The sequence below is a fragment of the Python bivittatus genome, unplaced genomic scaffold (assembly GCF_059951505.1).
Source record: "Python bivittatus isolate LINGU-HERP-01145 unplaced genomic scaffold, Pbiv_v1 ctg000020_np1212, whole genome shotgun sequence".
In the NCBI taxonomy this organism is placed as follows: Eukaryota; Metazoa; Chordata; class Lepidosauria; order Squamata; family Pythonidae; genus Python; species Python bivittatus.
In genome coordinates, this window is record NW_028277030.1 from 47879952 (window position 1) to 47952040 (window position 72089).

Sequence of the window (72089 nt, forward strand, 5' to 3'; positions counted from 1 at the left end):
TTAAACAAGTTGCCATGCTAGACGAACATGGGAAATAATGTCAGGAATGATTGGACATACAAGATAATAAATTTAGCTTCTTGGAAAAAAACAGAAGAGCAGACATTCCACCCACCCTTCCCCAGACTGATCATGCATGTAAATTAACCAGCTATCTTGCTTGACTAATATCAACATAAACAGGATGAGTTATGTGAGAGAAGCTCATGCAGTAAAATAAAGTCCAAATAATGATTTGTGCTCAAGTTGACTGCTTCACACACAACATTCACCGCACATACCAAATTCTGTATCAGGAAAATTGCTTAGGCCTAAATATACTAGGCAAACTACACAATATTTTTTAAGCAATTGATTTTAAATCAGTACAATTTAAATAATGAGACTTTGGGCTGATCTACATAACCAGCTTGTCCCAGCACCACTACAGACTACCAATGACTTCTTGAGGGCAGTGTTGTCTTTATTAGGCCACTGAGAAGGCAAACCCGGGTGTTTTTTTCCTGCTAGGTTAAAAAATTTTCTCACATGCTGCTCACGTGTGCTCCCCAGTTTGCCTGCTGCGTTCCATTTCATGGTTGGCAAATACCTCCATTCCAGTTGGCCGCAATGCACTGTGGCAAGAAATAGGGAGCCTGCAAAATGGCTATATTGTATGGAAGATCCTGAAGGCACTCTTCCATGTTTTGTTTTTATTTATGTTTTTAAGGGTTTATTTTTAACTGTTTTGTTTAAACTGTGTGCACTGCCAAGAGTTACATGCTTGAGTTGGGTGGCTATATAAATCTGATAAGTGAATAAATAAACTGGCAGTAGTGATACATGTGGATCCTGCATCACACCCATCACTGCCCACGCAACTGCATTCTGGATCTGCTGTAGTTTCAAACGCATTGCATTACAGTACAGCCTGTGACAGAAATAGATAAAAGGAAAAGGGGGAAAGAAACAATGGGGGAAATACTAGTGGAGAACAATTATATTTTGAGCACATAAAGAGCACCCAGCCGCATCTATCTAAAGGCCATGTAGTTGTTTCAAGTGTCCTACCAGATGTCTATGGAAAGCCCACAAGCAAGATGTGAGCACAATAACACCTTCACACTTCTATTATCTATGACCTGCTATCGAGAGGCTTACTTCCTCTGATACCAGAGATTATTTGCACTCATCATTACTAATAACCATTGCTGGAATTACCCTCAATTGGTTTGTCTAACCCCCATATAAAATTATCAAAGCTGGTGGTTTCCATCACGTTTTATAGAAGCAATTGTCATGGTTTAACAATGTGCTAAATGAAAGCACTTCCTTTAGGCCTGTGCAAGGTGACTTCATTCAATCTGATGAAGAGCTTTGCAGGGAGGCAGTAATGAATCGACTTGCTGAATCAAAAAGAACACCATTAGCCTTGATGGAGCACTTCATGCCTCTTTGAAGCACCTCCAGCTTTTGGGCCACCACTGAAGATGGCAAGGAGACACCCAGCCTCTCCAATGGGCTGTGCAGTGAGTGCAAAAACTGGAAGAGGCTTCTGTGAAGGTACTAACCTTGTGCAGGAGCTTATCCTGGCTTTTGTAAGTGCCCGAGGGCCGAGGAGAGGTTGAGAAGCAGCACAAAATGAAGAGACATGGTGGCTTCCTTTTACCTTTAAGAGTGAAAGAACTATCCTAAGCTTTGAAGGAGTGTTTACCTTAAATCTTCACTGCATCCATACTTTCCTTTGAAGATCTTTGTGTTATTATATTTAAAAAATTAAATTAAATAAATCCAGAGAAACCAAATCAGAGAAATATTCAAGCTTACTAGAATAAGGGGATTTATAGTGGTACAAAATAGAAAACTGGTGAATAATTTTTCAAAAAGGTAGATCAACTACAAAAAGAATGAGAATTTGGTTGCAAGAATTCTCCCCAAGCAGAGGAGGGTTACAAAGAAGAATAAAGATAAGGAAGAAAATGGAAGCACTTAATAGCAAGAATTGTGTTTGGACTCAATTTGAAAAGGAAAATGGGAAGAAATCCATGGGGAAAGAGAAAAGAATAAGCAGAATAAAAGACATATCAGAAACATGAAGTAACAGCTGGTGATTACCCACATAAAAGCATTCAGTAATAGGGTTAAAAAGATAAGAGGTTTTTAGAAAAGAATCACATAGAGGATTCTGAGAAACTCTGAGAGATAAAGGAAAAATTAGTCTACAATGCATTTAAAATACATTCTAAGAGATACGTAAATGATGACATAATTGAAAACATCATGAAAGTAGAATATGATCAATGTGTTCATAGTGGTGGGAGACAAGTAAAATGACTGCTACAATCAGTTTGGTTCAAAATCCAAACAGGATGAAACATGGGATGAATAATCAGAGAGGCTTTCCCCCCATTTGCTGAAGTTAAAGGACTGATCTCTTAAGAAAGAACATTTGGAACAGAGAAACGAGGGTGGTAGCACTACAGTTAAGAGGTCAAGATAAGTAATAATCTTTGAAGGAAAAAGGACAGAAGAAAATTCAGAATATGAGATAAGAGTAAGGGAACTAAACCAAAAAGATGGAATTAGAGATAAGAGGCTTGATGGAGGAGACAAAACAAAGTTAAAGCCCAAAAGTATGAAACAGGAAAGAGGAAAGACTAAAAGATTTTAGTAACATTATGAAAGAATTATGCAACCATTTAAAGAAGACACATGAAAAAGGGCAAGGTAATTAACCAAACAAGCATCTTGGGAATAAATACTAGAATAAAAAGAAAAGCAAAATAAAATTAGAGCTGGTCAGAGCTAAAGGAAAAAAAAAACAGCATTGTGAGACGTACGTATGTAGATACACTTCTACTTGATGGATATCCTCTTTGGTTTAGTCCGATATTTGGGGAAAAAATTACTGACGCTTTTTGTCACAGAACTTTGAATGTTTAGAAACAGTCCAGTGGAACCAAGATTCTGATTGTTCCCACAGAAATTGCTAGCTTCAACATCCCTATAACATCATTTTTTAAGATCCAGCTCCATTCCAAAGTGTGGTAGGACGTCTTTTTAAAATCAATCTATCTTGTAACTTTTATATTACTAATTGCGGTAACTTCACACTAGGGGGGAAAAGCTCAAACCCAAATGAATCATGCATGCATAAGTGTTAATTTTCTCAATTTGACTGATAGACAGATTTCATCCTATCATCACATCTTTTGGAATGAGTTCAGACATGTGGCAAATAGCAGGGGTCTGTCAGGAGCTAGTTCAGCTCTGCAAGCCATTCGTTCCTGTGTTCCAAATAAAAACCTTGCTGATTGGCTGTCAGCATTTGGCTCTTCATATGCCCAACATTCATCACAGACTTCACCTTCAAATGACAACAGGGGACAGATAGCAACAGGTTTAAATTTAAACATGTTAAAAAAGCCACATATTTCTCATCTGTTTCTTATACACTCCCAAACTGCAATGTTTCCAAGTATCATTCAGGTCAGGTGCTACTTGGTTATTTCAGCATCTTTTACACCTGAAAAAAACAGAAAAGGACTGGAACGGATATTCTAAAAAAAAAAAAAAAAAGTCCTTGTAACCTCAACCTGAAGGGCTCTTTTTGTGATGTGGGGCTGCCCTGCCTCTTTGCAACCATCTCCCAGCCCTACCTCCAATCCCTGTAATTTGCAGCTGGTTGCATTTATACCCTAATTTTAGCAGCATATTGACATCAAATAGGTCTTTATTTTTCCTCCATAGTTTGTTGGGGGATTTTATGAAGACAATTCAAACAGCCTTCTTTTCATCTTGGCTTTTATCTTTTAGTACTTGTAAATGTTTTAAAAGAGCTTTATATTGATGCTAATATTATTTAAATACACTTAAATCATTTACATTTTCATGTAAACTTCCCTAAGGAAAGATGGCATACAGATATTAAGTGAATAATTTGTCCAATTGTCCATGTTTTCTCTGTCCCTCTTAAAATAAGCTGTGCTGGGCACCTTGTTGCAAGCTGTTGAAGACAAAATTACAGAGTACTATAAAAGAATCCCACTTTCCTCAGGTTGGAAATGTGCATGAAAGGATTGCACATTTGATGCCTAATATATTCCTAAATGAAACTTCTTTTTCAAATGTTAATCTTCACCACACCTGATATATTGAAGTAGAAGTTACATAGGAATAAATGCAACACATAAACATAAATAATATTTTTATCAGATTATCATGAATGTGTTTTTTCTACAAGCATTTTATTTAAAAAAATTAATAAAAAGTGTTTTAGATATACACTTTACTATCTGTTCTGTGGCTTTAAAAAGAGAAAATACAGCAATATGTAATTATAGATATGCTGCATATTTGATATTCATTATATTCCATAAAAATGGACTTTGTAATCATGTAACAATTTCAGTGTACAATAGGAATTGCATTTTAAGAAAAAGCTGTTTTAATACAATACTTGAGCTTTATTATATTTGAAAAACTCTTGCAAGGCAGGATAATGAAAATCCAACAGTTACTGTTATCACCAATGCATAGAACCCCAGTAAGTTCAGCTGTATAACATTTTGTGCTACAGGGCACTATGACCGCAAGATCTCCTTTGCTTTCCATCTGAAATGTCCCTTAAGATGGGAACATTTTATTTTGAAGTGTGTCAATTCCAAGCTTTTCAAAATTGAGTCAAATTTTCATTTCATCAAGATCTCTTACAATTTCGTCATCAATATCTCTTGGGACAGTTGTTGAAAACTTTAACTTCCAAATCAGTTAAAATGATGAAAATACACAGCAAAATTTTCAGAGTTGCATCCACAAGCCCCAAATCTTTACTAAAAGAAAAATATGTTTGACAATATTAGGTTTGCCATGTTGTGTTTGATTCCAAGTACCGGCATCAACAGTTGTATCACAGCAGCATTTTATAACCCTGAAACTTCAGAGGAAGCCCACTGAAACAAAAACACAGTACAGAAAGGGAACAAACCAAATTGTTCATTTCATCGTTTTTTCAATGTTGCACTCTTTCATACTTCCTAGATTTACAGTTGTGCAGGCAACAGAACACACTTCCCAACACATGAAGCATAATTTTTTCAAAAAAGAATTATGTAATATCTGGGTCAAGAGTGTGCACAATATTGGCCAACATCTACAGTGGTGCTTAAAAGTTTCTAAACGTTTTTGAATTCTCAATATTTCTGCATAAATATGACCTAAAACATGATCCACACAAGTTGTAAAACTAGATAAAGAGAACCCAATTAAACAAATGAGTCAAAAACATTCATTTATTTATTGAGGAAAATGATCCAAAGCTACATGTTCGTATGTGGCAAAGATATGTGAACCTTTGCTTTCAGTAACTGGCGTGTCCCCCTTGGGCAGCAATAATTGCAACTAAACACTTCCAGTAACTGATCAGTCCTGCACATCCGCCTAGAGGAATTTTAGCCCATTCCTCCTTACAGAACATCTTCAATTCAGGGATACTGGTGGGCTTCCTTGTATGAACTGCCCACTTCAGATCCTTCCACAACACTTCTATAGGATTAAGGTCAGGACTTTGACTTGGCCATTCCAAAACATAAACTTTCTTCTGCTTTAACCATTCTGTCGCATGACTTGTGTGTTTTGGGTGGTTATCTTGCTGCATGACCCACTTTCTTTTGAGCTTCAGTTCATGGACAGATACACTGACATTTTCCTGTAGAAATTGCTGGTACAATTCAGAATCCATAGTTCAGTCAATGATGTCAAGCCATCCTGGTCCAGAGGCAGCAAAGCAGGCCCAAACCACGATACTGCCACCACATTTCACAAATTGGGTAAGGTCCTTATGCTGGAATGCAGTGTTTGCCTTTTGCCAAACATAATGCTTTTCATTCAAGCCAAAATGTCCTACTTTGGTCTCATCTGTCCAAAGAACTTTCTTCCAATAGCCTTCTGGCTTATCCATGTGGCGTTTTGCAAATTGTAGATGGGCAGCAATGTTCTTCTTGGAGGATAGTGGCTTTCTCCTTGCAACCCTCATATGTACACCATTACTGTTCAGTGTTCTCCTGATGGTGGTCTCATGAACACTGACATTTGCCAACACAGGAAAGGCTTTTAGTTCCTTGGATGTTACCCTGGGCTTCTTTGAGACCTCCCAGCATATTACAAGCCTTGCTCTTAATGTGATCTTGGTTGGTTGACCACTCCTGAGTAGGGTAAGAATGATGTTGAATTGCCTACACAATCTGCCTGACAGTGGACAGGTGGAGTCCAAACTCTTTAGAAATAGTTCTGTAACCTTTTCCAGCCTGGTGAGCATCGACAACTTGTTTTTCAGAGGTCCTCAGAAATCTTATTTGTTTGATCCACGACAACACTTCCACATAGCTGTGTTGTGACAATCAGACCTTGATAATGAATACCCAGAATTCTGTGTTTTAAATAAGGCAGGACCTCCCACACTCACACCTGATTATCATCCCATTGATTGAAACACCTGACTCTAATTTCCCCTTCAAATAAATTGATAATTGCAGAGGTTCACATACTGTTGCCACACACAAATATGTAGCTTTGGGTAATTTTGCTCAATAAATAAACGAACAAGGATAATGTTTTTGACTCATTTGTTTAATTGGGTTCCTTTTATCTAGTTTTAGAACTTGTGTATAGAACAGATCATGTTTTAGGTCATATTTATGCAGAAATATTGAAACTTCAAAAGGATTCACAAACTTTTAAGCACCACTGTATTTGGAACTCTGTGTAAGTTCCACCACTGTTCATTGTAGTCCCTCCCATTCACCAAAAAGCCACTCTTGAACACCAATATATACTCCAAAGTGGGACAGAAGTCTGTAAAGAAATGCTACTGAAAGACATTTGTGACAATCCTATGTTCATATAGAAATCATACACAAAACTTTTGGACCTGAATCTGTATAGCAGATTGTGTCCTGAAAATTGAAATTAGCCTACAGTCAGAGTTTGGAATTTATACTCAAAATAAAGAAGCAAAACCAGAATAATAGATGCAAAAAGCACTTGGCAAGATTGATAATTAAGAAAAAGAACCTTTATTCTGCTAATAAATACAATCTGAAACATTGGAGAACTGATACAAATAGCCAGTCACTGTATCTATTGGCCCAAATTAGTCTCCTTGTTCCCTACAGGTAGTCCTCAACTTACAACCATTTGCTTAGCAACCATTTGAAGTTATGACAGCGCTGAAAAAAAGTGACTTACAACCAGTCCTTGCACTTATAACCACTGCAGCATCCCTGCAGTTACATGATCATGATTCAGTCACTTGGCAACCGTCACACATTTATAGTGGTTGCAGTGTTTTGTGGTCATGTGATTGCCATTTGTGACCTTCCCAGCCAGTTTCCAAAGGTCACAATTTGCGGTCACATGTCTCACTTAATGACCACACCACTTAATACCAAATCTTCCGGTCCCTATTGTGGTTGTAAGTCAAGGACTACCTGTATATAGTATATTGGTAAACAGATAGTGTAATAATTTTGAATTTTTCCTTGATTTGAAAAAAATATTATAAGGTTTGCTTTACAGGACATCTGTATCCTGGCCTATCTTTTATTTCTATTAACAGTTGTAATCAAGCAAATATTTCACTAAAAAATAAAACCAAGTGTGTTTTTACAATGCAGCCTAATTTATTCCAACAAAAGTTATATTTGGGGTTGAAAATCTTAAGGATCTGCACACTGAAGACGAAAAATTAAGGCTGGGCAATGTTTTAAATTTGATTTCAAAAAGTGCTTCAGAACACACAGGGGCATGAACATAGTGTGTCTACAACAATTTAAAGCAACTACATCTTTTCTTAGGATCAGACAGCAGCTGCATGCTCCTAGGAAAAGATACAGATGCTTTAAATAGCTGCTGAAATGTGCTACATTTGTGCCACTGCAAGCTCTGAAGCATCTTTTTGGAATTAAATCTCTAGTAGTGCACGTTCCTAGAAGAAATATTTTGAGAGGTTGGGGAATGGAAGAATTGCTGACCATAGAAATGGAAAAGAAAATGGGCATACTGCAGATATCTTGTTTCACAAGACTGTAATTTCAAAGCTCATGTATATTGTTTTTGGGAAGCTATCAAATCTACTGAGGTGTGCAGCTTTTTGTATTATGCCTGATCTTAATGTCCCAGTCAAAATTTGGAAACAACTTATTAAGTCAGTTCAAGATGCTATTTTTGGAATAAAGAGATTTCAGATGATCAACAATTAGTAAACACCATGTTTTGTTCTTGGTAAATTCAACAGAAGTTAGCAAGTCTAATCACTTATACTGGGAGAAAAGTATATGGGCAAGTTTTTGCAGTTTTACAGAAGGTGTTAAAATATACCCACTGCCTTATCATCTTGAAACATTATCCTTAACAAGAAAGATATAGAAAGGCTTAGAAGTCCTGCCTTGTTATGTTTGTAATACTATGTTTAATAATTAAAATATAGAAAATCTATATAAAAAAACTTTATTCTCTCTTCACATGGAATAAGTCTCCTTTAAATTTATTTTGTACAAAACATTACATATTGCCCTTTTCACTCCATAATTTAGATTGTCACCACTACATCTGCCATTTGATGCAAAGCCAGCAGATAGTTCTATATTAGCAATGCATCATAAGAACAAGAGCACAGCACAGAATCAACTGGTACATCATAAAAGCTGAGAAAGAAAATGATCCTGTCTCTTTGTTTTGAAAGTACGATACAGCTAGATGTCTAGATTAAGTCTAATGAAGGCACAATATCTCTCTTACAACAGAGAAGTAATGTATGCATTATGGCATTGGCTCACTGTATTGAGAATAGTTTGTACACACACGTATTATACACACATACAACGTATATATGGTGAAGTGTTTCATCTATATCAGAGCTGAGTGTTGTTTTGTTCCTTAAAGAAGGAAAAATGTGGGAAAGAGAGTGCTGGAGGAAGTCCTGCTTAATTTGTTGCATATGGCCAAACGTGTTATAAAATGAACTGCATGCTACTCAGAAACTAAATGGACTATTCTGTTAACAAAATCAGATTAACTCAGATGCTAGAATATATCCAAATATTTGCCCACAGGCAAATCAAAAGATTCAATCTAATTTCCTTTGTTGTTATTTACACAATTACCTTACAAGTCATATTAATCACCTTGGCATTATTCCAAAAAAAAGGGGGGGGAACATTGTAAAAAGAAATGCATTGTACTTTTATTTTAGAAGTATTTATCAAACCATATGTGCGGATACTTGAGATGATGACAGTGTTAAGCTTCCTAGGGTCCTAGAGTCAAAGAAATTTTGCTGCCCCCCACCGCTAAGTAAGTGCACTCCTTCTACAGGGGGCAACATCTGCCGATCAGTCATGGTTCCACTTGGTGATGACCCCAAGAAAGTTCCTTGGGAAGAAACAATTTTCTCAGGACTTGCAGCCAGTTTGGGGGAGGTGGAGAAGTTGTATCCATACAGAGCACAAGGGCTATGCAGCCTGAAAGTGTTGTAGGAGTTCGGATGGGTCTGATTTGTGGGAAAGCCATTGCCAGATGGAGAAGGTATAATATACTGGAGCTGTGGAGACATCCCTGAAATTTGCATCGATAAGCCCGCCTGCGGACAACCAAATGCATCACCATCGCTACCTGTCACAGGCATATTCACAGCTGAACCACTTGATACGCCAACATAAGAGGGAGTTCCTGGGGTTGCAAAGGTCTCACTAGTTTGATTTGTAAGCCTGTTGTAGGTTTCAGCCAAGGAAGTACTATACCTGTTAAGGGTTAGACCTGAGCGAGCACAGGCTGTATAGTCAGCTGAAGCAAGGCTGCAGAACTGGCTAGTATTAGGAGCTAGGTGAAAAGCAGGAGAAGAACAAGGTGACCCAGGAAGGAGATGTGGATGAGTGGTCGGTACCCCATTGCCAGATCCCTGGAGCAAAGTGGAAGAACCAGTGTTTCCTGAAAGGAAATATCAGAATATTACAATCCCAAGGAAAGGAGTTTATCTCTCACTGTTGTATTTTGCCCTAAAGGTGGCTAAAATGAGATTACCCCAGGTTAGCACAAAAATGGCATTCTTTTTGCCACCATAAACAAAACTGAACAGGCTAGTGGTTCAGTGACTTCAAGAGTGGCAACCAGATAGCATCCACTGTCACATCTGAGGACAGCAAGCTAACATAAGTGCAGAGAATGTAACTTTTCCTCTTGACTAGGGCAGGAGGGAGTGGGGAGACTTCTGCTGCCCCTTTTACACGCCTCAGCTTTTGCCATCTGAGGCAACTACATCAGCCCCACACATTATAATGTAGGATATACTGAAAAGTAAATAATTGTTTGAGATTCTTAGCTAAGAACAGATCTGAAGAAAGAATTTTCTTTCTATATTTCATGTATAAAATTATATATTATAGCTCAAAATTTTGTTTTATTTGTGGACAATAGTTTCCCATTGTACCACCTCATATTTTTTATAAAACAATCCTCAAAGGGCACTACCAGTAGAAACCTCAATGATTTATTTATTAAAGCATGAGAGTTACGGGTGACTACGAGTTGGGGGGGGAGGTGGGGCAGAAATGAGGAAAAATGCATTGCAATGTCATGACACACCGTATAATGGGAGTTATAAACAATTAAACAAAAATCTATAAAACCAGAATTGAGAATTCAATAAACACAACACTCATGTCGGACAATTTAATTAGAAGGGATGTTGAGCTGCCTACCTCTTGCTAAATACATGGAGCAGCTGGGCTTGTGTTTATGTAAGCCAGTCTTCACACTATTATAACTATTGTGTATTTATAGAACTAAACTATCATTTATCCTTACTGGATCCAACATTTGCTTTCTTTCACTATGGAAAGCTTGGAGGAGGGCATGCACTACTGTATTTGATCAGGTAAGTGTGTAGCTTGTACATAAATTCTTTCTCTCTAGGCCTTAGATCAAAGATTGAGAGAACCCAGATTGGAATCTGTTAGTATACAGTAACTGTGGGTGATTTACAATGTGCACAGCAGAGTCTGTAGTGATGTGTTGAGGAGCACACCATAAAGGGAAGGGACAAAAAAAGAAGTGGAAAGTCGAGGACAAAAGCTAGGATCCAGTTGGTGAAGCTCAAAAATTTTCTTCTTTTTTTTAATGCAGCAAATGTGGATGGGAGGGAAGGAATTTTAATGATTTAGTGGTAATTGATGCGGAAATTGTTATTGTTGTTATTGTTGTTATAATTACAAGTTGTTATTGTTCCAGCAAGATCTGCCCACCTCTATTTCTGGCTAGCTATTATACATCAACTATGCAACTCACATAAAACATTTAAAACCAATTATGTTAAACTTCTTTTTCTTGTTAATTCTGTACCTGGACTGGTGTCCTGTCCCATAATATGGAGTCAAAGGTCTTTCTCCTGTCCTATCGAATCAGCATAGGACTTCAACATCTTTAAAATGTGGGCTTTAGATTCAGAACTAACTTTCCTTTAAAAATATTTCTGACACATAACATTTTCATGTTACTATGCCCAAACTGAACCAACTCTTAAGTTTTGTTGCTCATACTCTTTATTTCAGGAATTCGGGAAATTCTGAAAGAAATGAATCTAAGTATTTGAATGAAATAATGCTAGAAGAAACCAAGTTACTGCTTTTGTAAACTTATTACTTTACCTTTAAAATATTTTAGCATGAAAAATAAAATTCTTAATGTCTGGTTATGTCAAATTAGTTTCTAATTTTTATACTGTACAAAGTAGAGAATATTTGTTTAAAAAAAAATTCAGAAATTATTTGGCTTGGAATGATCTTGGAAAGAGATTAACAAAAATGCCCAATACATGATCCAAAAATAGTTATTTTAAAGGCACATTAGTTTGGCTGGATCATAGGTATAATGTATGCATGCACTGAAGCAAACCAGACAGGTCTCACTTTTAGTGGTAAACAACCAATTTTCAAGATGATCTGCTTCCTATTTTGTTTTAATTTAATTATTTTTTCCTAAGTAATGTTTTAGAGTAGCTTTCCAAGAGCTAAGTTGCTACATCAAAGGCAAGGTCAGATCTGCTGTAAGAACTACAAGATCTCTGCTCTTCTATTAAACTTGGACTGTCAAGCAGGTGCTTGCAAATCCCATGAACTGAGTTATCTACTAATTTAAACTCAGTTTCCACTTTTACTTTATTGTAGGAACAGAGCCCAGAGTTACATGTGAACAAAGTTAAAATTTTTGGCCTTTTTGTGTGTATTTGCTTATTTTTAGTGGGACTGGAAGTAGTTTAAGTGGTAAAATTGGTTCTTTAAACCTTAAAGAGGTTTTATTTTGAACCAGGGTGGTAAAAATGAAGAAAACTTTACACACACACACACACACACACACAGACAGATAGAAGTAGATATGAGATAAATAGCTAAAGTTTTAACTAATATTAGCCATTAGCCAAAGGCAAAATCAAGATACATTATAATTTGGGGGGGAAAAAACCCAATTCTTAAGAGTTGATCTGAACCTTGGAAGATAGGCTGAGGAGTCCCCAGCTTGACAGACTAGGATATATCAGGAGACTCAATCTGGCGGATGACAGCGTACCACCATTTTTTTTTCTAGAGAATCCTCAGGAGGTCTGATAGCAAGGAGAAGTCAGATTCCTAAGAAATTGCAATGAAGGAACCTTTTGACTGCTCCCAGATCACTTCGGTAGGTGGTGTGGGCTGTATTTTTTCATCTTTTTCAGTGATTATGGACTTGGGGCTGTACTAATATATTCTGAATTTACAATTTGTCCATGGCTTTATTATTCTAGGATATCTGAAAAAAGATATAAAATTTACAAACTAAGGTGCAAAAGCCATAGATTATGTTTTCCCTTCACTCTGTCATCAAGAAAGCTTAGAATGCTACACGTCTTTTATCCCCAATCACAGAAACCACACAGAATAAGTTAGGATGAGAATGCAGAATAAGCTGCTCTGCTCAGCTTTATAATGTAGCAAGCATTCAAATTCACATCTTCGCAATCTACCTCCCAACGCTCTAGCCTATCTTCCGCTCTAAGAGGTGATGGACTTTAACTTTTATTTTTTCCAGCCTTTACGACCCAAGGCTGTTCTAGACGGTATAACACCTTAGCTTTTCAGACTACATTTATGACTTCTAAACTTCTACTTTTAATATGCTATGTTGAATAAATGGTTCCTTGACCTATGTGTAATTATTTCCCTATAAAAAGCATATTAGAGAGGAGGCAGGCTCCGCAAGATTGAAAAACCAGTACTTTTGCAGCAACAATAGAAAGGTCATCTGCCAAACTTCAGTCATTTCTGGACTCTCTGCATACACACCTGCAATCCTCACCAAAGTTGCTGGGGAATATGAGGGCAGAAAGATGCATTTTTCTAGCAACAACTTGTTTTTGTGAGTTATGTCTGTTGTGATGCAAAATATTTTAGGGTATTGGTCTTGAATGAATTCTAATTTAAATGAACACAATATTTCTTTGTGGATCTGAAAATAAATTTGTCAACTTTTAAAAAAGTTTAATCTTCTCATTCTGCAAGTTTTGGAAATGAATTATAGAAGTGCAAGATCCATTTAAATCCGTATACAATGATCTGATGAAATGGGGTACTGTATGATATTTATTAGTACAGTGGTACCTCTACTTACGAACTTAATCCGTTCCGTGACTCTGATCGCAAGTCGAGTTGGTCGCAAGTCGAAGTAAATTTTCCCATAAGGTTCAATGTAATTACCATTAATCTGTTCCGGCGTCCGCGGACCACGCATCAGGGGCGGAAAAACAGCCGCTGACCACGCGGCAGGGCGGAAAAAATGGCCACGGACCACATGTCAGGGGTGGAAAAATGGCCGTGGACCACGTGGAACGGGCGGAAAATGGCCGCGGACCACGTGGAACGGGCGGAAAAATGGCCGCGGACCACGTGGAACGGGCAGAAAATGGCCGCGGACCACGTGGAACGGGCAGAAAAATGGCCGTGGACCACGTGGAACAGGCAGAAAATGGCCGCGGACCACGTGGAACGGGCAGAAAATGGCCGCGGACCACGTGGAACGGGCGGAAAATGGCTCGTAAGTCGAGGCGAATTCGTAAGTAGAGGTAAATTTTTGGGGCCGGAGCTGATCGTATCTCAAAAATTTCGTAAGTAGGGCCGTTCGTAAGTAGAGGTACCACTGTAATCAATGATTTTTCCCTTAAGAGCACTTGCTGAAATTCTCAAATATATTTTTATTAGATTTGTTTGCCTTCTTGTTATTGAAAGAAAAATTGGTTCAGTCCATCAGTCTAACTTTTAAAACAAACACAGGATTCTATGGCCAAATATTTAAATAAAGATGTCATTACCTAAATGAGAGAAAGAATGAGAGATTAGTGTCATTCAATCCATAAATAACAGTTACCTTGTTTTGCAATCCCAGGTATATCTTCAAATGTAAGTGTTCTCAGTGAAGGTCTCCAGAATGCATAAGACTCTACTAAAGCTTCCAACCCCATCCTAGGCAACACAAGAAGAACATTTTGTGAGATGAGTTACCAAAAATTTGTTCACATTTGCAGCACGGTATGATCTCACTGAATATGATTCACAGATAAAGCTGAAGTGCACTTCAGAGAACATCGAATGAAGGTTGGTTACAAATGCTTTTCTGTTGGAGATGCAACCCTGGATCTGGAATGTAACTCATGCTTTCATTTTGTCCTATTACTGTTACATTTTGGGTTATTATCTACAGGATTATTAATGTGACTCTGGACTGATTGCTGTGTGTGATGATGCATTCTTCTTCTCTCCAAATTCCCCAAACTACAGCTTTTTAGGGCTTGAGTACAGATAAAAGAATTATTATATGACCCCAGCGGGAGAATTATACATGCTAGTTGCCAGTAATGGACTGGGTGTTTCTTGTCAACGTCTGAATTAGGATTTCCTACAACATCCCATCCCATCCCATCCCATCCCATCCTGACAAATGGGCAAGGAAGATGATTTTCAAGCAATATGGTCAAATTTTTTTAGTTGTTTATAACATAACTTTCCACCAATTTAATCTTTTTTCTTCCTTTTTATAATTTTCATGATTAATTTTGAAGTTATATGATTTTGTTAACAGTGATATATGCATCTATACTTCTGTCAAATCGTTCAGCATAATTTTTAATATAATGTTGAAATGCATGAGTATCTGCAAGCTGAAGCAAAGCTTTGAACTTGAAAATTTCTACTGTACAATAAATAACAGGAAGAAACTATGACTCAGTTTTACTTTTTCCAATTCATGATTTGTCATTCTGTACCAACTGATTCAATTGTTTTAGTTTCTCTTCTTTTAAAAGCTAGAGTTTATATTAAAATAGGGGTGTGCAAATCAGGCCTTCCAAATGTTGCTGAACTATAATGCCAATTACTTGTCACCAGCAGCTATGTTGACAGAGTTTGCTGGAAGACCACATGTTGTGTACCTCTGCTTTAAACCATGATGATTTGGCAAAACATCTTACACAACAAGGACTTGGAGAAAGCTGTATTGCCTACTAAACAAAAGAAGTTCTCGAGTTTGACGTCTTGTTCAGGCTTGAAGAGATTCATGCATAGTCTAATGTTACATGAGAACTTATTTTCTTGCTTATTCATATATTTACAATATAATGTTTCTATTATAATAATCATATCCAACATAATATTAGAACCAAGATAGCACCCAAGCTATGGACCCTGTAGTCATTTCCAGTGAACTTGCTTGTGACTCATAAAAATATGCCAAAGATAAAGGATGCTGGCTTTTCTCTTTGTGGCTGTTGCTAAATCAAATATTTTAAGAACTAAAAATACATCAAGTGCCTCCCAAATATTGTATTTCAGTGGGAACACTTGCTACAATTGCCAGAATGTTAATTTGCCTTTTTATTGCTTAAAGCTTTTTACTGCTTACATGTATACAACTCAAGAGGATGATATACCCATACAAATAAGTGGATCAGGGAAACTCTTTTGGGATGGACTGGCATGATAAGAATTATCAGACATATTCTTGAGATACAGATATTTTCTCTTAACCTACATATTACTGCCAAAGACAGAACACTTAAGCCTACATATAATTACTATTTCATTACTCTGTGTATCTAATAGAACTAAAAAAAAAAATCACCTATTGAAAAGGTATAGAAAATTGCAATCAAAATTATCCCTTTTCTTATGAGAAAATGCTAAAGTAGCTAGGTCTTTTTAATTTAGAAAAAAAGTTTGGGGTAGCAGTTTGCAAAATAAGTGATATGCAGAAAGAGACATTTTTTAGTTTGTCTCATACCACTGGAACTTGGAGTCAACCAATGAAATTGATTGGCAATAGTCTGGATAGAATGACAAAGTACTTCTTTTATAGAATACATAATTAACTTATGGAATTCACTTTCTTTGGAGACACAATCAAACCAGAATTGCAATTTAGCTTAGCAATTTGAAGCAACCAGTATTCTCCCATGACACTGCTTCTCTAAGACAGTGGTGCCAGACTGATCCCAGAAACACTGTAGGAAAGAATTATGAAATATTATATGTGAATTTCAAAAATAGCCTTAATTTTTCAATCCCTGTGGTAATGGGATATTTTTCATTTTTAGTAAAGTACAGATAAAAGCCCATCTCCTGAAGAAGTGAAGCCAAAGTGGTAATTTATACAAGATGCTTTTGAGGAATGTCTACTTGTTATCACCATCATAATTTATATTTCCAAATGGCCAATTTTATTAACTGTAAGCTATCATATTTTTTCTAAGTAACGAAGAAAATATATGTTTTAACTCCTGGAGTAAAGATTTTTACAACATTGTTTTCTAAAGTCTGTCTGAAAACCTCTGTTTTCAGTAAAGTCTACTTCACAAGATGGTCAGTCACACAAATTATACTTCTCACACAGAAAACTACTGATTTTGATAAACTATGTCTGAGGCTGTAAATAATGTGAACAAAGAAGAATAAAAGTTTTTTCATTAAATGCTTTTGCTAAGCATCCCAAAAGAAGAATGATAGGACAATCAAAGAAAGTGAAACATGTTCTGAAAAGGACAATAAATATGACCTAGAAAGTAGAAACTAAGCTCTATAAATAGACTGAAGGAGATTTACATGTTAAATATTCAGCAGACTGAGTGGGGTTGAGCACTCTTCAAATACCTGAAAGTCTGTCACACAGGAGACAGTCAAGAGCTGTTTTCTATTGTTCCAGAATGCAGGACACAAGTGACAAATTCAAGTTACAGGAAGGCAGATTCCAATTGAATGTCAGAAAAAACTTCCCAACAAGAACAGTTCCAAGTTGGAGCCAGTATTGAAACAGAAAGTGGGCTCCATTTCAATGGATGGTTTTAAGCAGAGATGGGATACTTTAATCTGAATTTATATACTGAGCAGGGAGTTGGCCTCAATGGCCCCTTCCAACTTTATCAATCTATACCAAATTTTAACTCCCAAACGACACACAACTTAGATACACTAGTATTGCTCCAAATAGTTATGCACCTTCATACATACCTTGTAGTGTCTGTGCAGTGCTCCAGCAACAAAAGAAGAAAAACAAGTCTTGATGAAAGCAAACTTAAATTACTTTGAAATGTAAAGATGAGAAATATACTTCAATACAAATTTCAGGTAAGTATGTCTAAGATTGCTAGTTTTACAATGCAATTTTGTGTAATTAAACATGGATCTCTTACATAGAATTCCCAAAACCCACATCGAAGCAGAATTCTGGGGAAAGCCACAATAGTTATAAAACCATCTTTTACAGTGTGGATGTAAAAATTCTACTAATGCCCTAATCTAAATAATGCTTTGTGAAAGAGAAAGTGAAGTTGCAGGTTCAGCTTTTTTAGTTTTAACAAATAGACAGATTGTATTAACAATGGCCAAAACACAGTAAATGTCAAAAAGTTTACCTGTTGCGCCCAGAATCTCTAAATCCTTTTGCAAATGGATTTCTATCAATCTTGAGTCTGGTGATCTATAAAGATAACATAGAAAATGTGGAGACCTATAAAATGCAGGAATTTAAAACCACATAATCTAATATTCAGTAATTTTTAAAGTCACACATAGAAAAACTACATAAAAATTGAATTACCACCATTAAATAATAATACAAGCATCTTCTTTAAATACATGCCCTAAAGTACTGTGTATTAAATATATCATATTATTATTTGGTTTAATAAAACTAATTGGACATAGTCCAATGGAAAGTTAATTCCTGTAAAAGTTCATAGGGAAAAAAGCTAGATATAGCAGCAAATTTCATTTTAATTGAATGGATTTTTCTACCACTAGGCTTTACTACTATCCATTACGTTGTGGGTGTTTACTCTCCACTGTAAAGGCCAGCGGGTGACTTGGTCATGTATCTATGACAAAATAGACTTAAACTTCCAAAGATCTCCTTGTAGTTTTATAACTGAACAACCAGATTTGAAAATAAGTAAATCATATGCCAGTCTTGCTACTCCACCTAGTTTTATACTGATACCCACCTGCTACTTCCAGGTAGAGTGGCTTAACTGATACCTATACAACTTGGAAGGGGAAAGGGTGGTTAATCTGATCGTCTCACATTGTGCAAGGTTTTTAAGAGACTGGCACAACTTTTTCCAGCCCAGCACTCAAATAAAGTAAGAGTAATAATTTTTGGTTGCAAGGTACTTTGTTAAGTTTTCTAAGCTGCAACAGGGAAAGGTAAGAACAGTGTTACTGAATGGATATATAGATTGCTTGCTGGCTGTATGAAAAGGAGATGGGAAAGACCAATGGTGGGACCAGCATTTGATTTACTGATTTCATCAGAAAGCCAAGTTTGTTTAACAGAAACTCATTATCCCTTATTTAGACTGCTAACAGATCTATGCTGCAAAAACAGGTAAACACTAAATGGCAGGAGAGATGCAGAAAACTTTAAACTCACTCCTGTCATCTAGTATTTTTGCAGCCCAGATCAGGAAACCTTGATTTTATTATCTTCCCCTAAGCATTACTGAATTTATGTGTCACAAGAGTGCAGAACAGTGTTTTAGCCTAAGGAATGAGGATAAAAATCCTAAATAAGCACCTAAGATGTGTGCAAGGGCTTATTCATTTGTTTAATGAATAAAGGCTCTATTCATTGCCCATAGGTAAATGAATACAAAGAAAGTTAAAAAAATACATTCCATTATTGTGAATTACTTCCATAATCTTCACTTTTTATCACTTTTCCCCTTACTGTATAAAGATTAAACAAGCCAAAACTCTTACCAAACAATCATAACTGATCATGATCCAAGAGCTGCTTCTAAAAGTCCCTCGTATTTCAAAAACGCATTTTTATTTTTTTATTTATATATCAAATTTGTCATCACCCATCTCACTGAAATGACTCTGGGCGGTTTACAAAATAGTTAACATCAATTAAAATTACAATATACACTAATCTTAATAGAAAATAAATAGATCCAAGGATAGATATAAAATTTGCAGTCACCCAGGGAGCATCATCAAGGTACCAGCCAGTCCCAGGATTGGGTAAGATTGTTGTCACCCCACGCAAGCTGGTAGAGCCAGGTCTTTAATCCTTTCCGGAAAGCCTGGAGGGTAGGGGCCTGCCGCACCTCTGGGGGGAGAATATTCCAAAGGGCGGGGGCAACGGCAGAGAACACTCTCCTTCTAGGCCCCGCCAGCCGACATTCTCTCACTGATGGGGTCCGCAACATGCCCTCTCTCCCTGACCTGGTGGGAAGGGTTGATGTGACAGGGGTGAGATGGTCCCTCAGGTAACCTTGCTATATGGTTAGAGCTCCTAGTCAAGAAATTCAACTCTTGACTCCTTTAATATGCAGAATTAATTGCTTTGTTCTTTGGAGCACATTTTTTATCACAGATATTTAAGTTACAATCATGTACACACTCATCTGGCAGTAGATCTCATTGAATTCAATGGACTTTACATCTGAGTTAGTATGTACATATAACACATTGTTGAAGATATTAAACAAGAAAACACAAAACCACCACAAAGTAGCAGAATAAAGTCGTTTTCAACTATGATGCAACTGCAGTGCTGATATACTGTTTTTAAGCAAACATTTATGTTTGATTTTTAATATGAAGTTAAAGCTGCTTAAAAACTAGTGTATTTTTAGGCAGTTAATACAGCTAAACCATTTAGAAGGAATTTTTAAAAATTATCTCTATTTCCATTTCTATATGGATGTAAGACAATGTAATTTAAATTTAAATTTAATTTTAATTTAAATTAAATAATGCATTTAAATTATTTGAAGTTCTTGAGATAAGAAGCACTACATCTGTAGAATATATAACGATTTAAAGCTATAAGTCTGTTTCAGTCAGGTTTTTTGACCCAAGTAGGCCTGGATGGGAAGTAATCTTATTAGCATTTATGAAACTCAGCAGCAGTTTTTAGTACTAAAGTCAATTGAATTTTCTGGACCACTTATCTGGCTGGGCTTAGAAGACATAATATTTTTGGTAGTTGCAGCATTCCTGGAAGAACAATCTCAGGAAGTGAATTTGAGGGATACAAACTCCATGCTTTATAGATTATTATAAAATTGTTCAGAAAATCACTCAAAGATTTGGGCCACTTTGTCATTAGTATGCTATGCTATCTGTTTCCGCATACTAGATTATGGACACTGTGGAACTCTAGAGGTTATCTGGGTGGATTTAAATGAATAGACCAAGACTAAATCAAAGTAAGACAGAGGTATTAAGGGGAAGGAAATAAAGTATTCTAGGTGGAAGTTTAGTATAGCACAATAAACAGTGTGTACTAGAGATCCTAACTCAGGAAGGCAAATATGCTGTGATATGGTGTCATAGGCAACACTTGATGAATGTTAGCTATGTTTGTCACATAGCACTGGAAAACCTATTCAAGAGAAAAGATGGAGGGATTGCACTATACATGAAGAATAGATGTATTTGCATAGACATGCAGGGATTGGAGCATGGAAATCCTATTGAAAGTGTTGGGGAAGAAAAAAAGGAGAAGCAAAAATTATACCGTTGTGGGAACTTATCTTAGACTGCCTCGGCAAACAGAAGATGCACATGAGGCATTTTTGTATCAGATGACTAGGGTTTTTTTTCCTTTGGAAGAGGCATGCAATAGTAGAGAGATTTCAATTAACCTGACATCTGCCAGGAATCTAATTTTCCCAAGAGTATCTTGGACATAATTTTCACCAAGAGGGAGGAAGACATGAAGGTGACTGGTACCTTAGGGGAAAGTGTAATGGGATGTGAGAATAACCTTGGGAGACAGGTGGAAGAGCCACAGCCTAGACAATGGTCTGATAAGAGAAATCTGAGTCTGAAGAAGGGATGGGGGTGGAGAAAGCATCTCAGAAGAGACCTTCCCTAATTCTATTGAAAGTAAAGACAAGGGAGGGGGGAAGGGCTTTCAGACTTGCAGAATTCTGTTACTGTAACCTTACAATAAAGGTAGTATTAGTACCCATGGTTTTGCTTTCCTATCTGGACTACCTCAAAGAACTGATATCAATCTTGCAAGCCCTTCCCCCATCCCTTGCCTTTACTTTCCAGAGAACTAGGAGGGTCAGGCAGTAGAACAGGCAGCCACATGAAGTGGCAAGTTTTTCTTTGTTGGAGGACTTCATACAGAAGCTGGATGGTCATATGGAGTAAACCAGATAGGAATCAGATGAGCTAATTCTACTTTGTTGTAAAGCTACATTGACAGAATCTTGGAAGTCTGAAAGTACCATTCTCTTCCCCCCCCCCGTCTCCTTTACAGCCTGAGAAACTAGGGAGGGTCTCTTCTGAACCTCTTGCCCCACCCACTATCCAGCTGTGGGCTATACGGTCTTATCTGACCATTCCCTTGGCAGTGTCTCTTGGCCCAGTCTCCCAAGGTCTTTCCCACATGTTGTTGCAGTCCGAGATGCTGTATGGATCCTGCAGAGTGGGGGTTAGACTAGATTACCTTTAAAGTTTATTTCCAACTATATGACTCTGATTATGTGGTTGCAAGTTCTCTAGGAATATTAAATTTAATTAAATAATTAAAATATTAAATTAAATGAAAGTTGGGAAATTTTTCTGAAGTCAATGTTAATTGAAAATTTGTATAGCTGTGCTGTCCAGAAATGCTTATCAGCTTAAACTGTTGCACCAGCTGTAGCTCAATGTGGAGAGAGCAAGAGTCAACCTTAATTATCCATGCAAGAATAATCTCCAGGCTAAACTACTGTGATGAAGCTGTTTTTCAAGATGATGCAAGTGTTCATAAAGCCAAGTAGCAGGAATACGTAACTCTTACATTACACCAACTACACTTGTTACAATCATGTTTCTGAGCATAATTCAAAGTGTTGGTTTTGGTCTTTAAACCCTTATATCAAGGGTGCATAACCTGTAACTGCAGTTTGCAAACAGCCCTAAAATACATACATGAAGTCCCAAGAGCCTTTCTGAAAGTTGTTGCCACATCAATTTTTTTAATGTGGAGTAAAATTATTAAATAAACAGGAGGGAATGGCTTAGAAACAATATAACTGAAGGACAGCATTCAACTGTATTAATCTGCTTATGCTTTAAGATAATTTAGGTTTTTTTGTATATTTTTGAAGGCTGTAAACTAGGTAATCCAAGTGAAAGAGTCTTTTCTGCAGTTATTAATGAGCAACTAATCAGAGCCACACCTACGGAATGGGTTATCTTTCGAGGTCCATCAAACTTGTATTACACCAACTACACTAACCGCTTTTAACAGATCCTTAAATGCCTATTTAATTTTTCAAGGCTTCCTCAAAATGGTTTTATTGCTGATTTTACTTTCAACATCTAACAGTTTTTTTCCACTATGGGGTGCTTTAATGGCTGGCATTTCTGGATTTAAATTGTGCTTTAGTGATTTTTTTTTTTTTTTATTGTCTATGACTTACTGCTTCAAGCTGGCTTAGGAGTCATATGGCTTTCCAAGGGCAACATAAATAAGTAGATAATATTAAACTACAAATAAAATAAATACAATGGATAAAATACAGTTAAAACTGCAAAGGCTTGTAAGTGGGATTTGGATGTTTTGTGTAAGAGTTACACAAGACAATGAGGAAGAGCATCCATTTCAGTTTCGGTCTTATAAAAGCATATGCAGCTGGATGTGACTTTTGAAGTGGGGGACCCATTTTTACCATGGGTGGTTTTCCGCGATTAACAGTGAAGAGCCAGAGTTGAATCTGTGTCCTGACCAGAGCGTATCAATGGGTCTTCAAAAGCACAAAACACCATTCTAGCCTCTAATTTAAAATCCATATTGAAGCAATGCTATTTGCACTTACAACTGTGGTAGCAACTGCTACATGCAGACTACGAGCACATTTTTTTATGGCTCCCAGACCATAATGGATGAAATCTGGAGGTATGGTTATGTGCCATTCTCAAGCAAGGAAACATATGTAAAATGTAAAGACAGAAGAAAATAACTTTAAAAAACAAAGACCTCAAAACTCTTCTCCCAAACCCAGGAAAACAAAAACAAGTCTAGGTCTCTTCTATTTGCATAATCAACATGACCCAGCATTCTTGCCAAATGTAGAATTTGGTCCTTGCCTGCCAAAACATGGCCTACCCTGGTTCAGAAAAGACTTTGTTTTCGTTACTCTGCTTAACAAAAGATTTTGTTATCCTGATTAACCAGTTTGTGTTATCCTGGTTAACAAAAGAGTTGTAAGCTATTACATTTCTAAGAACTCACCATCTTATTAGTCTGTATGTTTGTTTAAAAAGAAAAGCAGGGAGAGGAAATTATGGCTGACGACTGAGCCATCTCTATGATAGGTCAGTCTTAGAACAAGTGATGGCACTCTCAGGACATACAAAATAGACTTATCAGGTTATATTCACTTACAGTACAGACTCTCCAAAACTTGTCAGGAACAAGGAATATGCATGTTAGGTACTCTCTCTCATTTTGGGAAATACAAAATCCAGTTGTTAAATTCCATTCTTATTCTTTGGAGGCTACAGAGATCCACTGGTAGGTGAAAATGCTCTTGGCATATACATTTGTGAACAAAGAGAGAATTAACTGCAGCCTTCTGACTTCATTTCAGCCAGTTATTTTAAATAATGAACATCTAATACTGTGTTCAAATGCATGTTGTTCTATTGTGTAAATTAAATTGACCATGCCCAGGTTAAGAATGTTGTGGAAAGAGCAACAAAGCATTTGTATCTCTCTATTTTTACTGCACCCGCAGATATTATCCCATGGTTCTCTACGTGGTGGCTCATATCTGGTTGGGGAAGAATGTGCAGGATGATACCTTTCTAACATGTTGATTAGGCGTTTTGCAGGTATAATTGCTCATATTTGCTCTGAGCATGATGAGTGGGGGCAGCATCTTATGATGTCATCTGGGATCCCTTTGAGTTTGTAGAGTCTGGGAAAGTGGATAAGGACTTCTGTAGCATAAGTTCTACTACTTGCAGGCTGGATATGTTTCTCATCTACTTCCTCTGGGCAGCCAGGAGAGGGGTGTAGAGTTGGATTCAAGAGGTGACTAATGCTTCTTTGGGAGATGGACTGATACCAGCTGCCTTGAAGGGGACAGTGGTGTATCCACTCAGTACAGTTTTCGATCTTCCCTTCCTGTCAGCCCTTCAAAGTAGATCAGACTAGGAATTCAATATCATGTAGGTCAGTACTGCTTTTATTGTAAAGCTATAGTAACAGAATTTTGCAAGTCTGGATGCACTTCCCCCTCCCTCCCCTTATTAAATGGCTTTTTTTTTTTTTTTTTTGCTGTTTGCCAAGAAACAGAATTTCTTCTGTTTGTCTAGACTTTAATGAATGTCCATCCTAATGAGCCATCAGCATTAAAACAAAATAAAACAAAAGTTACCTGCTGGTTCTGGTATGCTGTGACAGTAGTGAAAACAGTTTCAGGAAAAGTGAATGCCTTCACACCGTCCCCAGAAGGAATGGCTTTGACTGGGGAGAGATCATCTCCACAGTCTTTTCGAATGACATGGACACGTGGCTGGTATTTATGCATAGAATGAAGAATTATCTATATTTAAAAAGAGAAAGAAAGAACTAGTTTTCTTCCTGTTTCTTCTACATAAATATTTTAAATATAATAATATTTAAGCCTATCTTGCTTTATTCTGGGGCAAAGCAAATATACTGTGCTGAATCTCAAAATTAGTCAGCTTCAGTTCAATAGGATGCTTTGAATGATGATTTTAACCCATCAGAAGCAATAAGCATACACTGAAAAGAAAAGAGGGTTGTTGGACTGAAGCTGATTCTGTCCAGATTAGGCTAAAGATTTTCAGAAATATTCTAGAACTTCATGATGAATCATGAAGAAATCATGAAGTAATATTAATCAGCTACTGAATATATCCAGTTACAAGGAATAATTTCATCTTTCACTTATTATACAGTATACAATCATTTAAAAAAATTCTTACTATTACTGTCGTAAGAATACGAAGGGGACCGTGTCATCCTAAAAATCTTTGCATTAGGATAGCATAACCTAGATCACAGGCAGAGGAAATCTTAGACTGTAATTTAATCAGAATCAAAGATATCTCACTGCTACATTATAGTGGGATAGTCATCATATCCTTTAGATCCCCTTAGACCAGAACTGCTAGCTATGTTCTCAGCATCTTTGGCATGTGCCTGCCAGCATCTGTGGCCACCAGTCTAAAAACATGGTACAAATGAGGTTCACACAACTACAAAAGTTAGAGAGTTGATCCATTCCAACCAAAATAGAAGGATGCCCAATTGATTCTAAGCCTGACAGTCAACACATACCCCACCCCCCCAAGCATAGGCAGAAGGCACAAAGCTTGATAGAGAATGCAGGCAATCCTGCAAAGAAGATTCTAACCCCAAATAATAAATCTGCATACAAGTACTCCAGACTAATGCTTCAAACAATCTACTCATGACTATTCATGAAACTAATTCCTACCCACCCTGCAAATATGCCAGTCTTCCTTGCCAGTATTCAAACAGGACTTCTCTTTGTCCACTCATTGTTCCTCTCTTATTCCCCTTTTTCATTCTATCTCCTAGCTCATTGATGAAATCTCAGTGTATTCATCCAGATAGCAAGTTTTCAAACGAATCCTATAGCCCTCAGCTGGCTTTTCTATATTAAGTTTCCTTCATGGTGCAGTAATTTCCCCATCTAGTATCACAGAAGTGTTGAACCTCAGCATTCATCATTCCCAGTCCACATGATATTTAGGAATTGTTGGAGTTGAGGTACAAAATAACTGCAGAACACTGAGTTGGGGAAAGTTGTTATAAAAAATTAGAATAGCCACTGTTCATGTGTGTGTGTGTGTGTATGTATGTAGACTCACTGTAACATATTGGTAATGAACTTTGAGGTTGAGCAAAGCAAAAGCAAATGGAAATTGAGTGGCAAAACTAAAAGCTCAATGACCTAGTTAAAAACTGAAAGTACAAAGACTCAGCAGGCCTCAAAGGGAGTTAGAAATATTTTCATTTAGACAATACAGATTCTTGATTGCCCAATATCCCTAAAAAAGAGTTGTAAAACACAGAATCCATCAGACTATATAAAGTCCACTAGATCTCTGAAAACTCATTTCTTTTTGTTCCTTCCTTAGTTCAAAATTCTTCATGTGAAACCTCTAGAGCAAACATGGCAATATTTTCATATCTTATGAATCATAATTTTCAAAATTTTCTGGAGAAAATATATCAGTTTTAGGGTGCATCTGAATTTGCTTCAGATCAAAAATTTATCTATGACATTTGTAAAAGTTGTTCGTTTTGTTTTGAAGTTTGATGGCTACCAGCCAAGAGTATCAAATTAAAATGAATAAAATTTTTAATTTCCTGTTTCATTATTGGCCAAAAAATATTAAATTCAGCATTGCATATCCTTCCCTAGCTTCCATTTATGATATCCTATTGAATGCCAAATACCATGAAATCTTATTGTGCCCAAAAATGGAACGATTTTATGTTTGAAAAAAAAAACGAAAGTCTTGGCTATAATTAGGATACTTTTAAATGAAATCACTCCTCACTTGGGAAAGTGACACTCTTTTGGATAAGCAAAACTCCATATACGTAAACTTCCATTACACTGAACTCTCATTTTTGACAGTTATATCAGATGCACACCAAAAATGCTTAGATAAGTTTCCCCCATATACTTTCCCCAACATCTGCATCTTTATACAGAACAAGATATTAACAATCATTCTGCTGAAGTAAACATTTCAAAAGTATTCTAGATATTTTTGGATGTTTTATACTGCTTTGGTAAAATTGCATTGAAGAAGAAATCACCCCATAATTCTGAAAATGTTAATACACTTCTTTGTGTGTGAGAGAGAGAAGGGAATGAGTGAGTGTGAATGCTTTTGGCACTATCCATATGGAAAGCTATTTATTTATTTTTCCATCTAGAGACTCATTTGCACAATGAGGGATTATTTTTGTTGTTACTCATTTGCCAACAGACTTCTGTAAAAAAAGTACCGCCACTGGTTGTCTTACAGCAATAACTGGCCAAAGATTTTGACTTGACAAAACAATGTTAATAACCCGACATCTCCAGATGGTGCAATGTTGATAAATGATTTCTTCTCAGTACAAGAGAATTCTGGGATTGGTTGGAGAAATTAGAAGGAAAGATACAATCTTCCCTCTAAGAATGAGAGGCCAATGCATTGTGGGCTATTGTTTCCAAGAAAAATCTGAAAAATAAAAATCACTGTATATAGGAACTTCCCCCTTCATTTTCATGAAGGCAATACCTTGGGTATAAGCTTCAACAAAATTAATGGGACTTAGTTTGAACTTACTTTCATGTCAAAGCCTTCTGGATGAAATTAACAAATTGAACTATTATGTTTCTTTCTTATGCTAAAAAGTACTGGGCATGGCCATAATGTGTACAAAAATGGTCTGTTACAATTGTGCAAAGTTCACTCAAGTTAGAGTAATATTCAGGATTAGAAATAAGTATCCCTCATTTCAATAGGATATATTCCTGAATGTGTATTTATAACTGAGATAAAAAAAAATTGACACTGAAATAATATTTTTTAAAGTTCACCATAAAAAGCCTAAGAGTATTTCTCAATTTCTAATACTATACTGCAGTTTCAATCCTAACTATATTTCAAACCTCCTGCTTTCCCCTTCCTTTTGCATATTCCTGAAAATCTTTTGGTTATGCTTAGAAGTGGTACAGTTGCAACACAAACGTATGCAGATCAAGGGAGAAATTGGTAGAAATCAGCATGATGATTATGTTGTATCTTCACAATATAACACATCCACAAGAGTTAAAATGTCCAACTAAAATGCATTTACGTTATTTCAATTTTTACTAATATAGATAAGGTAAAGCAAGAAAATCAGAGTAAAGTACAAATAAACTGGTAAAAGATACCAAACTTCACTAAATCTCTTTTCATGCAAGCAGCACTTAAGTATTTGTAAAACACCCAGCATAACAAGAAACCAAATTTAATCAGCATATCTGTGATATCAAGGACCATACTACTGTGCTACATCTGTCGTGCCTCACAGATTTAGAATTTCAAGACAGTGTGTCTGCACGGATAATAATGAACAAATTGCTGAATTTCTAGCCTTTCTACAAAAATAAAATAATCAATACATAGATATTTTTAGAGTAGAAATTTACAGCTTTCAAGAGACGCTTGAAAGCTATACACTCAACTTGTATTTGTGTCCCCATTTCTAATTTTCGTTACCATGACCTTGCTTTGTTGGTAGACATTCACCCTTACTGTAAAAATTTTTTTTATTCAATGGTATTATTCAAGACTATGCACTACGAAGTTCAGTTGGAGTCACTCCAAGGAACTAAATCAGGATTACAGCTAAATCTGGATTATAAATATTACTTTAGGTTTCTATAAAATGTATTCAGTTATAAATGTTTAACTACAGAACATACATCTTACACAGCTCTACTGTGGCCAAACAGTGCAGACTGAACACATTCTTTAGAGGTAGGCATCTTGACTGGGGATTATGGGAAATAGGATACTACATTAGAGGACTTGTTGGTCTAATCTAATAGGACTCTATTTTAATCTTTTCATCCTAGACATAATTTTATACTTGCTCTGCAATTTCTAAATATGCAAATCTGCAGGATCAACACTAGCAATTATTCCGCATTTAGAACCATAGAAACAGTACATATGTACATTTTCAGACAACGCATGCCATTGAAAATTAACATTTGTTTTCAAATGTTTTCAACTGGAGTTTATCTAGTTTAGAATGCCTAATTTTGTGTTGGACTGAAGATTTAAAAATCAAAGTCTTTCCTTGCTAATGGTCTTTAGTACAAATCAGCCCTTGATGTCCTGACATACTAGTTTACTGGGACAGCAACATGCTGTCCTTGGCTCCAGCTAACTTCTTGTCTTCTGAGGCAGAGGGGAATATTTTGAAGATACCAATTGGTTGATGAATAAGCAATGTTATGAATTGTCCAAACTTCTGTCAGGAGTTTATCAATGATGCGCCAAGGCAGAGTTGGTCACATGAAAACATCTCCCCTAAAAGGTTTGAGGGTGGGAAACAGAATAAAATTTATAGATATTCAGCAGGAAAAACTGGTTATTTTTCTGAAAGGCAAAGGATAAGTGTAAGACTGCTTAAAATGTGGGTTATGGTGAAGGGGGAACACTGAGATTACCAGAGCATTGTGGTACTGATCTTAACTACAAGTGAAGAAAGTGCATAATTTAAAAAGATATATACTAGTATGTTGGTATTTTTAACTGGTTTTTTTTATTAATGCCTCTTTTATGCTTTCAATTATATTTTCATAACCATGACTGAAACAGGCTTTTTTCCACTGAGACTATAGTTAAAAATTTGGGAACTGTTAAAGGAAGAGAGAATACAGAAAAATATTTCAAAAACAGGTACAATAATTTTAGTAATAAGCACATTAATGATTTATAATGCAGTGAATAAACAAGCTACTTTTTTAATACCAGTAAAATAATTTGCTTTATGCTGATGGAAGAATGTAATAAATCTTACAATAATAAACAAAGAAATTACAGAAGGAAAGAAAAGGCAAAGTTTTTTTTCTTTTTGGTATATTTGGGAGAAGAAAATAGTGTGTCAATAAGTACTGTAAATACAAAAGGAGGCATCGGTATTCTTTGGCTCAGTGAAATAAGAACAAGATTATTTACTCTAATTTGTACATTTTTAACTTCCATTAGTTCAACTATGAATATGCACTGTATTAAGGATGGCTCAGGTATTTATTTTATGAAACTTATAAAATTATATGGGAAAAACAAATTTAGAAATGCCAAGTGGAGAAACAGTTTAATTGATATTACAAATAATTTTCAGCCTATATGAAAATGAAAAACATTCAGCTTAAAATTCTGTTCTACTGGCATTTGACTCCAGAAAAAAGAAAAAGAATAATATATAAATATACACAGATTTTGAAAGTCCAATAAATATGGTAATATGTCATATTTTCTAAAGCTATCCAAAGGTGCTATTACATTTGACATAGTCTTTTGTAAAAGTAAGCAGCAATCTAACTGGGATTAGACTGCTTTGTAAGTATTATTGTTATTAAACTTAATTAACAGGTCTTCTAAATATAAAGAGATAAATGATTTCATCTCTGCAAATATGTCTTTGCAAGTCATTGTAAAGATCATAATTCCCAATACTAGGAAATACCTCTTGAAAGTATTAAAATTAGATGAAATTGATGAAAATGGTATATAAATGAATGGGCAATTTAAACTATTTTTAATTTCCTATGTTTCAGATCAGGCAAAATTTACTGTTTTTTATATTTTCAAATTGAGAATTATTTATTAAAAACTCTCAGAAGCTTTCAACATCAATACACTAAAATATCCACAGCATAATAATAATAGACATTGAAAGTATAAATGGTAAATATGTATTTATCAAACAATCACATTTACCCTGACAAGTCTGAACAGTGTATATTGGAGTATTTTGGCATTAAATCCAGTCTGCTTCTAGATAATAAACATTTATAACAAGGTATAAAATATTCTATTATTTAAATAATATATTTAAAAGCTCCAATGAAATTATATAACATTTAATGTATCTGCAAGCTTATAACAGCATTAATATATACAATATCGTACCAATATTCATCTCTTTATTTATATAAGACACATAATCCCTTGTGATTTGTTCAACGTGCAATAATTCCACCATCTCAAAATACTTTCTCATTCAGTCATGGTGGCTAAATAATTAAAACTATATACTTTAGAATAGTCTTTCTCCATTTTATATTTCTGACTGGGTAACAATAAATGACATTCTTTCAAATCTCAATTTTTTTATATAAACTTTTATCTCAAATTTCAAATTGTTAGTTTTGAATCAATTGGGTGTATATGTTTTTAATTGATCCAGAAGAAAGCTACTTGACTTTCTTCCAAACTGAGGTATTCATTAATGCAGGACATTTCAGTAATTCTAAAGCATTCCACAATATGAATAATACATTGCAAGGTTTATATAGTTTTCAATTCAAAAAGGACTTAAGTAAACCCTCTCAATGTGAAAACTTGTTTTCTGCACCTATCCTGAGGATGGCTGTGTTGTTATCCATCTCGGAGAGGTTTGAATACCTGTATGGTCAATGAAAATTATTGTGGGCAATCAATTCATGCCATTTATGGTCAACTGCAGAGTGAGGGTGAACCCTTTGCTGAATAAAGTGCAATTTCAGCAGTTTTCCAAGTGCTGCTTCTGAATAAATTCATTTAAAATGACTACACTAAAGCAGCGTTTGATAAGACTATAGCTTTTGTCTAAAACATACCATTGACATTTGAGGCCACTCTCTCTACTCCTGTTTAAATTAGATGCAGATATCTAACAGTCCTGCCAAAATGATAGGAATTTCTATGTATTGCTCTTGACTCCTTTTTTATTTGATTCCCTTGATTCATTTGAGGATCTCACAGAATCAAACTTCATTAATTTAGGAATAAACTACATTAAGAATTATTTAGTTTTAACTGTCTTACAAAAATGCATTGTCATCTAAAAGATCATTTACAAAAGAATTAAGTTAGTAGTGCCAATTCCCAGCCACAATTAATCTTGCCTAACACTGACCTGAAGATACAGGTAATCTGTACCTCTGCACTGTTAATAAGACAAGGCAAGGAGGTAAAACAAGACATAATCATAATATGAATTTAATGAATATCAAAATTTCATATAGATTTTCCAGAATTATGTCAGCTATTCTTATGTCAATTAATAATCCATCTCTCTAGAACTCAATTTCATTTGTATAAGCCATTTCCTAATATCTGATATTCAACAGTATCATCCCTCCATTGTAACAGTATAGATTAGATTAATAGTTTATCAAGCAAAATTACAAAATTTAAATTTAACTTAAAATACTCAATATAATACTCAATCTAAATTGTATTTCAACTAGAACTGCAAGTTGAAATAGATTTAGGGTAACATACAAATCCCTGCTTCCACAAAATGCAGTCACAAGGGAGAACCTGAATTTCTAACTTTCTTAAAAAGGCCCTTACGTACCTCCAAAATGCAGCCTATTTTTTAAAGTCTATGTAGTTACCTTTTTCTGAATTTTTGAAAATATATGATCAAAAATGCTCAACTCAAAACCATTTTATATAATAATTTACCAACTTGTGATATGTATTTAAGCATTTTTAAAGACACTGATCTGTATTCCTTTTTTTCCTTGTTTGAAAAGTATGGAAATATTCCTATAGCACATATTATCAAATGAGCTAGTGTCATAACTAAACAATTTAGAGCTTTCAAACAGAACAGTTAAACTACACAATTCCCTTCCAGTTTTGCAGATGTAATGAACTTCAGCTGTGAAAAGGTCTTGCTGTATAAGGTAGGTAATAAATCATTATCAGAGTGAACACAGCTCTCATGTTGTTCCTTCTGAGTACCGCATAAACCTCATGGGATCTTTGCAAAAATTATTTTATAAAATCATGAGTTACATTTTCTTCAGTGCATCTATGATTTCTGTATGTTGAGAACTCTTATTTTAAGGATTTATAGTCTATGCTTTTTCACTATTCTTTTTTAAGATCCATCAACTATATAGAGAAAGGCAAAGTATACTCGTGGTTCTGTACTTTCAGTTTTGATCATTTTCATATGTTCAGTTTTGTTTCTGTCCAAAGGTCCAAAAGAGACATCTAAAATAAATGGCAACCTATTACTAATTCACTGATGTAGCAAAATATGAAACCATTTATTAGCAGAAGCTGACATAAGCTTTGCTAAATCCATCATTTTTTGTTAACATGAAGTCCAAAGGTCTGTTTGTTTATTTTTAAAAGTGACTGTCTCATGCTAACATTGCTGGAAAAAAAAAAATATAAAAAACTCACATGACCCTGGTCATCCAGTTCATTGTTTGTAAGCTTCAGCTTGTCAAAGCTAATCACTTGCCGCATCCAAGTCTCTCCTGAGGCAGGTGAATCCGGATGAATGTACACACGGGCAGGCACAGGTGAGTCAGCATTGCCAGCTACCATCCATTTGGAACTATGATAAACATACCTACAGGGGGGAAAAAACCCTGAGATTTAGGACATTCACAACGGAAATACAGGTAATGCTCGCTTAACGACTGTTCGTTTAGCAATCATTCGAAGTCACAACAGTGCTAAAAAAGTGAGTTACGACCGGTGCCTGAAGTTAAGACTGTTGCGGTGCCCCTGCGCCCATGTGATCACAATCCGGGTGCTTGGTAACCAGCTCACACTTATGACAGTTGCAGTGTTCCAGGGTCATGTGATGACCATTTGCAACCTTTCCAGCTGACGTCCAGCAAGTAAAATCAATGGAGAACAGCATGATTCACTTAATTACCACATGATTTGCTTTACAACCATGCGGTTCACTTAACAACAGCAGTGATTCACTTAACAAGTGCCACAAAATCAGGTCCAATCATGTGATGATTCACTTAACGACCACATTGCTTAGCAACCTAAATTCCAGTTCCGATTGTGGTCATTAAGTGAGGACTACCTGTACTCTTTTGCAAAAGTTTGTTACAATAAAAGCATACTCTGTAATTCTCCCCTCTCCATGAATAGGTTTTACTTAATGTTGTTTTATATTGTTTTATTGTAGGGTTTTATTATGCATTTTATTTCTGACTAACTTGCTTCATGATGCTTGGCATAGAAAACAATATAGTAAATAAATTATTATTATTTATTCAATTCCTAAGGCTGCCTATTCCCCTAGAGATCCTGGGTGGCTTACAAGGGGGTTAAAAACATCAAAATAGAAAAAACTAAAACATCACAACAATATAATCACCATACTGGGGAAGACAGATTCAAAGTGTGTTACACTTCATGCACTGTCCCAGCCCAGTGTCTTCAGGAAGAGTCAGGTCTTAAGTCCTTACTAAAAGACAGCAGGATTGGGGCCGTGCAGACCTTGGGGGAGTGGGGGGCAGGGTGGAATGCTGTTCTAAAAAGTCAGGCACAGAGACATATTTACAGAAGAAAAAAGAGAGGGTTTTTTTCAAAATAAAATCTCATTCCAAAACACTTTGTATCAACATTTTTTTTCATTTACCTGTTTTCTATAATCTACCCATTACAATAATACAGAGATTTAAAAATGAAATATAATAGTATGTAAAAATTGTAACTTAATATTTGATACTCCAAAGCAGTATTTTAAAAGAAAGACAAATTCAATGTGGATCTCTTCTAAAGGGATAGACATTAAATTTCTAAGTCTTCTCAGGGCTATTTTATTATATTTGTGTATAATTTATAGGATTTTGTTTAAAAAAATCTACTTAAGCTAAAAAGTGAAGCTAGTAATATATTTGTGCGGTGGGCTCACCCAACAGTTGCCCAGAGTCCCCTATTGTGGGGGAGATGGGCGGGGGGAGAAATCCAACAAATAAATAAATAAATAAACATAAGACAGTATCTTTTATAAAAAAGAAAAAGAAAAACTTTACCTTTTGCATACATTTTAGTATCTCTACTTTTAGCATCTCTACTAAAGGAAATACTAATTCTAAAAGTATTTCTATTTAAAATGACCTTGTTTAGCTGTAATATATGACACAAAATTTTTAAAAAGCCTTCCATTTTACAAGAGTTAGGTCTCAAACTGCAAATAATTATAGGATAGCAAACATGGAACTGCCTGCGTCATTTCAGTGAATGATGAACCTTTGAGGGCCAGAGAGCTTCCATTATACATCACTATTATAACTTGACTTAAGTTTAGTGATAATATTTCAATAGAAGCAGTTTCATTACTGAATAAATTATTCAGTATTTTCTATCTGTAAACTGAATTATATATAAACATATTTGTTCCTCACTGATAATTAATTAATTAGTAAATTATTTATATAATTTATATAATATAAAATAATTAATATTATTTCAATTTAATTTATAATTTAATATTATAAGCATACATATAAATAATATAATTTAATATTGTAATAATTAATATAAAATAAAAATAAAATATTTATTAAATTGTTTATTAAATAAATAATTAAATAAATTCAAATATTATAATTTGAACCAACAAAATCTTTGCTCGGAAGAACAACAGAATTAGGTTTGTTAGCTGAGAGGTGAAAATGTCTTCTTGGTACAGGAATAAACTACATGTATTTTGTAAGAATTACTCCCAGGTAAAGGTGTCAGAACTGCAGTCCAGATACCCCTTCTACAAAAAGAAACAGTCTTTCGTTAACAGAAGGGCTTTTGATCCAGCAATGTCCTTCCCTGGGTTTTGTCAACAGTCCCTCCTTGCAATACTTCACAACAGACTGTACTCTGTGGAATTCACCACCACAAGATATGATATGATTAACTTGCACGGCTTTAAAAGGGGATTCCTGGAGGTAGGCCTATCATAGGCTTATTCGTTTGGAAGAAAGTTGTGGAAGTACCTTCCAAACACCAGATGCAAAGGAACTCGGGGGAAGAGGGGCATGTCCGTTTCATGATTGTAAGTGCACAGAAGCATCTAGTATTGAGAAATGAAATGTTGGATTAAGATGGATTTCGACCTAATCCAGGAGGACTATTCGTATGTTTTTTATATCACTGAGTGCAAAGGGCTGCATGAGAAGGATAAATCAACAAAATCAACACCCCCCTCCTACTGCCAAGAAAACAGAATCAATGGCTCATAATCAAAGCCAATCAGTGCAAATTATATATGTTAAAATAAACCCAAACATTAAATCTGTTAGAAGACTTCATGCCATAGCTCTAAGTAAATATTCAGCAGAAAGTTTATTCAGAACAAACTATTTAACATCTTTATTTCTATGCAGAATTAAATGTGGATGAGAAATTATCTGTATGAGTTGTGAACTTAAGTTTCACTGAAGCCAGTAGTGAAAAAAAATATTTTAAAAATTAGGCTAACGTTAGTTTAGAAATATGGCTCTTTGTGTAAAACCTGCAAATATATTTGCATTCATGATGGGCAGAGCAATCCTAAACAAAGAAATCCTACTGAATAAGATTATCTAGAAAACATATTTAAGATCTGCAACTGAAGATGATCAAGTGCAATTCACATTCAGAATTTTTTTATTAATCTGTTTTGACCCTTATATGCTGACTGAGATTTCTCAGCTGTTATAATAAATGACCCAGAAAAAGCATTACCACTAATATTATGCACTAGAATCAATTAGCATGAAGTTTCAGTACACATGAAATGCAGGATTGGGCCTCTTTATAAAACCAAAAGATAAACCAGGATTGGAGATAGGAGAATAAATATAAGGAAGTTATATTCTTATATTCAATAACTTGGGTTTTTTTTAAATGAACCCATTATTACATTTTTCAAACAATGGTTTTATTTCCAATAAAAAAACACAATCTTTTCCCCAGAGAAATGAATGTGTAAAACTTGCCTAATTTTACAGCAAATGTATTCTGGAAACAAATGGGTAGCTTCTTAAATTTGTAATTTTCTGAAAGCATTCACTGTGTTTCCCTTCCTACAAATTTAGGAATTCTAGTGGGAATATTTGTACAGTTATATACCACCTTGGCAAAGGTCTACATGATTGAAATCTTACATTAACATATTTAATAAATGTTATTGACAGCTATTCACTAAGTATCACAAACAATTTCATAGAAACAATGGCATATATTAAAGAACTGAACCAAACTATTCTAGTACTTTCCATACTAGAAATCAGAAAGACGTATTAATTGTATGTAATTTAATTATATATCCAAGATGGTTAACAGTAACATCCATGGTTAAAATACAGTATAACATGAAATTATTTAAAAATCAGTAGAATGACATAAACATATAAAGACAAGAGCCTGATAAATTATTATTAAGCTGACATAAAGGTTCAAATACAGAGCAGCAGAAGAGACATTCTGGCTCTATAGATCAAATATTTGTTTGAGTAAAAATATTTTTGCATGTTAGTACACAGCTATCAACCAGGATAGGTTTTCTTCACTAGTGAGTTCCAAATGTGTACAAACCACTGAAAAGGCTCTTTCTCTAACTCCCACCAAATGCATATAAAGTCTGGGTGAGATAGAGAAAGAGCCTGCTTTAGAAGAACCTGACAGCCAGGCAACTCATCTCAGACAAGATAATTCTTCAGATAAACTGTCCTTATGCAATCTAAGACTTTATAACAAGCACTCTGAATTGTGCCCCCAAACCAGCAGCCATGTAAGTACTGTAGCTAAAGAGTCACATGCTTTCTATAACTGGTCTCAGTCTACAGCCTGGCTGCGGCATTTTAAGTTAGCTGAAGTTTCCAGTCTTCAAAGGCAACCCTACACAGAATGTATTGTAGTGATCTAATCCAGGTGTAACTATACCAGGTGTTACCAGTGTCAAGTCAGACACTTTAAGTAACACGCATATTGGAGCTGAGCAAAGGACTCCTGGCTACCAATGAAAGCCAAGTATCCAAACTATGCATGAATCTAGGGATATCCTCAGACTAAGTATTTGAACCCCAATTCCCTCATCTGACTTTTTACTGACCAAGAGCAGCTAGATCTTGTTTTTATTTTGTTTGCCCTCATCCAATCCATTAGCAATACCAAACTGTGTTTCAAAAGATCAACATTACTTTGTATTATGACAGATAGGACTAGGTATCATCAAAATAGTGGTAACACCAAGGTGGAAAGCAAAGGATTTTCAAAGGGAAACCATACTTCATGCTGCTTAGAACTGATGAAAGGTCAAGAGGAGCCACAAGGGATTCACTCCCCTATCAAATTCCCAACTGAAGAACATCTACTAAGACAGTCAAAAGCATTTCCAACCCATAATGAGTGTCAACCCAGATTCAAATGAATCTCAGTAATCTGTACTCCCAAGGGAAGCAAACGTACATTAGATGCCATTATATACTCCTAAACATGGTATATTAAAACCTGGAAATTACACAACATAATGGAATTCAAAAACTCTTCTTTCCCACTTGGCTAGCTTCCTTCCATTTGCTTTTATAAACCAAGAAGGACGTGGCTGAACCATTCAAGGATGCACATGGTATATGTTATTTTTCCAGAATTTTCCCTACCTCTTTGGGCTCTATAAACTGAAAAATATCCATCAAAATTACAGAAAAATAGAACTCCACTCAACTCCACTAATTATACTATTCAAGTCTAATGAATTTATATTACTGAATATACTATTCAAGTCTAATGAATTTATCTGCAAAATCCTTTGCTTAACTGAGCTACTGAGCCAGCTTCATTATTTCTTGGACACCCAAGTATAGATCCATGTATATCTGAAAAAGCTCTACTACCTGACTAGTGTGCATACCACAGTGATAGAGAAGAAAATTATCTTTGTTGCCATTACTCTTTTGGAGTAGTTTTTAAAATAGGCTTCTGTCCTACCTTTCTCAAATCTTTCACCAACATCACTTCAGCTATGATCTCCATTTAAAAACATCTATCTATCTATCTATCTATCTATCTATCTATCTATCTATCTATCTATCTATCTATCTATCTATCTATCTCAGGACATCTACTTAGCTCCATGAAACAAGGGTACACAGGAGTAACTGAACTATCTTGGCTATGTCTTTGCTACTGGGGATGGCATGAAAGTGAACTGCTATACATCTATCTCTATTGCTGCAAAAACAAAACAACAAACGGAAGGACAATGCTAGGAAAAATTAACTCCTCAAGCTTTTTGCAAACAGATCTTTGTAGTACAAGACAAGTTTACATTCCCATCCAGATATGTAATGGCTTGGCATTAAATAACAGCAGGTGAGCAGGGAGGCTATAATTTCTAACCAAGAAACAAGGAGAGAAGAGGACAACCAATATCCAGTGGAGTAATCATAATCATATTATGGCCATGTAGACTCAATCTTGAAAATGTATCCCTCCTGCAGTAAAACTTGTGCAATAAAAGATCCATCTTGAAATAATTCAAGGCAGATCTAAGGTATTAAAATTAGCCAGTATGTCTCCCATTTCCCTCTCTTTTTAATGCAAAGACCTGGTATGAGCTTTAAAGGGATGCTTTACATCAACAAAAGCTCATGTAAAGCATCTTATTATAACTGCTTCATGAAGCAAAGTCCACCCCACCCCCTCTTTATGGCTAAAGCAAAGCAACCACTTTGCTTCTTTTAGTTTTTGCAGCCTCCTCCAGCATTTCCATTAGCTGGAAGAGGCTTCTGTGCTGTTCCTAATGAAACTGCCAGTCAAGATGCCAAGATCTGAATGAGGCATACCACATCACCTTTGTGTCTTGATGAGGTAAAGAACATTGCTTCCATGCCACAAACAGGCAAATCACAGTTGCCTTGTATACCCAAAACCTTTAGCCCACTGAGTAGTCTCCATATTCATTCACAGTGTTGTTCTCAACTGGACTAGCAAAGTGATTTGCAAACACTAAAGACAATCCACCTCACTTCAGTCTTATTAATTACAGTGAGCCTAATCCCAAGTAAGGGGCTAAAGGACTGTTGCTTACATGATAGGAAAAAATAATTTGAGTAACCTAGAGGATGTTCAATATATGAACCAAATGTACAAATCAGCTCAAAAACAAAAAACAATCACCAACATTGGGATTGTTCATGGGTGAAAAGAAGATAGGAATTTGGAAGGGAGTTAAGAACAATCTTTGTTATTTTACAAATAAACCATATTTTTTGCAGTTCCCATCATCCCATGTGTTAAATATTACTGTTACTTTACCTGTATCTTTTGTTGTCTACAGGAACAATGTCCATAGCAATGTAATACTGCTGATGAGGATCTAGGCCTGAAATTTTCACTCTCATTGCAGGAAACATCCGTCTGAATATTGAAAGAGTATTTAATAAAAAACAGACTTAGGACAGAAAACCAGGAACAAGATTGAAGTACAGCCCCCAACCCTTTCTCATTTAAAATTATCTGCAGGATTTTTTTTTTCTTTTTAAATTAGCTCGCTCACAAAACAATCCTATCTATCTATCTATCTACTTTTACACGTTGTTTTGTTTGTTACTGAAACTCCTTCAAAGAACAAACTCAGCCCCACATAAGTCAAGTCTAGATGTGAATTTGCAAGTTATTTTTTGCTTTGAGATTGTGCTCTAACAGTTTTAAAACTCATATCACAGGCTGAAGTAGCAGCTTCAACTATTTACAAATACAATTTTCATATTCCCATTCTGATCCTCAAAATGTTTTCTCTAAAGTAAATAGATACAGCTCTATTTCCATGTCACAGTGCCCTGAACATGAAAATTTTCCTTCTGGCATTGCATGCATACATGCACACAAACCTAAATTCATAAGTAAAAAGATGATCAAAACTATCAGTCCTGTCAGAGGAAAGGAACAATGATGTCTATCAGCTGCTTCTAATAATTAGCATAGTGAGAGTTTATAGCATCAGTCACCTTTTCAGCAGTGTATGTTACAGAAACAATAAGCATGGCTTTACAGATGATTTTCCCAGGACAGGCTTGTATTGCTTATAAAGTTTGTGTGTGGGGGGGTATGTGTATGCATGCGTGTGCGTGTATGTATGCATAAACTCAAAAACATGGTTACACCCAAATTACATACATATATACACAATATATATCCATGAAGGTAGCAATCCTAAATGTATATATTTAGAAACAAATTCCAACAAAACAAATGGGGTTTACTTCCGTATAAATACAATTGTGACTTATCTGTCCCATTTTTTTTAAGTAAAAAGAATTATGAAAGTACTATATTAATAGGTATTATAAAATTACTTCATTAAAAGAGGAATCAAAAATCTACAGTGCGATTTTGCTAATGCCTAACTGAAGTCACTATAGGTTCTGGAATGTTATGAAGTACTGTAATGTATTTTTCAAATCGGCTCTTGAGTAATATCTGTTTTAGTATTAAAGGAATTTTATAACAAGAATACGGTATCTTTTTATTTTCATATAAAAGAACATAGATACAATTCTATTTTCCTAAAATTCTCAATCTTTTCCAAAACTATGAAATCTAAGTTAAATTCTAGAAATAATAAAATTATTAACATCATTAATAATTGATTAATAATAATTAATAAATTATTAACAATAAACATTAACATGTTTAAAACAAGCAAGAAACAAAACTAGATGTGGCTAACTAGTTCTTGTCATTATTTTAGCACGCCTATGAGATAAAAAAGAAAACCTATCTGACGAGAAATTTTTTAAGACAAACGCTGCCTTGTGTTGCAATTTTTAATAAATTCAGATACATTTATACAGTGCAGGTTTTTATCATAGTGTATGCATTTTTTAGAAAGGAAGTTATTTTTAGGAGAATGTAATTTTTTAAAATAATGAACAGGAAGTCTACCATTCCTCACATTCTGCATCATCTACAATTCTAATGGTCTATCCAGCTTTATAAATCTGAATTTGCTAAATTAATCTTTATCAGCAATTTGGATTTGCACCCACCATTCTTAAATATTATTACATGTTAAGATAATTTAAGCATCTAAATTTCACAGTATTAAATGTTTGTATTTAATTAACATAGGGGTGAAAGTTTGAGCATGAAAAATGCTTGATACAATATAAAGTATTCTATGGTACTTTATACCTTTTCGATTTGGTATGTCTATGGTTTTCTATCAAAAACCATCTAGAGGAATCTTATTCATACCTCAGGATGCTAGAAATGGTAAATGAAATATTTTCACTGATTTGAACCAAAAAAAAAAATAGAAACAAAAGAGATTTATTTCAAGCCATAGCTAATATTAGACTTTTTAAAAACAGATTGATTATCATTGCCAATAAACTAATTTCAAATCAATGGCCTTTCCAAGTAATATATTCTAGATCAGTGATTAGCTGGGAAAAAGAACTTCATTTTTAGGAGTATTCCTAAAATCTGTGTCACTTATTTTAAAATATATCTATGTCTAATTTTGGACAATATAAGAGTATAGTAACTAACTCAAATAATGTACATACAATCCCTGTAATTCTGAATATATCTGTTGTTGAACAGATTTGCTTGGAAGTAGTTTGCTTTTTGATTTGGTGTGTCATTGCAAAACATATTCTTACTTTAAGATTTACTTCCAAATCAACATGGAGAGGATGCATGAGCGTTTCTTAGTTAACGCCATTTAAAAGAACTCCATGATTAATTGTTCATTTATTTGGAGACCCACCCACCAACGAAATATGCCCGGGTGGAACTGAGTTGGTTCTGTGACCGAATTTTGAAGAGCAACATGTAACCGCCGTATTCTAAGGAAATGTAATTCGGTTGTAAAACCTTCTACCCAAACGGAACAAATTCCACCGCGCGTCTCAGAGCTGCGCAGATCCTCAGATTTAGTGGCACTGCAGTTTTGAACCGCTGAGTCGGACGACTCGCCCTGCGTTTACCTTCCCGCCTTGGTAATAATCATCTCGGTGCCGATCTCGTGAAAGCGTTTCCAGAGCTCCGCGCCCTGCAGGTCCACCCGAGGCACTTGCGGGATAAGCGAAGGCGAGGCAGCCTTGGCGGGGCCTCCAGGAGTCAGAGGGGGCGACGTACCATTTAAGAAACTCTCTTCGCACCCACCTGCAGGAATAAAAAAAAAGGGGGGAGGAATATGAAAGGGCAGTCGGGCAAATAAACAGCCTAAAAGCGCTAAGCCTAACCCGAAAGGAGAAGCGACTACGGCGGCTGCCTCCGCACTCCCGTGTGGGAAGGAAGAACAGAAAATCCCACAGAAGCCCTAATCATCAAAGCCAGCGCTTTCTCTTCAATGCAAAAGGCGCCCGAAGCGTAACTCGCTTGTTCTTCTCTGCCACTCTGCCGCGTTTCATGCGCACGTGCCTCCCTTAGAAAAGGGCGCGTGCTTTTCATACTGTCCGCCTGTGCGGGCACGGCTACTCTCGTTGCTTTCTCCTCAGGCCTAAATTCCACGCGGGTGTTCGTACACGTGCAACAATTGGGGGAAGGAAGCAAGGTGAAAGTCAGTCACTCGGCAGAAAAACACGCTGGGAAAAGGCGGGAATTCATCCCCCTCCCCCACCGCGAGCACAGCTCTGCAAAAGTAGCGCGAGGCCACCGGGGGCGGCGGGGTCTGTTTAAAGAGCCGGCGTGTTCGCGCGACGGACCTCGCGCTTCCTTGCAGCAAAAGGCACCGGAGGCTAACGTCAATTAGGGCAGCTTCCTGGGAAATAATAAATTGCCTTCATTAGAACCAGTCGAGTTGGTTTCACATTCAGTTTTTAACGGTTGTTATCGACAGCCGCCCATTTTCAGGGCCATCTGAATTTAAATCAGCCTGACTCTTAATATTTTCAGGACAGACAGCTCACCATGCTGTATACTTTACGTGCCTTTTAATTGCGGACCCTCTTTTGGAATGGCTTGGAAGGTGATTTTGGAGACTTCACGTGAGAACCGCGTAGGCCCAAATCCTATTTAAAAGGCGGCAGAAGGGAAGTACTAACTGAAATCTACACCCGCTTCATTTCTGCACTGACTGCACCTAGTACGAGGTATGCAGGGCCACCCTGTGCGTATTTATTTGGAAGTAAATTGAGACAATGAGCCTTATTTCATTTTCAGATGTATTGTAAAATAAAGGTTCGTGTGTTCTAGGCCTCTATCGGGTGCATCCACAAAAATTTCATCACCAAACAAATTAGCAAAAGCACCACAACAAACTTGGCTATTTTGCAGGGACAGATTAAATCGACTACCTGCCCGAACAGTTCAAACAGAATTTAGCAATCCAATCCAAAGTATATTTGAAGATAAATCTATAAGTTTCAATTAAATATCAAATTTAATTTAACCTGTGGTCACCCATACTTTCTTTCACTTGAAAGAAACCGTGCAATGTTGTATAATTTTAAAGGGGGGAACAGAAACATTGTTATAAATATATTTAGTATATTTTTATTAATTTGCATATTCTGAGTAGGACCATAATTAATTAAATCCAACTCAGCTATGGGGGGGGGGTTAAAAACTTTGTAATATATATTTTTAAGGTATTTATCGGGAGAAAATATTAGGTCTTATTGTCATAAATAACATTTCAGACCAATTAAACAGGCTGAAAATTACTAAAAAGTATCCAATGAAAAGGGGATCCCCATTCATGTTTTAGTTAATATAAATAATCTTTCCTAGTAGAAATTTAGAGTAAACTGAACTATTTTTCTTAGAAATTAAAAATGTAATGTCTGTCAATAAAATATAAATCTGCTGTTCTAAATCAAGCTAACTCAAGTTTAAGAATATATGTGTAGTTCATCTGAGAAAACCATAAGTGAGTGACCTTCCTAAACCTCTCTATGGGGAGTTCAGTGGAGCTTATTCCCATTTAGTTCAATGGTATTCACTCCCAAATAAATGTTTGGAGGACTGCAGCCTAAGACACCTCCCCAGTCAGTGATGATGATAAATATAATTTCTTGGCTGAGTTCACACAGTATGCTTAGCCAGACCAGGCAAGAATTGGTAGACACTAAGCTTAGACAGTACTAACCTTTCTTTACCTTAGCTTTGTGGGCCAACCCATCCAGTTTGGTTATATTCGTATTGTACAAACTCAGCAAATGGGTTTCTTCAGTAACCAGGTTTACTTTTAGTGTGAAGGCAACCTTTGTGTGCTTTTAGCCCCCTTTATTTCCAGTTGGATTTATGCTCTCCTTCTGTCAGACACCAGGTAAAGCGTTTAAAACACAAGGCTGTTGGGGGCTGCGGTTCCATCAGTCCCACCCAACTGCTTCGATCTGGGAAATGTGCAAGTGGTATTGCAGCTGAAACACACGGGGAATATACACTCTCTTGAGGCTAATCCCACAGAAACCAACTCCTTCCAGGAAAACAAAATGGGTAGAAGTTACGCCTCACTCCTTAATGTTCTACTGTTGTTGTTAAAGTAAATACTGAACAGAGTATTAGACTCTGCCCACTTTTTTTTTTTTTAAACCCTGCATGCTGCTACCACGATTGGACCCTGGTGATGCTTCAGAAACCCGCAGGACAGCTCGGCCTGATTTAAACAGGGTAAACTGAAGGGAAAGGGCAGACCGCTGAGCCAAGCTCTGACAGTCTTCTCTCCGCCCGGGTGGAGGAAGAGGCAGGCATCAAGCCTGGGGATTGGGACCATTGGAGGTTGCGCTCCTTTGGAGCGAAAACACCCGCATTTTTTAGTTATGGAGTGATCAAGCAAGGAATATTGGGGGGGCGGGGGGGAGTTCTTTCTTAAGCAGAGACCGGGCTGGGGAGGCAAGGGGACGCAGGAACTTACCGGGAGGTACCTCCCGGGCGCCACAGTTCTTCGCTGCTTCGGGCGCGGCCGAGCAGGTCTCAGCGCCGGAGGGCGAAGCGGTGCTTTGCACGGCGCCTTCGCCGGAGTCCGTGTCGCAGCTGCTCCCCTGGCCGCCGCCGCTACCTTCGGACGGCGGCTCCTCCTCGCTGGCTCCGGCCAGCTTTCGTCGCTTCTGCGGCTGCGGCTGCTGCTGCTGCTGCTGCTTCTCGGCTCCGATCAGCGCCTCCACCGAGAACGCGTGAGCCTTGAGGCTCAGCACGGTGCAAGGCGAGGCTCTCCTCTTCTCTGCCATGTCGGGCCGGCGAACTGGAGCCCTCCCGTCCTCTCTCTCGCCCCCCGCCGGCTGCTTTGCTCTTCCAGGCCGCGCCGCTCGCCTTCGCTTAGTCTCGCCGCTCTTTTCGCATCCACCTTCTGGCAGCCTGAAGCGGGTCGCCGACGTGGGTCCCCCCTCCGCTTCCCTTCGCGAGCCCAGACGATCCCTGTATGCCAAAGCGGGGCTTCTCGTCCTCCCCTCCTCCTTCTCCTCCCGCAAGCTCTGCCTCGTCTGAGGGGCCAAACAGCTCTGACATGGGTAACGAACGCTCTGCGGACACAAATTAGGGCTTGTAATTGAAATTTGTTGCCTTGATCTGTCAGCACTTCCAGGCAGGAGACCGGTGGGAAGAACTTGCTCATTAGTGTCACTAAAGTGGCTGGGACGGGGCGGAGCCCAGCGAGGAGGAGGGCTGTCAATCAAGAGGGGCCTTTGGCCAATCAGAAATTAGGAATAGCCTCCACCACCGGTTGCTTCTTCCTTAGATGGTACTAAAAGCGCCTGGTTAGAGAGGCCGGGGAATGTGTGCTTCGCTGTTTCTTCTTTGACTGGACCCCCCGAGCAAGACCCTCGCTTTCAGGCGGCTACAACCGTTCAATTTTCTCTTGACCAAAGTGGCATCCGGGAGAATTGAAAACAAGTCCCCGCTCTTCCAGGGACTGAGCGAGGCGCTATCTTTCAGTCACATTCTCTGTTATTCATCTCTAAAATGAGAATAATGCAAACAGAAGTACTGATCGTTTTTTGTTTTTAAATTTTAGATGTGGTCGACGAATAGCTGAGACCTGTAAGGTTTAGCTTTGCCTGTCTACCTAAGAAATATAGGTGGCTGTTAATTATTTTTTTCATATATGAGCAAATAATTAAGCTATTCTAATCGGCATATCTCCTAAAAGGAATTATTTTACTCGTAAGCTATTCTAATCGGCATATCTCCTAAAAGGAATTATTTTACTCGTTTTCAAAGCCAACTCATCCGTGACCTTTTATGCCGCATGATAGAGTATACCATTGTCTGTCAAAATATATATAAGTGTAACTATGTGTATACGTGTGTGTGTGTGTGCTACTTCATGAGGAGGAAGAGGTTTTTAATTGTTTAAAACTGCACCAGCATGCTAAAGATATAGTATCCAGAGACACTTTTAATTTCTCCTGAGGCATGACTCCATCCTGCCCAAGACCACCACTGACCATTACACAATATACATCCTGGACTGGCTTGAGCATTAAAGATTCTCACTGGAACCCACAGCCACTAACAATGGCGATGAAGAGTATATGCCACAATAAAGTTTTAGAGTAAAATGCCACACAATTCTTTGTTTCTCTTACAGCAAAATAACATGCCACCTCCTTGCAAACTAGTAGAATGAGATTCCCGTTATTTCTATAGGCATTTCTTTCATTCTAAGTCTCTGATGAGGGTCAAGACGTCCCAAAGCCAATAGGGATAGAGTTCCATCCATGGGCTTCCAGGCCCATATTCCTCGTAAGACCATTGCTGCTGGCAATGTCCCCTCTAACCTGTGCGCATGCTCATGCATGAGACTTGGTCTCTTGTCAGAGCTGACTTGCTTCTTCCCCTAGCCCGTCAGCCGATGATGGTCAGCTCCAGGTATTGTGAGCAACTGCGGTTCAAGAGCCACCCTTCTGCAGAGGAGAAAACACAAGGGCTCTGTGTGTGTATGAGAGAGGGAGGGATGTCAGTGCCCCTGTTTATTGACCCCCAAACATGGGGACCCAAGCTGGGGCACTTTTATTATTTTTATTTTTATTATTGAAAAAGAAAAAAATATATAGAAAGTGCTTTAACAAAAAAGTGAAATACAAAAATAAAACATTAATATGTCATAACAGTAAATAATTACAATTCTATATGTACTTATCTAATGCAAATATTATTCTAGTATGTATATATTTCTAATACATTTATGTGATTATCATGTTTTTTTAAACCTACTGTATTTTGTATAAATGAGTCCCATATTTTATTGTACTTGTCCATACAAAGTCTATGTCTATAGGCAATCCGCTTGTAAGTAGCAAGGGCATTCAGGTCTTCAATCCACTGAATAAATGGGGCCATACATTTATCTTTCTAAGCTGGGGCACTTTGATGTTGGAAGGATCCAGCACACACACACTTTGTCACACCTGCACTGCCCTCCGAGCCCTTCCCATGCTTCCTTCAAGTATCTATAAACTCAGAAGCATCCATACCTCCCCCCCCTCTTGTGGAAAAAGCCACTGCCTCTGTCAAGAACCACACTAGGAAAGGTAAGGGGCTGCTGGCTGTGCCTTCCAGGGAACCCAGGCAGCACCCCATCTCTGTCCCATGCTGGCAAGGCAGCCTTCCCAAAAGAGCCCTTCCCAGTCTGGAAGCCTATAAGGAGTGGCTTCTTCCAATATCCTAACCCAAGGCCGGGACTTGACTAGGGCCAGAAGCGGGCTAGACCACCTGTTCCCAGAACTGATTAGCTGGTAATGCTTGCAGGAAACTCATCTGCAACTCAAAAGGCCAGCAGCTTTGCTCAGCAGCTGCTATCCAGAGATGTACTGCTCCTGTACACAGAGGATCCATTTAGCTAGCAAAGCTTACCATTATAAGAGGCCTCTCCTCATAAGATTCGTTTTTCACTGGTACACACATGTATTTTTTGCTCACATCACTTCTAAAATGTTCCCTTTTCTGGTCTTCCCTTCTCTTTTCTTCCCTTGTTTGACTCCAGATGGTCTAATGGAAGTATATGCACATGTGGAAGCAACCAGGCCCAAGCCAACCCAGTTGCTGCTCAGAAGACCTGCTGACTTGTGCATCGATTTCCCCAGCTTGAAAGGAGCATTAATTGCTGGTGTGTTTAATTGAATTATCAATATCACCCTTCACTTCTTGAGTCTTTTGATGGCAAATTATTCAATGATGGTTTCCCAGGTGATTAGGATACATGTCAAATGAAGAATCCAAATGAGGTACACTGTAAATGCTTTTGCCTAAACGGAATGATGGAATTGTTGGTATTTGTTCGAAATTGGATTCATTATGTCAGCAAATGTTCTAAAAATAAACATACAGTACACACCTTATTGAGCTATTGCCAAGTAAATTTGCCTAATGAACTGATGCATCCCTTGAAAGAAATTCAGCAACTCCAAAACAACAAACAAACAAAAACCCCTTTCTAATTTTGGACAGGCTTGATGACTTTGCTTTGATCTGCTCTGTGGGGCTCTGTATCTTGCTCAGAAAATGAAGTTTGTGTATCATTAACAAAAGATTTTCACTGGCATGAAGAAAGAACATCTAAGCTTCACCTCAACATCCGTTTTGTAATTTTACCCCACCCTAATATTTTTATTTTTTAGTCTATCAAATAAAGTGTATTCTTTTCAACTGAATTGAATTACTGGGGTGTGTGGTGGTAGTATCTTTCCCAGTGGTGTTTCCTGAGTTTGACATTATATTCCAGATCCAGGACATATAACACAAGTCCTCATTAGAATCAGAAAGCTGACCTCAGTCAGTGCTGTGTTCTTGACTGTTAGATATACAGGTTTGTTTGTTTTTTAACAATGGACATTTTAAACACCTGACTTGCAATTCGAATACTAAATCATTCCAAAAGAGCCCTTTGAAGTAGGCTACTCCAGAGTAAACAAACTGGTTGCTGATTCCAAACAACCAACCTGGATATACTCAGTTCAGCTGAACTTTAAATTCAGGGCCATAATTTGAATTCTGTAAATGTGAACATTTCCAGAAGAGTAGCTGCCTTAATCTATTGCAGCAAAAAAAAAAAAAAAAAAAAAGTTAACAGCGTTTAAAAATTTGCAGTTTTAAATGGGAATATAATCATGGCCTCTTAAAATTCACTTTATTCTCTAATGTAACTCCTCAGTTGTATACTGTGATATGGTTTCAGTGCTCTTTCCCTTTGTAAGCCACTTTGTTTTTTACTGATTGATTTATTTTACTCTCTTTGAATGAGGAATCCCTCCCCAGGGTGAGTTTTAAAATCAGGAACCAGTAAAAGGTCATAAGTTCTGTATGCCTGTTTTGCTCTTTGCTTTTGGTTTAGGATTCTGATAAAAAATGATGCTTCTTCCAAAGTCCTGCAAAGGAGTGCTTTAGAGGTTCAGAGATGGCATTTGAACCCCAATGCGACTCATTTGTGGCTTCAGTGGCAGAAGAGGTGAGCGAGGGAAATGTACTGGGAAAGGGAATGTACTAGGAAAGGAAAGCTGGAAGATCAAATGCTTTGAAGGCCAACTGCTCTTCTGTGTGGGTTTTGTTCCTTTTCATTTTCCTCATAGGCAGGATCCCTTAACCCACCTTCCTATTCTGGCACTGCTGATGCCAAGGCAGCTTATGAGTTCAGAATTGAGCCAGCCAGCCCCAAGCCAGAGATGCCCCTGCTCCTGATTTCAAAGCTGCTCAGAGTCCCACCAGGAAAAGGTATGGAAGGAAGGGAGCTTCTGGAGCCATTCCAGCTATTCTGCCCATCCTGGCTTGACATTTCCTCAGCCTTACAGAGAAACTTCTGCAGGGTCCAGCCAGCTTTCTCTGACCCCTCCACCGACGCTAACAACACAGGCCAGCCTCACCACTGAAAGGAGATACGGAATTTAGGGAATGAGGTGACCTGTCCTCAGGCGGGCTGTTGGCTCCCTACAACCCCCAACAAAAGAAAGGGACGTTTTCTTTTTGGGCGAGGATAACTTCAATGATTTATCCATACTCTTTCCACTATGTGAGAGATGACTGACAAGAAAGACAGTTCTTCTAATGAATTGTCCACTGAGTTTAGTTATCCTTGTACAAGCCATCTGCTTACTTGACATGCTAAATTTCATTCTCAGAAGATGAGGGCTGTTTTTAAAAAATAATTAAATGGCCCAAGGAATTATCATACTTGTAATCGTTCACATTTCTGCAGCTAATCAAAGAATGAGAGATTTACTCTTGATTATTTAAAGAAAGAAATTGCTAGCATGTGCCCCCTTAATTCTATATTATTTGGGGACCAAAGCCTTGGACGGTGTGATAAGGCAGTAAAACCAAAGAGTTAGAATTTACTTCCATTTACATACAACTTTTCCCAACCTGGCATCCAATACAACTGTATTACAGTTGTGATTCTTATCACCCCCAACTAATATGTCATTGAGGACAATGGGCATTGTAGTCTAAGAAGACAGCTCTAATTTAATGAAGGCTGTTATGAAGGCTGGGGAATGATGAGAGGTTAGTAATGTAACACATCTGGAGCCACCAAGTTGGGAAAGATTGCTTTGGAGTACCCAATTCCACCCATCTTCATCATCTTTGCAACTTCACCATTAAATATCTTTCAGGGCTCCTTTTGGTTCTTTTCTTTAATCTTGTACATTGCCTTGGAGGCTTCTGTGAAAAAGTGGTAGAGCGTATTATGCTCAATAAACAAACAAACATTCAGTGGCATTGCTTCCCAAGTACACGTGCTTCTTAAAGGTTATGCCTTACTGTAGAAATGCCCTAAAGAAAGGTAGGGCTATTAAATGAAAATATTTCCTTCCATCTGCAGAGAAAAAAATACCTAAAATTGCAAGCCATTTGCACGCTTTCTTGAAAATAAGCCTAATCCAACACAAGGGATTTTCCATATCCACTGGGTCAATTCTGAATGGAGGATTACAAGAGGATTACAAAGATTTTCTTGATGTCAACAGCAAGAGTGCTGTTTCCCATTTTTTTGCCCCCATGTTCCTGGATTTCATTAGATGCTTTGCAACTATGTGTCAGTATTGTTCATTAATTTTCTCTAACTGAAGAAAGAAAAAGAAGAGTTATATCAAGCATTATATTGATATAATTTTCTACACATGCAATGGAAGTGAATTCCAACCACCTCCAAGTAAGGATGCTAAAATAATTGCTGAAAGAACAAGAAAGGGTATTTGTTGAATGAATTTAGGATCAGACTATTATAAATGTATTAATATGATTTCATGCAGATGGAGTTAAAACATTTAACACTGGTTAAATAATTTCCCATGGACAAACAAATAGGAGAGATATTTTAAGAAATCATCCTTGGTCTCTGTTCTGCCAGTAAAGACCAATCCTCTTGTCCAAACAGATGTATGTTGCTTTAAATGTGAGGACGCCACCCTCTGGTGTGGTGAATGAAGTCACAATTCTCAGGATGTGAACAGCTAAAAATGGAAGCTTTCGCAAAAATGCAAACTGCTCCAAACCAAGGAGGTCCGAGCTCCAGATGGTTGTCCTATGGGATGGTGGCCATATAGGAACCATATCATTACTATATCATTTTTTGCATCTGAAAGTCGGTTCAGGTGACATCGAGGATTCTCTACCTGGGAAAAAAACATCCAGTACCGGTTTGCCCTGCCCCTTCCTTCAGTTGTCTACCAACTAACTGTGTGAAGGACAGGAGACTAAAACAAGTCTTTGTACAAAATTGATCTATCCCATGTGAAGGCTGAATTATCCCTTTTCTTCTATCTCCCATTTCATGTTCTTGGTTTTTGTCCTTGATCCTAAACAAATTAATTCGGAAGTAGATTTACCTTGGGAAGTTTACCCTCAACTGCTGTTTGTGTTCATTTGATGCATTTGTAGAGTAACAGAATAACCCTCCCTTCGCTCAAAGGGAGGGAGGGAAGAAGGAAAGTAGGAAGGAAGGAAACCACTTCAAAAGATAAATTGTGTATTTGATTGATGTGGCTTTGCAGGTAAACATTTGCTCAATATAGCCTTTAAGGTTTTATGAGATTATTCCACATTAGCACCATCTATTTTGAGTTTAGAGTTTAAATTGGAGACAACTCTTTTATAGATCGCTCTCCAGTTCCCTCGGCTTGTTACCAAACGAAAACAAATTGAGCCGCTTAATGCCTGGGAATAAGCCCCACTGTGACACACTTGCAAAATCCAGGAGAAGAGATGAGCAACGCATGCTGCAAGCTTGCAACCAGAGCGATTTCTTCGCCCTCCTCATCCAAATCACGATCCGTTTCAAGTAAATATGAAGAGGGTTCCTTCTGAAATCCCCCCATCTCGTTTGTTTTTCTGTCTCTGTCACCATTAAAAAAAAAAAAAAAGCAATTTTAAGTCCCTCGGTTAAAAGGTACTGAGCAAAAAATACAGAAGATCGACAGTTTAAAAAGGCGGAAGGGGAGAAAAGCGACGTTGTTCTCTCTGCTGGACTATTCTCCCCTGAAGACGGGCAAGTAGAGGGACGCGCCCAACTCCAGAACTGCGGTCTAGTGCAGCGTCTTTATTCGTTGTTAGATCGCAGTTCACCCCCTACCCCGATCCTCAGAACCTGGAGCCTTCTACGTACAGCTTGTGGGTCTGGCTGAATTGCGCTGGCTCGCGGAGTCCGAACGCCCTTGCGCGCTGCAAATTTTCCTGGGTAGTGAAACTGCCCTCGCCATCCGCCAGCACCGGAAAATTTCACTTTCACGCTGGTTTCTGTTTGGGCCCCTGCTCATTTCCCCGGAACTCGGCCATTGCAATACGTGGATTCATTGCAGTAATACTTCCAGATAGAGGAGAGTAAGATGAAGGTAGGAAAGGGGAGAGAAGACTTTCTTGTAGCGGTGGCTTCTACTGAGCAAGTTTTAATCCAAATCTGACCATTTCTGACTAAAGTGGGTGAGGTAAAAGCGAGCCTCCTGAATATCACCATTGCCTCCGCAAGATCATTTAAGATAGATGTTGCCTTATCTGGCCCAACTGTCTAGTTGCTTTGCACGCATTTACTTGGGTATAACTTCGTTGAAAATCGGTTACTAGTTTCATTAGTCCTTTGGAACATAAACATTTTAATTTTTCCCTGAATGTTAATTACATAATCTGAACGTAATCTGGTGTCCTCCACATCTTTTGGATATCAGCTTCCATCAGCCTCAGCCTGCACGGCTATTAGCAAGGGAGTAGCAAGCGTCTAGAGATGGTCGACAGTGCCGTTTCGCGATATAGTAGTGTTTCAAGACACGTAACAGAGAAATACAAAACTTAGAAAAGCCACACCACACCATCTGCGGACTAAGGCAATTGTAAAAGAGCTTTTGCCTCTTAATGTGTGAATGTATATTGCATTTGAAAGCGTTTCTGAAATCTCAGTCTGAAGCAGAGCACCATTTAGATAAAAGTCGCCCCAGTTAATCGGAAAGAAAACCGACAGACCTGCACCAAACGGTTTAGGGATCCGGGATAACTTCAAGGTTACACTCCCAGCCTTTTCTCCTCATTCTCATTCACACCAACCGCGCGAGATAGGTAAGCCGAAAGTCACAGGGTGAGCTTCACGGCTAAGCGGGGGATACGGACTAGAGTTTCACCACTCCTATTCTGACGTTCAAACCCTCCCCTGGTTCAGAGCTGGGAGTGAGCACGCTTCGTTCCACCTGAAGCGTCCTCTAGGCGTTTCCTTGACTGTTTTGTCTTCGGTTGGTATGCATACACACGCGCGTGTACGTAGGGCAGCTGAGTGTGAACATCGGGCCTTTGATTTAACGACTGCCGCGTGGCTCTGAAGGGCAGATGCAGGCGCGCTGGCTTTTCCGCCCATCGAAGTCATTGCGAAATTCTCCACCCGTAAGAACTCCTGGGCCGAAACGCGCGTCCGGCACTTCGGACTGCGACAGACTTGCTGTGTGAATATCTTGTTTGTTTCCGTTTAAAGCGAGCGCTCTGTGGAACCCAGTCTTTGTGGACAGAGCACTGTAGAGGTCACAGGTGGCCGTGGGAAAGGGAAAAAGCGCTACGTCAGGCGCGGGTCCCAAGGAACACCGAGTAGCTGGGCCTGGCAGTCAACCGGCAGAAGCAGAAACAGCCCAGTTTAGCCGAAGGGGAATGTGTGTGCCCGATGCTCTGACTCCTCAATTTCCTAAATAAAACCTGCCCAAATTTGGGAATAATGTTGAGCTGATATTCGGTGGAATTCAGTGGGACTTACTTCTAAGTAGACCCTATAAGATGGTCCCACTTCCTGGTTCTTATCAAAATGAATGGAGTGAAATTGTGCTGAACCTGCCAGATTCTGGATAGGCAAAGGAACAATAGAAAGATCAGGATCTGCTTCTCAGGATCTGGCCAAGTTGATTCTTATTAATCTGAAAGGCGGTTTGCACTTTCTCAGACACACTCTTGATTTTTGCATACATCCCAAGAGCCCTGGTTCAGATAAAGTTTGAGCCTGTAGGAGTGAGGTCTTCCCACAAGCTCATGCCCAGCACTTTGTGGCAGCCCCTGAACTCTGGGGTGAAAGGAGAGGAAAGGAAAGGATTTTCAGAGTGGGGAGAGATGTTTTTCAAGGCAAGGAAAGATGCTGCTTTAAAATGCTGGACCTGCTGCAGCTCCGCTGACTCGGCCTGGCCTTTTGGTGATGATTCACCAGAGGCAGCGTAGCACGGAAATTAGAGTATTGGACTAGAAACCAGAAGAGCAGGTTCGGGTCCATTCTCAGCTATGGATGCTCACTGAGTGACTCTGGGTGAGTCGCTCACTCTCAGCCCAGCCTACTTCACAGGGTGGTTGTTCTGAAGAAAAATGGGATGATGAAGGATTATGCCCTCCGCCTTGAGCTCTGTACAAAAGGCAGGATATCCATGTATTAAATGAATAAAATGAAGTCCGCTGGGCATCAGCGGGCATTTCCCGTGGGAGATAAAGCACAGGTTCCTCAAGTCAACTTCTACTGCGGCACGTTTATCTCCTTCCCAGGGGAAGTGCAGAGAGGGGAGCTGGCCACATATGGCAGCATTTCCATGCTTGGGGTGCGGTGGGGAGTGGGGGGATACCTGCTCTCAAGGGAAGGAGCTGCAAGATGCAAAGAAAGTTTGCCAGTCTCCTCTTCCAGGTTTCCTGGCTGGCTAGAAATACAACAACAACAAAGCAATAACAACAACAACAATTGCAAAAGGCAGCTTTACTTGGAACAGCTTCCATCCTGCGACGATTCCTTTAGCACCATCCAACAACAACATCTGCCCATCCCAGGCCCTTGGGAAGGACTCGAGAGGTGGACAAAAATGCCGAATCCGGGCTAAACTTCTGGCTGACGGTGCGACCAACAACAGTAATAATAATGTGGGAAATAAAGATTCCCAAAATCATTACTTCCAGCAGAACAAATCTCTCTTCTCTGTCCTAACCCCCTCTGAAGTAAATGATTTCAATTCTGGACCTCCTCAAGAAGAAAGGCCTGTAGTTGGGGAGAAATCAGCAATCTCCCTACCCACAAATACTACATCATGCAAGCCAGGGAGCTTGTTTGAGCTCCAGGTTTAATTTAGAGTGAGCTGATTCCTTTTCCATGCCTTGGACTAATAAGATATTAGGCAAGTTGAGCTTGGCTTCTGGTGACTTCATGGATCGGCTGAGGCAGTTTTCCTGGCAAATTTATGGAGATGCCTTTTTCCATTTTCCATTTTAGCCTACAAGCTTGGGCTTTTCTATGATCTCCCATATCTGCATTAACCAGGTGAGACTCTGTTTAGGAGGGGTGTCCACAGGGTATGGTGAAAAAAGTCAAGATGATGGCCACGATCAAAGCTCTACCTGTTTTTTATGTGCATCTTGACTTTTTTGACCACACCGTGAAGACACCCCTGTTGCTCAGCTTTTTAAAAAAGCAGCAGCATTCCCCCCCCTCCCTCCCTCCCGAAAAAGCTGTCACTACCCCTTCCTTTATAGGCAGCCAACAGGGCCCTTGGGCCATGGTCAGGTGATGATGGATGTGGTCTCTAGATGGTGCTAGGTAGAGACGGGCTGCTCTAAATTTCCTGGTTTGCAAGAACTGGGGTGATCCCCTCTGGCCTCATGGGCTGGTCATCAACACTGGCCAACAGGTTTTGCCCAAAGCTGGCAGAATGGCCTCCAAGGCAGGCACTTCCTGGCTCAGGCCAATGCCATTTCAGAGTTCCCCCGGAACAGGCAGAGTTCCCCTCCTCTTGCCAGAGTCAGACCCATTGGACAGGCTGGTCCCTCCATGCACCCTGCCCTGAGAAGGCTTGACATATTTTCCTAGGGTTAGTCTGGCTGTCTTCAGTCTCAAACCACCTATGCCAATCAATCAGTCAATCAGTCCACCAAGAGAAATGGCCAGTGGCTTGGAATGGTGCAATGGTGGAGGCACCCCTGGATCACCCCATTTCACACCTCAAGACCTCCTGCCTGAAGCAGCAGCGGAGGAGTGGCAGCTGCAAGGCTGAGAGAAGCGGATTCAAAGGGCATCTCAGAGACAACTCACGGGCAGCAGCAAAGAAGGGGGGGGGGGGAGCGTTTCTCACAGTTACCAGAACATCAAAGACACGTTGCCGTCCTCGTCCTCGTCCTCCAAGACTGTGATTTTTCCTGAAAGGCAGTTCAGAGAGAAAAGAATCCCAACCCCATGTTTACAGCTGGGATGCCCAACACACTCTCCCTTGACATTTTGGCAATGAGCGAGTACAGAACAGACTCGGTCAACATAAACCTAAAGTTGTGGAAACTACTTCTTTGTTTCTCCTTCTTTCTTAGGCCCCTGCAGAAAACACTGATCTGGTTACTGAATCCATCCTCCTTCTAGGTCTCACAATACACTGGAAGACCTGGAAGCTAACTTAACAAGCTGCCTTTACACAACAGGTTAAGCCACCGTCCCCAACACTCCCTAACCAAACATAACGGCCTGTGTACAGGGAGGGGCTAGGTCTTTATTTTATCTGGTTCAGTGTGTTGTGTGAATTCTGTAGAACCTTTAAGTAACATAACTCTGTAGGGCTTTAAAAACTGGGGCATGAAAATCTACATCGTTTATATAAAGGCAGTAAGTTTGGAATTATTTTTCTTGTCTTCTCTTCCCTCGCCTCCCCCCCCCCCCCGCCCGCAAAAGACAGACTTCAACCTGCTCACTGCTCCAGAGGAAAAGAAAATGGGACATTTGGTAGCCAGAGGGATGAGTCTGCCTCCATTCACAGGAGGTGTACATGAGTTTAATGGAAACTTCAGTCTTCAGATGGGATCTCATATTACATGAAATATTCTTTTAGGAAGCCCTACCAGCTCCAGTTGTCCAGAAGGAGAAAAGAAAAGAAAAGAAAAGAAAAGAAAAGAAAGTGAAAGAATTGAACTACACACGGAAGTTGCATATTGCACCAGAGAGGTCTGTATGAATGTTATAAATGTCGTTGTTAAAGTAACTAATTGTAAACAGATCTTTCGGGCTTCGTAGTAGAGACATCTGCAATATTAATTTTTACCTTCTTTGAAAGATACCTGGGCTTGCTGGAGTCCCAGGAGGGCGTGCATAATGTAAGAATGGAAAAAAGCGCGTAGAACAGGCGCGTGCACACACTTTTTTTTTTTTTAATGGTGGGGGGAAATGGGAGGGAAGTTTTAATCCCGGGTTTTGCCACTGGGAGACGGTCACTGTGTGCCACCTGTTGGCTAAAGAAGCATTTGCAAAAGCAGTGGGGATAGGCGCTGAGGGCTCTCCCTTGGCTATCTGAAAGGTGAAAATGGGAGCTATCCTGAGTCTGACGCAGCCCAAGTTAAGGTTCGGGTTGAGTACCAGAGGCCGCGCGTTTACTTGCTTATGAGTCACCCTGAGTTCGCTTGAGGTATTTCTGGATAGGCGTTCCATGTAAAACGGTGATTTAATAAAGGGAGAAGGGGGTCCACAGTCCTGGTTGACTCGGAAGTAAGTCTCACTAAGTTCAGTGCTAAGATTGCAGTTGAGACATTAGTCTTGTGTTCCAAATGTATTTTCATTTTGTTTTGTTTTTCGTTTTCGAAATGGTTAAAGGACCCCAACGTTGCAACTTGCAGACAATTTTCAAAGAGCCAGAAATGCGGCGACAAGGAATATTGTATGCAAATTTCTTCTTTTATCAAGCTCCGCGTTTTACCAAGCTACGGAACTCCTCGGAGCAGCTTAAACCACGATGTTTCCAATTTTAAAAAGATGGTGGGGGATTCTGCCAGTGAGAACAACAACTGCTTATATTAGGCTAGTATGTCGGTGCCCACGCCCAGTTGAATTAAGACAGTTTAGTTTTTGTATTGTCCAGATTCCCAGCCAGTTTGAATGCTTATGATAAGAATTATGACATTTTTAAGCCTAAGGGATTTAAACCAAAAAGCTAGAAGTGCGTTTACTGTTAGGAATTTGTCCCACTGTGCGTTTTAGTTTTGTATAGGATTGATGTTCCCATTGAAATAAATTGCCGTTATCTGTCAAGATCTTGCCATGTTTTTGCGAGAGCACTACACCGCACTGGGGACTGGGGATATCATAATACTAGTAATTACTTGTTTTTCCGCATTTTCCTGCTCTCCCCCTCCCCCCCCACCAAAAAGGAATAGAATGTACTTTCTCTTGATAAATATTCTATCTCTGCATCAAGTAAGCTGTTCCGCACAAAGCAAGAGGTGGCTGAATTCATCCGAAGCGAGAGGCTAGCCACTGGCTTTGCAGGCAGCAATAACCTAGCTGTGATCCTTGAATTTAACTCAGGGTCAGCCGTCGCGTGCAGAAGGGCGGAAGAGCCAACCAGGCGATGTCAGCAGGATGCGCGTGGCTTCATTTGGGCTGAGAAGGGAAGCAAGAGATGCCTTTCTTTCAACGCGGGAGACGGGTCTGACGCGGGAGAAAGCCAGACATGCAGACCGGATGCGACGGCGAGGCTGGAAACTCCGCGCATCGCCGCAAACCGCTGGATGCCAAGCGGAGTCTCCTTTGCTGAGCAGGCGGGATGCGTCGTGCGCGCCTATCCACGAGCGCTCGGAGCAGACGCGCTTCCCGTCAATGGGCCGCTGGGATTGGAAGTCGGCTTGGCGGGCCAGCCAGAGGTTAGGCGGAAAAACTGAGGAACTGAGGCTGTCTGAGAAGAAGCCTGACAGTTGCGGACGGAAGGCCACCGCTCTGTATGTATGTGGCGGGAGGGGTGGGCGGGGAAGTGTGCCGGAGGCCTCAATCTTTTTCGGGGGTGGGCGGTGGATGCCTGTGGCTGGAACGGGTTTACCTTGGAGCAAAACCCGGGATTGCTCTGACACTAACTGGCTGCTATCGAGGATGACCCGGGCAGGGGTGGCTTTCATCTCCCCTCCCCCCCCTCCCTCCCTCGCGCTGGGTTTCCTACCAGTTCCTCTGAAAGTGGCAGCGGGTGAAAATGCTGCCTTTTCCAGGTTGCTCGCCCAGCCGGGCAGAGCAAGAGAGACTGGGGCTGCCTTCTGAGGGGAGTTTTCCTGAGGGCATTGCAGCCACAGCTGAATGGATACGTTTCCGGGGATCGCCCTTGAGCTCAGCAATGCAGGGAATACTCTGGTTCTTACTGAGACCTGGGAGGGAAAGGGAGGCGGGAAGGAATAGGAAGGACCCCCCCCCCCCGCCCGCCATCCCCCCTGCTCTTGGCCGTCTGTATCCTTCTGCCAACAGAACAACTTTTTTTTCCAATTTACCCCTCAGCACCATAAGTACAGAGATAATCATACAATAATCATAGAGCTGGACATCAAAATCCTACCTCGTAATCTCAGTAAGTGTTGCTGGTTGGTCCTTCTCGATTCTTAGATAACTACCACAAAAGAGCCACCTGAACACTCCTCACACAACTATCGGGGATGAAATTCCTATTCGATATATTCATCACCGCCACTATCCTCATCATCCCTTGTTCAGCAGCCTTCCAGTACCTTGGTCTCCCCAACCGTATTCCACCAGTATTTTCTGCTCCCCTTTCAGAAGAAGTTGCTTTATTGAGCTCTTTTTCTACTTGTTGGAAGTAAATATCCATCCTGCATCCTTAGAAGTCCTGGAATTCCCTTCTCAATTTACATGCCTACGCAGTGTAGAAATGCCATTGCAATAAATGCTGCTTACCTCCAGTGAAACCTACTTAAGGCTGGACTATAAACAAAACAATATACATTTGCCTTATATCTGGCCAATCTCATCTGGGCTCAGTAATTAAGCAATAGTGGACTGATTAGGATTGAAGGACTGAAACCTAGCCTGGAAGGTTCAACAAACATCCCAGAAGAATGTAGATCACTTCTGCCCATTGCCAAGAAAATTGAATGGATATGTTCATGAAGTCAATGGAAGCCAATCTCAACTGGAAGGAGAGTTCACTTATATTATGTTCCACAGTGTTCACTGAGGCTTCCTGCTACAAAAGTCTCTTTGAGCTGCTCAGGAAAAGAGAAGTAGAATCTTCTGCAAATGCATATCATACAGCGCTTAGCTCTCCGGGCTCCAAAGTTGATAACATGGACTTAAGGAGAAGCATAGTTATATATACTTAGCATTTTTGAGACGGGTTGACCGAACCTAAGCTTCTCCAACAGGAATTAAGAATCTTCTTCCATTCATCATACTCACATCACAAAGTTGATTTAGTTTTAGGCAAGTGGATATTTGATGGTAACCTAAGTTTGTTTCTCTCCTGTGAGGTTCTTCCCATCCAAGACAAAAAGACTCAGGGCTGCTGTTCGGGTAGTTTGTGTGGGGTTGCTCCCCTTCCGTCCCATTTATATTCTCCCTGAGCCAAGGCAGTTCATGGCAGTTTGAGTGGCTTTCCCATGCAGCGAAGGACAGAGCAAGATCCTTGGTGTGCTGAAGTTGAGATCATTTCTATTGTTGGAGTGGTTTAACAAAAGTGCTTCATTCCCGTCCATTTGGTCTTTTTGCAAGTGAAAACACTCTCACAATTAAAAGCAATGTGTTCCTTATAATTGGTGTCAATTGAACTTGGATTCTGCCTGAAGCTATTACCCCTGACAATGAAAGCCTATACTGTATGCCTCTTCATAGAGGTAAGTGCTGTTGAATTGGAGGGCTTTGCTCTCTTTAATCTCATATTGGATTATGTCACTGAATTCAATTGATATCCTTCTGACTAGATACATGTGGGATGGATTGTTTGACTACTAAGGCTTCTTGTTTGAAATGGGTTGACACTCTAGGTTATATAAACTATTGGACCCAGTGCGACTTTCTTCTAAGTAAACTTACGTGGTTTGCGCAGCAAGGCTACAGTCTTATCCAGCACTTAGGGACAGGACCAGGATACTTGTGTTACATCCTTACAGTTGTTCTCTCTTGAAGTCAGTGGGACTTATCTCTGAAGAATCAGGATTGAAGCTCCACAAGCCAGTTTAAGAAAGAGAGGAATGTGAGTGCTGGGAGTTGAGTCCACATATCTTAAAGTTGCCAAGGCTGAAAAACACTGCTGTAGATTAAGATACGTAGGAAAATAGAAGCAAACTTAGAAATAGCATTAAGATTAGAGATAAGGAATAGGAGTTTAATTTTGTAAAATAAGTTTTTTGGGGAAAAACAAATGCAGTCTTGATGTCTAATCTGTACCAGATTAGGAAAAACCCTAACAATGTCACACCTGTGTTTCTTTCTTTTGTAGAACCCGATTTTTTAATCTGAGTTTAGGAACATTGAATTTTCATATGTTCATGGAATAAAGATTCCACACACATACCGGCCACCCTTAAACCTAACCAAATTCAATATCCTCAGCAATGAGTCAGCTTTTCCCTAGACATTTTCTGAGATGCCCATCCCTGCAGCCTTTCCTGCCCTTCACATGCACTAGATGGACACTCGAGAATTCCCAGCCAGCCTGGCAAATTGCAGCAGATGTGGGGGGCGCCCAGAGGGAGAAGGCTGCTCTGGAGCCTGTGGCTTAACACCGCAGATCTCTTTCTGCTGCTTCACCGACTTCAAGGGCAACTGAGCACCTATCTGACAGTTGTCCGTGCTGGTCATATTTACAGTACTTGTAGCCCAAACCATTTGCAGGCCATCAGGTGGACCACGGCCGCCCTACTGGGTTCAGTAGAAAGAGTTTACCCGGTGAGGGAAGCCTACGGTCGTCACTTTCTCAGTCCGACCTACTCACAGGGCTGTTGTGAGAGAACCTAGGAAGAGGGATGTCTGCCACCTTGACCTTTTGAAAGAAAGGGAGGGTCTAGTCTTCAACCCGCCAACCAACAAATATTGAACGAAGGAAGGAGAACAGAGGCGATGCGGAATTGTGCGAAGGAGCACACCGGAATTCACCCAGAGTTCCTTCCCCGCTAAGGCTGGAGATTAGCCGAACGGGCTGGGGGCGAGGGAAGAGAGACGCTGCAGTTAGAGGAATGGGCGGAGCCACGCCGGGCTCTACGTTTCGGCCGGCGGCTGCAGTCAACTCTGTTTCCCTCCCCCCTCCCCAGTCCAAATTACGTGCACTAGTCGGGTTCAGCTTCTGCCCCGATTAACTGAATAGCCTAAAGAGCGCAGAGCCTTGTGCTTCTCACACAAGCGCCTTGAAAAACTCCTTTTCTCCTCCTGGAACGCCACGTTTGGAGAAAGAAGGACGGCGGCACCCACTGGAGGAGCCGGAGGGGAGAAACTGGAAAGGAAGCCGAGTAAACGCACCCGGGTAATCGGAGGTTTTGGTCGCCCTTGAACCCCGAACCAGAAGTCTCCGCCAACCTCAGGCCATTTGGCTGACATTTCCGGTTCTCTATCAAACTGGGAGGGCAGATGCCCAAATCCGAAGCTGTTCTCTATTGCCCGGAGGGAAGAGGGAGAGCGACAGCCCCCCATGCAAGGAGATTGCAATCTCTGAGGTTCGAGGTGCCGCGCGTGGCCTTCCTAGAGGATGGCCACTGCGGAGGCTGCAAACTGAGCTGAATGTGCTTGTGGTCCAAGCAGGAAGTCACAGACTGCTTACTGGAGCAACGCAATATGTGCATTAAGCGACCTTTCTCATCATGAAGATCCAGGAGCGGAAGTCGAGACTGGGAAAGGCTCCGTTTGAATTAGACTGACCTTGCTCTTGCACGTGAAACGGCCCTATAGCGTAAGGGGGCCGGAGCGAGGACAACGTGCCTCTGGCGCTTTCTTCTTCCTTAAAGATTAGCGTACTGGGCACACTGACTTTCCCAAATGGGGCGTGGCCCCCTCCTCTGCAAGAGAGGAGGGTTGCATAGGAATCGTGGGTGGGTGCCCGTTCTCTGCCCTCATGTTCTATAGTGAGGGCATGCTTCAGTACGCCTGTGACAATGATCAGTGGGCAGCCACACTCTGATTTAAATAAATAGATTAGCTGTCTAAATAGTTTGCAGTTGAATTTTATTTTTCTACATACAAATTTGTGTGTGTATACACACCCACCTGCCCACATGTTCATTGTAGGCCTCACTAATAAATAAAAGCTAGATCATTAATATCTTAGTCTCTGCCTAAGCTCTGTCTCTCTGATCAGCAACACCTGGTTTTTCTGCTGCCAACTTAGGAAACCCCATAGTGATGTTTTTATTTATTTTATTTTATTTATTTGTTTCGGTCATAAACCAGCTTAAAATCAATAATGTAGTGCTGTTCCAATTTCAACAGGCAAAAAGGGACAGGGACCCACTGTTTTTCTACAGGTATACTCCTTGTTGTAGAATGACATGGCTGCTTAAAAGAAATATGCCTCCAGCTTTGCAAAGCCCAAACCATCTCCTATCAAACTGTGGGATTTTAATACACAGAAAAGCAAATTAAAGTTATTGTAAAAGGTTAGATTGTAAAAGGTTAGAAGTTATTTGTTGGTTAGATTTTTTCTCTCTCTGAATTTGCTCGCAAGATAGCACCTGGCTTTATGGGAGCAAGGTAAAAAAGAAAAAAAGAAACTTTAATTAAAATACCATATTTTTTAATCATGTGACTCGGGCGACAAGCCAGTAGTAAATTCATGTCGCAACCAATGGATTAACATTTGGTTGATCTGGAAAAAAAAGTGGACTCTGCACCTGTGGGAAAAACACTAGGAAGAAAAAAAATCTGACACACTTTGCACAGTTAAGTGAACCATGAATTAGTCCAGTTTTCTGGGTTTGCATGATACACCAAACCATACAAGTGAGACTAAAATGTGGTTGGCTAGTTTATGATGGGTGTGCAAATATCACCCATACAGATGTTAGGCAAACTTAAGACTGGTCTGGGACTTGCCTGAATCTTCTTATGATTTAACCCACCATTTATCCATATCTTGTGTCCTTGTTAAGGCACTCATTGAGCTCTATAACTCTGATAAAATAAATAGGTAAAATAAATACATTGAATTCCTTGCCTAATGTATTGGTTTTGACTGCTCTTCCTCATGCCCTTGGTAGCTAGTTAACCTTGGCTGATTTCAAAAAAGCCAAGAAGACTCAAAATGTGGATGGGAAATCACTGGAAAAATCCCAGGGATTATGGACTGAAATGGAAAGTTGAAAAACATCCTGAAAGAAGGCAATGACAAAACACTTCCATATTATCATCAAGAAAATAATACTGACATATTTGTGAATTAAATTTGACTCATAGGAGACTATCTTCACCTGTATGATTATTAAACACAATTTAACTATATCATCAATATATAGACTATGGCTATAGAAAGGGAACTCCAGATTTCTTGTCTTAGCAGAAGCACATATCATTTTTGTTATTGTTTCTTTACCTAGTAAATGTACTCTGAAACTAGGATTACTATTTGAGACCTACTGTATGCTTCTCAACCCCATGCTGGCTGGGGAATTCTAGGAGCTGAAGTCCACACGTTTTCAAGGTGCCAAGGTTGAGAAACATTGGTATAGCGTCTCACAGATATTTTAAGAGAAGATGGGATGCAGGCAGTCTATTTGGTTATGTATACAGTGCATTTGACTTAACTGAATCAATTAATTTTCCCTCTTCCCTTTCCCCATCAATGCAAAGATTCCAAAATTTTATTTATTTATAAATATAAATATAAATATAGAGACAGAGACAGAGATATGGATATAGATAATGGGGGTTTCCATTTCTCTCTCCACAGGCACACTGACATTGATGGAAGTCATGCACATGTGTTAACGGGGAAGAGAGTTTGAGATTGTTTCCTGATCAATGTTTACTTAAGATCAAAGAAAGCCTCTTAAAAACAAGCCAGATGGCACTTTGTTGTTGTTTTGTCCAATGGGACATTGAGGATAGGGACAGATATTTGGCAGCATTTAATGGGCACCTAAGCAAGCAAATTATCTTTCAGGAAGCAAATGTAGTCTCTCTTCTCTGTTGTTAGAAGTGTAGTACAGGTCTTGGATGCAGGGCTTACTTTGATTTTGGAAGAAAAGCATTCCAGGCTGTGAAATACAAGGACTGTTTTGTGCATGTGTTGGGTATGTCTTTGTGTGTGTGTATATGAGAGAGAGAGAGAGAGGAGGAGGAGGAGGAGGAGGAGGAGGAGGAGGAGGAGGAGGAGGAGGAGGAGGAAGAAAACGCGAATATACAGTATCTGGAAGTGCTATAGTTTTTCGATAAAGCATGAAAATATGTGAGATTTCCCCCCATTTCCTCAAGAAGCATCTGATGGATGAATTGCTGCATAATCAAGCCAAAGAATCTTTGATCTCCCTGTAAACTGGTTTGAGATGTTTTGATATAAAGGACCCAGATGCTGTGGGGATGTTTTCTGCTTTTGAACATCGACCATTTGTGAGCATTTAAGGCAGGGGGTGTGCAACTTGAAGGTCCCAAGGTTGGGGGCAGTTTTCAGAGCCACTCCGATTTTTTCCTTATTTGTAAAGTTAAAAGTAACGACATGGGAATATTATTAAATATATGGGGAGTAATATGAACAGTACTTAATTAATTTAATTTTTATTTCATGTAAATAAACTCACATTTTGTTTGTGCCTCAACCCTGGCTCAGGCTTGTCTTGGTCCCACCACCTACTTTTTGGAGCACTGGTTTAGCAGGTGACTCAAACAAGAGTAAGCGCAGCTTATAAAATGTAGCACACCCCAGTCAAAAGACTACTGGGCACCTCATTGTTTGCTTCACCTTCCTTTAAAATTCAGCTGAGCATCATTAGTGACCCTGCATTTCCTTCCATTGCAAAGCCTACCGTTATTTTTTTTTCTTTCCTTCCCATCCCATCCTATGCTTTCACAATAATTTCTGCCTTCTGGATAAGTTAGGGCAAACCAATTTTTCTGACAATCTTTTTTTTCTTTAACGAAACACTGAGCATGTGCTGTTTCTAATTTTAGGTTCATTTAAATTCAAATTGTGGCCCCTTTATGATCACAAGGAGAGAAGACTGTGGATGCTGCCCTCATGGATGGTCCCTACTCTGCTGTGGTTTAGAAGAGCCTTGAAGACCCCTTGCTTCCTTCCATTGGACCTGTCATGCTTGCCATCTTTTATCTCTATCTTTTATCTCTATCTTTTATTGATTTTATTGTAATTTCTTTGTTTAGGTAACAGTTTTTAAACTATGTCACAAAACAAAAAGGAAATGAAAGCAGATTTTCAGAAACACAAACCATTATGAAATAATGGCTAAACTATGGTTTGAACAGGATTTTCTCAGCTCCTACTCAGCTAGCACCTAACTGATCTTGGCTGATCTTGAAAAACTAAGCAGAGCTTGACCTGATTGGTACCTGAATGGGTGATTACCAGGAAATCCCATGGCTCTAGAATAGACCAGAGAATTTGAAAAGGCGTCTGGAAGAAGGCAGTGGCAAATCACTTCCATATTGCTGCCCTGAATACTTCATGCCCTTGTGGCCATGAAGTCACCAGGAACCAAACCTGACTTTACTTTTACATTGTGACTCCCCTGATCCTGTCCTAAGCCACAAACTGAGCTCTGCCTTGCATGACAGAGGGACTTTTATGTCGGTCTTCCAGACTCAATTCCAATGTTATACAATGACTCTTTCTGCTCAAGAATTGCCATAAGTTTTGGCTATTGGAGTTTTTTTCTGAACTTCAAAATACTCAAGTTACAAGTAGGAAAAAAGGGATCCTTGTTTGCCCTGCAATATTTTTGCTTGGTTAGAAATATGTAACACTTTCATTATACCAAGAATTTAGTTGGTGGATGTAGCTAGTGGGATCTCAAGGGGGAAGTTTTTAAGGCTCTGTTATGCTGAAGAAACATCTAAAACACTAGCCTTCTGAGCCAAAGACTATTAAACTGAAGGGAAAAACCAGTGTTCTAATGGCCTTTGGCTTACTCCCAGAGATTTAAGTGAATCTGGAAGAGATTTCAGAGTTAAAGATCCACAGCACAAGGTTCATTGTTTGACTTTTTTTTTTTTTTTAAATCTGCGCTCAGTCGTTACCGACTCTGCAGTGACTGCTTGGATGAGTCCTTGCAGTTTTCAAGGCAAGATGTTTCGGAAGTGGTTTGCCAGAGCCTCCTTCCTAGAGCAGAGCCCAGCTGGCGAGCGCAGGAGGTGGGGTTTCTGTTGCTTCGCGCCCTTTTCGGGCACGCACGGTTTTTCGCGCTTACTGGCAACTGCTCCTGACTCCTTTTGCAAGGCGCCGCCAGCATTTTTCGTCCCACCGGAGTGAGAGTACCCATTTATCTACTCACGGGAGTTTTTGGACTGTTGGGTTGACAGGAACTGGGGAGGAAACAGGAGCTCACCCTGTTAACACGAAGGCTGGACTCGAACCGCTGAAGCATCGACCATTTCTGGCCGGCAACTTTCAGCATAATTCATATTCATATTCATATTCAAATGAGTTAGCCAGCCCAAGTGATAAAAGAACTGACTAGCTGGACAAAGATGGTTGGGCTATATCAAATATGATGGTGGATGTTGGAATGCTACCCCATTGGAAGAAAGAATGGAGGAAATAGTTCTTAAGAAGAAAATTGACATGAAAGTTAAAGTAACTGCTCTAAAAAGGCTAAGGCTTATTTAATTCTGTTGGCACTAAAAAACTCTGAGATTATGTAACCTTTGTGCAATTCATTGCTAAATTTTTGAAAAGACAGTTTCCACCCAGATTAATTATACACATTTATAGTTGCTATGAATTAGTTGATTATAGCTGAATTAAGAATATGACAGAAGAGAATTCAGTTTAGAACATGGGGGTTCTGGAATAATTTTTGTAAACTAATAAATGCTGTAGCCTCCAGGGTGGGAGGGTGGGAAACAAAACTAACTGCTTTAGGGACAATTCTCCTGATCTCATCTTCACAAGCTGAATTTAGCAAGAGAAGAATATCTCAGGAACATAAGGAGGACCCATCTATTCCCAGCTGCAGATAATGTGTAGCTTGTGTGTGCAAGCTACTTTCAGTTTAATTTGCTACCACAATGTCTGCACTGGCTAAAATGGTCCCATTTTTTGAGTGATTCAGAGTAAGCAGTGATAGTTGGTAAGTCTAAGGAGAAGGAAGCTCAGATTGTACATCGGCTCAAGTAGCTGTTACTAATTTTTAGTAACTGGTACTTAACTTGTGCAATTACAGAGCTATTTCTGGGAAATAAGTGTTTCAAGGTGTTAAGCTCTGATAAGCTCATACGTGTGCCATATAATAGTAAAAAGCCTTGCAACAGGCTGAACATCCAGACTGCTTCTTCTGACTATGTCACTGTTTTGTCTATGGACTATTGAAAAAAATAATTCTGATGTTGAATTTTTTAAAAAACGTATGGCCTGTGAGATATCTGTCGTCTTAACAACATGCTAAGTCAAAATCAAATACCCAAACCAAACCAACTGGTGAAATCAGTCATCAATATATATATATTTGCAGACCAGATATGGTAGCTCTGCCCCACACAATCAGCTTTACTGTATTGAAAGTGTTGGGGAAAAGGTGGCTGGCAAGGGATTGTGATGGGGCCCCTGCACCTATATACCTCAAGGGGGCTGACTCCTCTACTTTCACTATATTTGCATCATTGGAACAATAAAAAAGACCAATTAATAATGATAGATAGATAGATAGATAGATAGATAGATAGATAGATAGATAGATAGATAGATGATATCTCGATAGATAATAAATCATTACTGTATCAGACAACTCAAGAGACCTAGCTGAATAGGAGGAACTTGAATCTTCTTGAAGTAGAGGGAGTGTGGATTAAGGATACTTAAGGGAGTACGCTTCACAGTTTGGGAGCGACAAGGAGAAGGCCCTCTTCTCCTGCCTTAAGCAGGGGATTGGGCTAGAAGAACTCCAAGGTCCCTTCCAACCCTATGATTCTATGATTCTGCATGCCCAATAAATGATGTGGGGGATATTTAAGGGGTATGTTCTTCCAATTTAGAGTCCCTTAAGTAATCAAACCTTACATATCAAAGAATTTAAAGTTTAAACCAACATCTTGATAAATTTGTGGATATTATAGGAGGAGAATTGTGTTAGTCTATGGTAGTCAAAAATCAGGAGTCTGATAGCACCTTTTCCAACTAAAAATTCTATTAAAAGGAATTAGCGTTTATGAGCTGTAGCTTGTAAGGTTTGCCCCGTTCGACAGAGAAACTCTCGTGACACGTGTGGTTCACAAAGAAGGTTTACTCATGCGTAACGTAGTAGTCACAAGCAAAGCCAGGACTGGCTTGGTACAATTGCATCACTTGTTATATTCCCCCCTTCCCGCGCTTTTTCCCGCCCCGCGATCACGTTGCAGCTGTGGATTGTTGGCCCCCAATAATCCCCCTTGATTGTTCATGATGGCAGGATCGGTCAGGGTCCATTGTCCTTGATTGCCAGTCCCCCTCCGGCTGGGTTGGTTCCTCCCCGTTACGTGCAAGCCCGCGGGTTCTGTGCTGCGTTGCGATCTTGTTTCGCTGCCTGCGGCCCCGTTCATTGCTGGCTCGCGCCATTATCAGTTTATAGTTAAAAGCTTCCGCTGCGGTTTTCCTGTTTGGCTGGGCGCAGGTGGCCCGTTAATTAGCGGCGCTTTCAGTTCCTCTTTTCCCCGCTAGCTACCGCCGGTGGATTCCGTGTGGTCTGGCTGTGAGCTTCCCTGAAGCCCCGTGCTTCCCTGATGCCCCGTGCTGACCGAACCTGACATACCGCCCCCCTGAAGACAATTCCCCCCCCCCGGCTCTATTTCGGCTTCCCGGGGTATTATTTGTAAAAGTCCTGCACTAGGTCCGGTGCCCTTATGTGGGTTTTACTCACCCATTCGCTGTGGGACTTGGGAAAATGTTTCCATTGCACTAGGAGCTGGGTCTGCCCCTTGTGCCTCCGGGCATCCAGTATCTGGTTGATCTCGAAATGCTGCTCCCCCCCGACCATGATGGGTGGTGGCACTCCCTCTGTCTTGTGCCAGGCGTTCCCCGGCTGGTGCTTTAGCAGGCTGCAATGGAACACCGGGTGGATCTTCCCGAGGCTTTTCGGGAGCGTCAGCCTGACGGTTACTGGATTGATGACCTCTGCAATGGGGAACGGCCCCACAAACCTCGGGCTGAGTTTTTTCGATGCCTGGTGCGTCTTTAGGTTTTTGGTTGACAGATACACCTGGTCCCCCACTTTCCACTGCTCCTCGGGGAGCCTCTTGCGGTCCGCGTGTTTCTTGTAGTCGGCTTTGGCTCTTTGCAATGCCGCGTGCGCTGCTCGCCGGGTCGCGTCGATTTGGGCGAACCAGGCGTCCAGGGAGTTGATCTGGGATTCCGGCTGAGGCAACTCCGGCATGGGGACCAAGTCTCTCCCGGTGGCTACTTTGAACGGAGAGAACCCGGTACTCTTGTGGACGGCGTTGTTGTATGCCACTTCCGCGAATGGTAGTAGCTCCGCCCAATCGTCCTGTTGGTGCCCCACGTAGCAGCGCAGGTACTGTTCGAGCCCCCCGTTCAGGCGTTCCGTGGCTCCGTCCGTCTGCGGATGCGCCGCGGAAGAAAGGGCTTGTTTCGTCCCCACCCGCTTCAGGAACTCCCTCCAGAACCGCGCGATGAAGTTGCCGCCCCGATCGCTGACGACCCGTCGGGGCGCGCCGTGGAGCTGGTAAACATGTTGCACGAACAGTCTCGC

General features: G+C 39.3%; 1 protein-coding gene across 2 annotated transcripts; it reads right to left on the reverse strand.

Moving 5' to 3' along the window:
- Window positions 1–4173: 4173 nt before the first annotated feature.
- Window positions 4174–46831, reverse strand: TBX18 (T-box transcription factor 18). 2 transcript variants are annotated; one of them, XM_088138161.1, is made up of 8 exons: window positions 45946–46828; window positions 43073–43250; window positions 40395–40496; window positions 33531–33702; window positions 24944–25111; window positions 17963–18027; window positions 14428–14522; window positions 4180–9963 (listed from the first exon to the last, which is right to left on the reverse strand). In XM_088138161.1, exons 1-8 carry the CDS (start codon window positions 46256–46258, stop codon window positions 9239–9241), a joined length of 1818 nt encoding a protein of 605 aa, XP_087994287.1. In that variant the 5' UTR covers window positions 46259–46828; the 3' UTR covers window positions 4180–9238. The 2 variants fall into 2 exon arrangements, with proteins under 2 accessions (XP_087994290.1, XP_087994287.1); XM_088138164.1 differs by lacking the exon at window positions 24944–25111 and having other exon boundaries at window positions 4174–9963; window positions 45946–46831.
- Between the last annotated feature and the right edge of the window lie 25258 nt (window positions 46832–72089).

Coding starts and splice junctions, on each gene's coding strand:
- TBX18 (XM_088138161.1), bottom strand. CDS start 46,258: ATGGCAGAGAAGAGGAGAGCCTCGCCTTGCACCGTGCTGAGCCTCAAG. Junction 43,251..45,945: donor CGCCCGGGAGGTACCTCCCG/GTAAGTTCCTGC, acceptor TTATTCCTGCAG/GTGGGTGCGAAGAGAGTTTC. Junction 33,703..40,394: donor GTAGACAACAAAAGATACAG/GTAAAGTAACAG, acceptor TCCCCCCTGTAG/GTATGTTTATCATAGTTCCA.